The 72,089-nt window shown below is 36.9% G+C and overlaps 3 non-coding genes across 3 annotated transcripts; 2 read left to right on the top strand and 1 right to left on the bottom strand.

Moving 5' to 3' along the window:
- The first annotated feature begins 30,071 nt into the window (after positions 1-30,071).
- Positions 30,072-30,142, top strand: TRNAC-GCA (transfer RNA cysteine (anticodon GCA)). Its single transcript has one exon. It is a non-coding gene; the product is annotated as a tRNA-Cys (tRNA).
- A 2,267-nt stretch (positions 30,143-32,409) lies between these two features.
- On the bottom strand, positions 32,410-32,493 carry TRNAY-GUA (transfer RNA tyrosine (anticodon GUA)). Its single transcript has one exon. It is a non-coding gene; the product is annotated as a tRNA-Tyr (tRNA).
- Positions 32,494-36,849: 4,356 nt separating this feature from the next.
- On the top strand, positions 36,850-36,923 carry TRNAP-UGG (transfer RNA proline (anticodon UGG)). Its single transcript has one exon. It is a non-coding gene; the product is annotated as a tRNA-Pro (tRNA).
- The last annotated feature ends 35,166 nt before the right edge of the window (positions 36,924-72,089 follow it).

Raw genomic sequence — 72,089 nt, 5'->3', positions numbered from 1 at the left:
ATCAGCTCTAATGGCATGACAAAGCTTCTAAAAAAGGAGCAAAGAGGTGTAATTGCACAATTATGTTCGCTAGATGTTTCCACATTGGAATCATCTATTTCTCCAGATCTCCAAAAAGTCCTGGACAATCATTCCAAGGTATTTGAGACTCCCAAAGGTCTCCCACCTATGCGTGATCATGATCATGCTATTCATCTGATTCCAGGAAGTGTTCCTCCAAACATCAGGCCGTACAGATATCCATATGTCCAAAAAAGTGAAATTGAACGTATGGTTGCAGAAATGCTAGAGGCTGGTATAATTCAACCAAGTCAAAGTTCTTTCTCAGCTCCAGTAGTATTGGTGCACAAGAAGGATGGATCATGGCGCATGTGTCCGGATTATAGGGAGCTCAACAAGCTCACTATTAAAGATAAGTTCCCCATTCCTGTCATTGATGAATTACTGGATGAATTGCATGGATCAATTTACTTCACCAAGTTGGATCTTCGTTCGGGATATCATCAAATCAGAATGAAGATTGAAGACATTCCGAAAACGACATTTAGAACTCATGAGGGTCATTATGAATTTTTGGTCATGCCTTTTGGCCTTACCAATGCACCTTCAACATTTCAAGGTTTGATGAATTCAATTTTCAAACCATTCCTTAGAAAATTTGTGTTAGTATTTTTTGATGATATACTAATCTACAGCAAGTCTTGGAAGGATCATGTTGAACATGTTGACAGGGTGCTACAACTATTGGAGGAGAAACAATTATATGCAAAAAGATCCAAATGTTTCTTTGGAGTCCAGGAGGTGGAATATTTGGGTCATATTGTATCTCATGAAGGAGTTAAGGTAGACCCTAGCAAAATTAAAGCCATTAAGGAATGGAAAATCCCCACATCCATAAAGCATCTGCGAGGATTTCTTGGGTTGACAGGGTATTATCGCAAGTTTGTTAAGAATTATGGGAGAATAGCAGCACCTCTAACAACATTATTGAAGAAAGATTCATTTTCATGGACTCCGGAAGCAACAAAGGCCTTTGAACATCTTAAAGAGGCAATGTGCCAAGCACCGGTCTTAGCTACACCGGACTTCACAAAAACCTTTATTGTGGAATGTGATGCTTCAGGAAATGGAATTGGTGTTGTTCTAATGCAAGATGAAAGACCCATTGCTTTTGAAAGTCGTCCAATCAAGGGAAAGTTTTTAAGCAAAGCTATTTATGAGAAGGAAATGTTGGCAATACTCCATGCACTTAAGAAATGGCGACCCTACCTAATGGGAAGACACTTCAAGGTAAAAACGGATCATGATAGCCTTAAATACTTTTTAGAACAAAGATTATCCTCTGAAGAGCAACAAAAGTGGGTCACAAAGATGTTGGGTTATGACTTTGAAATCATCTACAAAAAAGGGAAGCAAAATGTGGTGGCAGATGCACTCTCAAGAAAGGATGAGGATGTGGAAGCATTGTTGTGTGCCATTTCTATTATCCAACCAGATTGGATAAACGAAGCAAGGGAGGAATGGAAGAATGACGAAGAAGTGTGGGCACTTATTCGAAAGCTACAACAAGATTCCAGTACTTCTGATACATTTAGCTGGCAAAATGATTCGTTATGGTACAAAGATCGCTTATACCTCTGTAAGAATTCCCAGCTAAAACAAAAGATTCTTATGGAATTGCACACTTCTCCCTTAGGAGGGCACTCAGGATTTTTAAAAACTTACCACAGGGTTAAGAAGGAATTTTTTTGGGATGGCCTTAAATCAGATATTCAAAAGTTTGTGGCGGAATGTTTGGTTTGCCAACAAAATAAAGTTGAAACAATTAAGACACCGGGTCTATTACAACCTTTATCCATTCCAAGCCAACGTTGGGAGGAGGTTTCAATGGATTTTATCACAGGTTTACCCAAGTCTGAGGGAAAGAGTGTCATCATGGTGGTAGTTGACAGACTTACCAAGTATGCACACTTTTGTGCATTATCACATCCATTTAAAGCCAGTACAGTTTCTACTGCATTTATGGAAACAGTTCAAAAGCTACATGGAAACCCAAAGATTATTGTAAGTGACAGAGATCCCATTTTCACTGGAAATTTTTGGACAGAATTATTTTCTTGTCTTGGTACTCAGTTAGCTCATAGCTCATCTTATCATCCTCAATCTGATGGGCAAACTGAGATAGTAAACAAATGTTTGGAAGGATATCTTCGTTGCTTTGTATCTGATAAACAGACACAATGGGTCAAATGGTTGCCTCTGGCTGAATGGTGGTATAACACTTCCTTCCATACAACAACAAAAATGACCCCATTTATGGCACTTTATGGGTATCAACCACCATCCATCACATCATATTTAAGAGAAAATTCTAAGGTTCAGGCAGTGGAACATCACATCGAACATCAACAACAAGTCCTCCAACTCTTAAAGGATAACCTCGTGTTGGCACAAAATAGAATGAAACAACAGGCAGATCAACATCGCAGTGAAAGAAGTTTTGATGTAGGTGATTGGGTATTCCTACGGCTACAACCATATAAGCAAATGTCCCTAAAGCAAGCTAAGAAGGATAATAAATTATCACCAAAGTATTATGGTCCGTACAAGGTGTTGCAAAAGATTGGTACTATGGCATACAAATTGGAGCTTCCTGCAGCTTCTCGATTGCACCCAGTTTTCCATGTTTCATGTTTAAAGAAGGTTATAGGCGACAAGCTCCCAATTCAAACAATATTTCCAGAACTTGACAAGGAAGGAAAAATTATATTGGAACCGGAAGCAGTCACAGAAACAAGAACTCGACAGCTACGAAATCGATCAATTTCAGAGTATCTTATCAAGTGGAAGAACTTATCCACTGAAGATTCCACATGGGAGGATGAGAATTTTATGCAGAAGTATCCAGAACTACTCAAGCGTTGAGGACAACACTTTTTTGAAGGAGAGGGGCATGTTGGGTCCCTATAATACTAGTGATTACCCCATTACTATTGTAGTTATACCCCTTATTTATATTGTTGTGCCCCTATTACCCCCATATTGTTATTTCTGTGCCCCATAGAATCCCTCTTTTGTTATTTTTGTGGCTTTATATTATTATTGTTAGGTCAGCTGGATTATATTGTGACTCCTTAGACTCCTATATATAGAAAGGAGGTTTTGTCATTTGAATGATGGAATAATTGTTCATTTATGTAATGTAAAGGAGGTTGCCCCCTCGAAGAGGCTGAATTCTAAGGCGTTGATCTATCTTTTCTATCTTTTCTTGAGCTGGTTTCATAACAGTTCTATTGGATTTTAATAAAGCTAAGGAGGAGATTCTCCTTATTCTTGATGAACTTCAACTCTCATTTTGTGGCATAGGTGGATGTCTACAACATTAAGGCTCATTTAGTACTCCCTTGAGCCCCAAGATAATCTCAAAGTAGTAAAGAAGAAATTTTAGTTGAAGAATCAAAGTCCCACAAGATTGAGTGATGGTTGTTGTTCATCCTCTTTTTTCTTATTTTCTAGGTTATTTTTTCAATATTCAGTCTACAATTACACTATCTAGTGATATACAGAAGCAAATTGAAGGAGAGGACATGGTGCACACAATACTATTCATATATTCCATTCAAATCCAAATTACAAGCTACATAAATAGTGATATCACACAATTCTGATAGTTAACTCAACAAATAATAGCTTCTCTGCCACGAGATGCCTATTAGTGATCCTGAGCATGTAGAAGCGCTTCATAATTATCAAACCATAGAGATCGGAAGCCCACAAAATTTCATAAGCCTCATTTATTTGAAGAGACACATGGCCTGTATAGATGAATTCCATTAACCGACTTGAACATGGAATAGTTTATACTAACCACTTCGATCACTACATGGTTTGTGTCACTTTCATGTAGCAAGGTATTGAAAATAAACATATAGTTTTATTACCGATTTTAATCTTCTGTCATAAAATAAATACACTGATTTTACATTTCAAAATTATATAGATAAAAAATTCCATTATGTAAATTTAAATTTAAAAAATAATATTTAATCCTGATCACATTTTCTTAATTGAAATTCTAAGAATATTATAATTTGATATCAGCACTATATTTATTCAAATGAGTTAATGGATAGATTGATTAAGAATGCTAGATACCTCGTCACGCAAGGAACAATTATTATACAAACATAAACTATCATTTCATGATGTCACTTTAAATAGATGCCCACCTCGTATTGTGACATACTTCATTATTCGCAAACGCTCAAAGCACGAATGCAGGAGTGGCAGCGGAATAATTGTGTTGCATGGTGACGAGGCCGACAAGAGAGAGGTGGCAGGTGCCAAGGACGACATAATTGTGTTGCAGGGTGACGAGGTCGAATGGGAGAGAGGTGGCGGGAGCGAAGGACGACATAGTTGCATTGCATGGAGAAGCGACGAAATAGGATGGGAGGCCTGGTGCCAACGTAGTGTTACCTTATTTTCATTTGAAACATAGTTCCATCAGGCGGGTGTTAGGGCGAACAAATTCTGTAATGGTAAAACCAACATACGAAAGGTTACAAAGATACTTAAATAGATGGTTGGTCACAGTTTTGCTAGAAACTCATTTTTAGTTGGAATTCGGCTATTTTATTTTTCAAAAATATTAACAATAGGAGTGTTTAAATTATTTTTCCATCGTGGAAATGGATTCGTCACTATCAAAAATTGTTTACCTATGAAAAATTTTAAAATTTAAATTTGTAACGTATTTCCAAAAATTTTTGCCTAATTTAAACTAAAATTTAAGAAAAAATTCCACTATTTTCAAAGTAAAATTGTAACTCTAGATCAAAGAAACAAATATTCAGCATATTATAAGGCATTAATTGAATGACGGCTGTATATGCCCATCATTCCATTTTTCCACTGCCAAAATCAAATGGTGAGAATATACAACCCCGATTCATTTAATACCTTATTACTACTTTTCAGTGGCCACTAACAAGGTAGGTAAAGGTACATAGTGGGCATCTTTTTATTGTGATGTCAGTTGTTTGTATAATAGCTATTCCCGGTGTGACGAGGTATCATGCATTCTTAATCAATCCCTTTGTCAACCAATTTAAATAATAATATCATGCTGATATCAAATTTTAATAATCCTCGGATTTCAATTATGAAAAATCTAATCACAATTTGATAATTTTTTAAACCTAAATTTAAAGAATGTTGTTTTTTATCTATATGATTTTTGAAATGTAATATCTGTGTATTTACTTTTTATGTATATCATTTTTGCAATGTAATATCCATGTATTTATTTTATGACATTACATTAAAATAGTAATAGAATTATATTTTTTTTCAATATGTTATTTTAGGTGTAGTTTAATTTACAGGAAATGATATTTCTAATTAATTTTAATTAAAATTTGATATTTTTTTTAAAAAACTTGAGTTTAAGTTGTTTAATTTGTAAAATTCTAGTGTCATAAAAGTTTTTCAGGGTTTTGAATTTATTTATACATTCAAAAAAATATTTTAAACAACAACAAAATTACATTATTTTTTGAAATTATTTAGTTAGATTCTAGTGAAAAAATTTCTTTCATCTATAAATTAAATTATGACCATTATTTTATATGTCAATAAAAAATGTGATAAAATATAAAATAATATTGATAAAAGCAATACGAAAATACAAAATTTTTACTTTAAAAGATATGTTCATGAAAATAAATAAAATCAATTTAGTGCGATCTCATCATTTTTATGAATATCAAATTTGTAACATGTGTTTTAATAATTTGGATTTTATATTCGACAAGATTACATCCAACATGTCAAGGATATGTTTATTTTGGGTGAAAAGATGACTCAGAGTTATTTTCGATTTGAAAAGATTACATTCACCACGTCAAAGATTTAATTATTTACATCAACATATTTGTTATTTTATTTAATTATTTGACAAGATGAAGATAGCAAGAAGAGCTGCAACTATCAAGCTCTTCTTCTATCAACACTCAATAGTTGTCCTGATGATGGATCCCTGTTGGGATTTGAAACGTTGACAGAAATAATGGTTTCTACTGTGGGTTCTCCGGTTTCTAATAAAGAAGATATTAACCACAGAAGTCTTAAATCCAGAATCATTTCCCTATGCGGAGGGGATACATGGAGTGAAATCATTTTACTCAAAAAATTTAGGGTGAAGATAGCAAGAAGAGCTGCAGCTATCAAGCTCTTCTTCTATCAACACTCAATAGATGTCTTGATGATGGATCCCTGTTGGGATTTGAAACGTTGACAGAAATAATGGTTTTTACTTTGGGTTCTCCAGTTTCTAATAAAGAAGATATTAACCATAGAAGTCTTAAATCCAGAATCATTTCCCTATGCGGAGGGGATACATGGAGTGAAATCATTTTAATCGAAAAATTTAGGGTGAAGATAGCAAGAAGAGCTGCAGCTATCAAGCTCTTCTTCTATCAACACTCAATAGTTGTCCTGATGATGGATCCTTGTTGGGATTTGAAACGTTGATAGAAATAATGGCTTTTACTGTGGGTTCTTCGGTTTCTAATAAAGAAGATATTAACCACAAATGTCTTAAATCCAGAATCATTTCCCTATGCGGAGGGGATACATGGAGTGAAATCATTTTACTCGAAAAATTTAGGGTGAACATAGCAAGAAGAGCTGCAGCTATCAAGCTCTTCTTCTATCAACACTCAATAGTTGTCCTGGTGATGGATCCCTGTTGGGATTTGAAACGTTGACAGAAATAATGGTTTTTACTGTGGGTTCTCCGGTTTCTAATAAAGAAGATATTAACCACAGAAGTCTTAAATCCAGAATCATTTCCCTATGCGAAGGGGATACATGGAGTGAAATCATTTTACTCGAAAAGTTTAGGGTGACGATAGTAAGAAGAGCTGCAGCTATCAAGCTCTTCTTCTATCAACACTCAATAGTTGTCCCGATGATGGATCCCTGTTGGGATTTGAAACGTTGGCAGAAATAATGGTTTTTACTGTGGGTTCTCCAGTTTCTAATAAAGAAGATACTAACCACAGAATTCTTAAATCCAGAATCATTTCCCTATGCGGAGGGGATACATGGAGTGAAATCATTTTACTCAAAAAATTTAGGGTGAAGATAGCAAGAAGAGCTGTAGCTATCAAGCTCTTCTTCTCTCAACACTCAATAGTTGTCCTGATGATAGATCCCTGTTGGGATTTGAAACGTTGACAGAAATAATGGTTTTCACCGTGCGTTCTCTAGTTTCTAATAAAGAAGATATTAACCACAGAAGTCTTAAATCCAGAATCATTTCCCTATGCGGAGGGGATACATGGAGTGAAATCATTTTACTCGAAAAATTTAGGGTGAGGATAGCAATAAGAGTTGCAGCTATCAAGCTCTTCTTCTATCAACACCCAATAGTTGTCCTGATGATGGATCCCTGTTGGGATTTGAAATGTTGACAGAGATAATGGTTTTTACTGTGGGTTCTCCGGTTTCTAATAAAGAAGATATTAACCATAGAAGTCTTAAATCCATAATCATTTCCCTATGCGGAGGGGATACATGGAGTGAAATAATTTTACTCGAAAAATATAGGGTGAAGATAGCAAGAAGAGTTGCAGCTATCAAGCTCTTCATTCTATCAACACTCAATAGTTTTCCTGATGATGGATCCCTGTTGCGATTTTAAACATTGACAGAAATAATGGTTTTTACTGTGGGTTCTCCAGTTTCTAATAAATAAGATATTAACCACAGAAGTCTTAAATCCAGAATCATTTCCCTACGCGGAGGGGATACATGGAGTGAAATCATTTTACTCGAAAAATTTAGGGTGAAGATAGCAAAAAGAGCTGCAGCTATCAATCTCTTCTTCTATCAACACTCAATAGTTGTCCTAATGATGGAACCCTGTTGGGATTTGAAACGTTGACAAAAATAATGGTTTTTACTGTGGGTTCTCTGGTTTCTAACAAAGAAGATATTAAACATAGAAGTCTTAAATCCAGAATCATTTCCCTATGCGGAGGGGTACATGGAGTGAAATCATTTTAATCGAAAAATTTAGGATGAAGATAGCAAGAAGAGCTGCAGCTATCATGCTCTTCTTCTATCAACACTCAACAGTTTTCCTAATGATGGATCCCTGTTGGGATTTGAAACGTTGATAGAAATAATGGTTTTTACTGTGGGTTCTCCGGTTTCTAATAAAGAAGATATTAACCACAGAAGTCTTAAATCCAGAATCTTTTCCCTATGTGGAGGGGATACATGGAGTAAAATCATTTTACTCAAAAAATTTAGGGTGAAGATAGCAAGAAGAGTTGCAGCTATCAAGTTCTTCTTCTATCAACACTCAATAGTTGTCCTAATGACAGATCCCTATTGGGATTTGAAACGTTGACAGAAATAATGGTTTTTACTGTGGGTTCTCCGGTTTCTAATAAAGAAGATATTAACCACAGAAGTCTTAAATCTAGAATCATTTCCCTATGCGGAGGGGATACATGGTGTGAAATCATTTTACTCGAAAAATTTAGGGTGAAGATAGCAAGAAGAGCTACAGCTATCAAGCTATTCCTCTATAACACTCAATAGTTGTCCTGATGATTGATCCCTGTTGGGATTTGAATCGTTCATAGAAATAATGGTTTTTACTGTGGGTTCTCCGGTTTCTAATAAAGAAGATATTAACCACAGAAGTCTTAAATCGAGAATCATTTCCCTATGCAGAGGGGATACATGGAGTGAAATCATTTTACTCAAAAAATTTAGGGTGAAGATAGCAAGAAGAGCTGCAACTATCAAGCTCTTCTTCTATCAACACTCAATAGTTGTCTTGATGATGGATCCCTGTTGCGATTTGAAATGTTGACAGAAATAATGGTTTTTACTGTGGGTTCTTCGGTTTCTAATAAAGAAGATATTAACCACAGAAGTCTTAAATCCAGAATCATTTCCCTATGCGGAGGGGATACATGGAGTGAAATCATTTTACTCGATAAATTTAGGGTGAACATAGCAAGAAGAGCTGCAGCTATCAAGCTCTTCTTCTATCAACACTCAATAGTTGTCCTGATGATGGATCCCTGTTGGGATTTGAAACGTTGACAGAAATAATGGTTTTTACTGTGGGTTCTCCGGTTTCTAATAAAGAATATATTAACCACAGAAGTCTTAAATCCAGAATCATTTCCCTATGCGGAGGGGATACATGGAGTGAAATCATTTTACTCGAAAAATTTAGGGTGAAGATAGCAAGAACACTCAATAGTTGTCCTGATGATGGATCCCTGTTGGGATTTGAAACGTTGACAGAAATAATGGTTTTTACTGTGGGTTCTCCGGTTTCTAATAAAGACGCTCAACGTGTTAAGGATGTATTCGGGTTTTGCTTCTAAGTTAATATGTAGATTTACCTACCTAAATCTAATATACAATTGAAAAAATAAATTTGAAATCTTAATTGTTAATTTTCATAATTCAAGTTTAATGTTAAATTTTAAAGTTTTTGTTAATTTTTTTTAACTTATTTTTTATTTATTTTTAATGGATAAAAAAGTATTGTGTATTGTTTTATTCTATTACTAAAAAAAACACATGAATTAAAAATTAAAGTTTTTTAACATCCAAAAATTATCAAAGTTCATTTATTTTAAAATTACAATGAGTATGTCTTAAGGTATATGGTTGACTAATATAATTGTAGACTGAAAATTGGAAAAACCAATCTAGAAAATAAGCAAAAACAACATGAACAACAACCATCACACAATTTTGGGGAGGTTGATTCTTCAATTGTAATTGGTTCTTTATTACTCATAGGAGAGTAGCTTGGGTCTCAAGGGAGGCCCAAATGAGCCCTAATGTGTTGTATACATCTACCTATGCCACAAATCGAGAGGTGAAGTTCATCATGAATAAGGAGGGTCTCCTCCTTAGCTTCATTTCTGTTAGTGTCAATCTTTGCAGCCTTCCACCAATGATCAAACATGCTCTTAGAAAATGGTCTTAGAGTGTCAAAGTCAAATTTTGTCATTTTAGTGAGTCTTCGAGTAAAATTTGGTCACTAGGTATTAGGTCTAGGATTGTTTTCACTCCTTCCAAATTTTTCCAAGTATTGGTCCATGTCCCCATTAGGCTAAGTGTACCATTATTCAATGAGTTTTCATCATTATTTCAAGTTCTAATGGATCATTTTACACCTTATTTGAGCTTCAATTGTGCTTAGGTAAGGCTCATTTTCCTCTCCCAGGGTTTTGAAGGTAATTTTTCTTGGATGGTCAGATCATCAAAAAACTTTGTATCCTGATGCTCATACGCCTTCCCCTATCCTTAATATACCTTCTTAAACACTTCCCATCACTGATATCCCTCAAATTCATCATTTTCCCACAAACCCTATCCTATTGCTACAATTTGACACTTTTCTAGGTTAGGCCTATGCTTTGCTCATCTGGACCCCTTCCCCTCACTCAATCCTTGAAATTCCACTTTCTCCTACTTCCTAACATCCTTCCCTAATTCCCAAAATTTTCTCAAGAAATTAGAATCCCCTCGTCCCCTTCATTTCCCTTCATTTCTACAAATCCCTTGTTCCACACATCGGGATAGGTTTAATTTGAATGATGTTTCTGAGCAATTAAAGATGAATTTGACAAAAGTGAGAGAGTTGTTAGTCCACCATAGACCCAAGAAGAAAAACCTCCTTCTGTTTTTACACATATCACATGGTTGGGAGAAATGGCCAAAACATCATTTGCCTTAGGAGAGTTGATGTACTTATGGAGTGACCTTGGAAAAATCAAGTTTTCTCCTAGCTAGACTAACCAAATGACTTTCGTGATGAGTAAAATGATAACTAGACATATAGAGATTTCCAATGAGCTATCATGAGCTCAATTTGGAGTTGAGGAAGACCTCCAAAAGTTGACTGAAACAACACTTTGCATTTTGGCAGCCTCATTCTGCACATTTTGGCCAGTCTTAGGAGATTAAGATTTTGATAGGGAAAATGAGCTCCAAATTAAAAAATTCAAGATGTTATGGAAAGTAGACTCGATAGGATTTCCAACGAGCTATCCTACGCTCAATTTGGACATTGGGAAGGCAGTCAAAAGTTGGATTTAAGTGGCACTATGCGTTTAGGAGGTGGCACTACGCCTCTGAGCTTGGCACTGCATGTTTGGAGGTTTCCACAATGCAAATTTACACTGCGTTGCGCTTCCGTGGTTGGCACTGTGCATTGGGCAGAAAGACCAGAAAGCCTCCAAACTTCATAAGAACTTCCGATCAACCCTCTCATCTCTCCCACAAGTATGTGTACTCCCTCTACCTCATTATTAAAGTTGCAATTGCAGGGTTTGAAGGAATTTACCATGCCAAATATGAAACCTTAGTTTCTCCCTCCATGATATTATAGAAACCGTAATCCCCTCTATTTTTCCCACCACTTATCACTAAACCCTAAACCCCTTCCATACATCACTCGATAACATCTATACCCCCTCATCCTTTATCCCACAAGTTATATTTCAAAAAGGGCCCAAACCCCTCTCCCTCACTTTCATTATTCATATCCTTCCCTTCATTTTCTAGTCTACCAAAATACCTCATAAGGTCATATCCCATCCCCTCACTACTAAATCACTCTTGCTCATTCCCTTTATCACTTTTCTTAGAGTGTACAGCCTCAAACCTTGCAAACATGGACAAAGAAGACCAAGACTATGAGGAGGAGGAAAACATAGGTAGTGACAGTTCGATAGATAGACCTCGGCATTAGAGAAAACCACACAAGGGAGGTAGAATTATTAGGGAGGAGCCATCAAACCTCAGATAATTGAAGGCCTCTCAGTTAGTTGTCACTTATTTCAAACATCTAGGGTGCTACGAGTTCTGTGAGCAGATAGAGAGAGTTCAACACCATCATGAGCTCACTAGGCTCTTTGAAGCCAATCTTCAGGACAACAAGGTGACTCTTGCTGGGGTGACATTCACAACCTCACCCTCCATTATTGCAGATGCAACCAGGATTCCAAATGTAGGGGATAAATGGTACAAGGAACAGGACCTGGATGAACATTACTATGAGCCTTATACCAAACCCAGGTACAGAAATGAGGTGAAAAGACCTTTCCCTTTCAAATTTCTTGAGGATAAGTATGCCCCCATGATGAAAATCATCATGAAATATTTCACTTATGAGGGAAGATTTTCCAGGTTGTACACCTATCACTTCAGGCTTCTCATGCATTTTACCCGGGTGAGGATGTTAAACCTCCCTTATTTCTTGTTCAGGATGATTCGGACTTAAACAGGAACACAAAAAATTACAGAGACAACCATAAACACGTATATGCAGTGGAAATAATACTTCATTTCATTAATGTAAAATACTGAAATATGCTTACAAACAGTAATGGAAATAAACCAGTTAGGGCGATGGTAGCTTATCTCTTAGGAGAGATGTGTGGTGGCTACATGCCTCTGAACTATGTTACAATGAGGCTCGAAGGCATATTTATCATTTGAGAAACAATGGAAAACCCTTAACATTCCCAAAACCTAACCCTAGAAGATGAAACGCCAAACTGTGGGCCCCGTTTGGGTAAATTGGTACATCAACGTTTCGGGGTCGTAACTTTGGCATATGATCTCTGTTTGATGCATACAATAGCTCATTAGAAAGATCTATCCAAGAACTACCACTTCGGGAACATGGTCCATGGGTCCATGGACCCATCTTGCCCCTAGATTTCCCAAAAAAATGTCATTTAGGGCCTCAAAATGGCTCCGGAAGTTTACGACCCAAAAAACCGCTAAAAATAGTAAGTTGTGCTACAATTAAGGAAACTGAAAATGCTGAGAGAAAAAATGGTGGGGTTCTAGGTGGACTTGGTTGGTGGCCACCAATATCCACCTGGATCATTCCTCCCTCCTTAGGAAGCAATGGTCCCCATTGCGTTCAGTTCCTCCATGAGGTGAGGAAACTTTTGTTGAACTTGGTCCCTGGTGAGCCACTTGCCCTGCTGAAGGAGTTGGCCTGCTTTGACAACTCTATAAAATTGGATATTCTGTTGGCGAGTGTTCTTGATATGGGTTTCCATGATCCGATCAGTTGCAACTTGTTCCATGCAATATGGATTTATTCTGTGGGTGTGAGCTGTTCTGCAATGTCAGATGTGTCTAGCAATGGTGGAAAGTATGGCCGAAGGCAATCCACATTGAACACTAGGTGTAGGCCAAGGAATGGAGGAATGCTGAGCTGAAATGAATTCTCTCCCATAGCCTTAGTAATGGTGTAAGGACAATATCGGATTGGTCTCAGTTTCTGATAGGCTCCAGTAAGGTGTTCCTTTTGCAAATGCAGCCGGACTTTGTCGCCCACCTGAAACTTGTGTTGCACCCGATGTTGATCATGTCGTTGCTTGTACTTGGCATTTGATTTCTCCAGAATGTCATGGACCTGCTGGTGAATATGTTGGATGTGCTCAATGAAGTTGGTTGTCTTGTCTGTTTCGGACTGGACATGAGCCGAATCTGTGTGAGTAGTTGCAAGTGGCATGGCCACATCAATGGGGCATAGTGGCTGGAATCCCAAGCCCACTTGAAAAGTGCTGTGGCTAGTCGAGTTGTGAAGAACTTGTTTGTAGTTGTGTTGAACATAAGGGAGGCTCTTGTCCCATGTGCATGGATGCTTTGAGTTGTACATGCGCAGAATGTGCACAATCATCCTATTGACAACCTCTGTCTAGCCATCAGTTTGAGGATGGAAGGCTATGGACTTAGTGAGTTTGGTGTCCAGCATTGACCAGAGACTGGACCAAAATGTACTGAGGAACCAACTATCCTGATCTGAGATGATAGACTGTGGGATCCGAAAGTGCACCCACGCTCATTCAAAGAAGAGTTTAGCAGTAGCCTCTGCTGTGATATTCTTCTTGCAAGTCGCCATAATTGCCATCTTCGAGAACCTGTCGACGACCACAAAAACACAGTCATTTCCATGCTTAGTGGAAGGAAGGCCTGAAATGTAATCCATGGAGATGGATTCCCAAGGTCTACTAGGGGTATGCAGTGGGGTATAGAGGGCTTGCTTCTGGATGGTCGGTTTGGCAATGGCACAGGCAGTACATGATCTGATGTACTTCCTGACATCCTGTCGAAGATTCGGCCAATAGAAATACTTTTGCAGTACTGCCACCATTTTCTCGACCCCAAAATGCCCAACAGCCCGACTGTAGTGTGCTTCCCAAATCATCTTGGCACGCTCGCTTGAAGGAACACAAAGGTGACCCAAGTGGCATAACAGGGCATCCTGGAGGTGAAAATCTGGAACATGCCGACCCTCCAAGAGTGTCTGGTATGTGTGGCCGAATTCTGGGTCACTTTTGTAAAGAAGTGGCCAATCAGAAGTCTCATGCCCACAAGAGTTGAGCACGATGGTTAACACCATGATTGGTGGTCGACTGAGGCAATCTGCAACATTGTTGGTGTTGCCATTCTTATACTTGATATTCAAATGGAATTGTTGTCTGTATGAACTATAGGGGTCGGTGTTCCGTGTGGATGACTGTTTCCCCCCCCAAAATGTAATGCTTCCATTGTCGGTAGGCCCACACAATAGAATACATCTCTTTATCATAAGCGGGATACTTTCGAACTGTGTCTGAAAGTGTTTCACTATAATATGCCACTGGATGCCTGTGTTGAATAAGGACTGCCCCAACAACATAGTCAGAGGCATCTATCTCGACCTCAAATGGTTGTTGTAAATCTGGTAACGCGAGCACTGGTGCCATGCAGAGGTGATGTTTCACTCTATGAATGCCTTCCGTTGAGATTCAAACCAAAAGAATTTGGCTTTCACTCCTCCCTTGGTGACTTGACTCAAGGGCCAAGTGATATGAGAAAAACCCAACATGAACCTACAGTAGAAGTTGGCAAGACCTAGAAAGTTGCGGAGATCTGTTAGAGTGGTTGGAGATGGACAATCCCAAATGACAGGGATCTTGGCTGATTCCACATGCACCCCCTATTCATCAATAATGTATCCTAGATACTGAACCTGGGTCATGCCAAAAGTGCATTTCTCGAAATTGGCACATAGCTTGTGTTGTCGTAGCGTTTAGAGAACCTGTCGGATATGGTGGAGGTGCCCTTCCCAACTCTGGCTGAAGATCAGAATGTCATCCAAGTATACCACTACAAATGATTTGGTGAATGGCCGCAAGATGTCATCCATTAGCCTCATGAAGGTTGCAGGAGCATTCGTCAATCCAAAAGGCATAACCAACCATTCGAAAAGGCCCTCCTTGGATTTGAAGGCAATCTTCCACACATCAGAGGGTTCGATTGGTACCTAGTGATATCCTGATTTCAAATCAATCTTGCTGAAATAATTTTCCCCCTTTAGTTGGTCCAGGAGGTCATCAATCCGCGAGATCGGGTACCTATTATGGACAGTGATCTTGTTCAACGCCCGATAGTCAATACCAAGTCTCCAAGTCCCATCCTTCTTCTGTACCAACACTATCGGGCTCCCACAAGGCGATGAACTCGGACGGATGTGACCTTTCTGCAGCAGCTCCTGAATCTGCCTCTTGATTTCATCGTTCTCTAGAATGAAGTGCTGATAAATTGGTCCATTCGGTAGTGGCACACCTGGGGTCAGATCAATGGAGTGCTTGACCTGACAGTGCAATGGAACCCCCGCAGGGGAGGTGAAGATGTCCTTGTACTCCTCCACGACCTTGTCCATCTGTAGTTGTCATGCGAAGGGACCCTATCTGGAGGTCGTGGCCACTGTCTTCTTCTTTCCTTGAGGGCGTATCATCAAGAAAACAAATTTCCTGGTTTTGGAAATGAGCTTACTGCATTGTTTTGCAGTAATCAAATAGATGGCAGTAGGCAATGCTACTTATAGTATCATGTACAACTTATTTGCCAATGTAATAATAACAACATGGGGCCTTGATTCATACATAGCATGTCGCTTCCACAAGTATGGTTGTCCTAATAATACATCACAAACTTCAAGGGAAGCAATGTCACACAATAACTCATCCGTGAAGGGCTTGATGTTGTATGGAAGGTGACACTACTGGTTCACGCGAAGATCCCTTCCTTGGTGAAGCCACCCGATGGTGTACGGTTGTGGATGTGCTGTGGTCAGTAAGCCCAACTGCTTCACGACCTCTACCGAAATGAGGTTCTTTTGGCTTCCGCTATCGACAATGAACTGTAGCAGGGAGCCATTTACCCACATCTGGGAGTGGAAGAGACGTTCCTCCTCCTCTGGATCTTCGGGTTCATTTTTTTGGATCTTGGTGGTAGCAACAGTGGTGTTGGGATCCGCATTAATGATCTGCTTCCCTTTGCCATTCCCCTTGTCGGATTCTAACTCAAAGTCGGAACATGCATCTGATTCTAAAACCTTTAGCTCAGCGACCAGTGATTGCATGACTCGACACTCACTTTAGTTGTGAGTGGAGATCTTATGGAGCTCACACCATTTTCCCGTGTCCTTTTCTGGCTTTGCGACGCTGTTATTTGCTTGCACCTTTGGCGGGTTGTCTTGGCCTGCCCCGCCTTGGCTTTGCCCTTTGTTCTGTGGTTTAGGGGCACCTTTCCCTTCCTTTGGACAGATCCAAAGTCTTGCTTCTTTTGTTTAAACTTCTACTCGACCTTGACAACATATCGGTATGTTGTGCCAAGCGAGGAGATGTTCAGGAATTATATTTCTTCCTGGATGTACTTGTGCAGGAAGTCGCGGTATTTGAGTATTAAATTCTGTTCCGAATCCTTGATACCCAACTTTGTGCAAAGGGTATGGAAAAGATTGGTGAACTCCGGCATGTCTTGGTCCCTTCCCTGCCGCAACATGGTCCACTTTATGTATTCATCCTTATAGCTTCCAATAGGGTAGTACTACTCCTTGATGGCATCCCAAAATGAATTCCAGGTGGGTGCGGCTGAAAATAGTGAGCCGATATTTTCATCCTTCTGCTCATAGTAGGTTTCCCACCAGTGCTTGACGTGGGGGGCTGCTTTGAGAAGAATGAAAACAATCTTTTCCCAACTCGAAAATTCATGAACATAAAAATAACCCTCTAGCAGATTTAACCATTTATCTATAGAATCTGCGTATATATGACCCTCAAATATGGGGATTTCAAAATTAACTTGTACCTTAAAGGGCATGGCGTTTCTAGAGTAGCTGCTGGAAGCCAATATGTCGCTTTTGGGTAGCTGTTGAAGGATCTGGGCAAAGTTGTCCATCATCGCGTTCCGTTGTCACTCGAGGGCTTCTTCGAGCAAGATTTTGATAGGATCTCCTACCCCCTCATCTTTCTTCTCATCTTCCATGGGAGTCTGTCGGGATTTGTGAGGCTGGTCTTGCAAAGGTTCGACTAGTTCAAGCCCTAACTCCTTGTATACTGACCTCATTGGGGACATGCAAAGAAAAACAGAGAAAAAGCAGACTGCTCTAATACCACTGATCTAGACTTAAACAGGAATGAAACAAATTACAGAGATAACCATAAACACATATATGCAGCGGAAATAATACTTCATTTCATTAATGTAAAATACTGAAATATGCTTACAAACAATAATGGAAATAAACCAGCTAGGGCGATGGTAGCTTATCTCTGAGGAGAGATGTGTGGTGGCTACATGCCTCTGAACTGTGTTACAAGGAGACTAGAAGGCCTATTTATTGTTTGAGAAACAATGGAAAACCCTTAACATTCCAAAACCTAACCCTAGAAGATGAAACACCAAACTGTGGGCCCCGTTTAGGTAAATTGGTACATCAACTTCCCGGGGTCATAACTTTGGCATATGATCTCCGTTTGATGCGTACAATAGCTCATTAGAAAGATCTATCCAAGCACTACCACTTTGGGAAGGTAAACATCGGTCCATGGACCGATGTTGACCCCAAATTTCCCAAAAAACGTCGTTTAGGGTCTCAAAATGGCTCTAGAAGTTCAGGACCCAAAAAACTACTAAAAATAGTAAGTTGTGCTACAATTAAGGAAACTGAAAATTTTGAGAGAAACAATGGTGGGGGTCCAGGTGGCCACCAATATCCACCTGGATCATAGGAATACTAAGAAAATGGCCCATTTTGTGTAGAAAAGTCCATACTCTCAGCAGAGGAGCAGTCTCTATCATTATTCCCTTATCAAGATGATTGTGCTTCATCATCTTAGCCTCCTTAACATATCTTGGGAGACATTTATTGCTCATGACATCTTCAAGGGTCCTTAAATTCCTCCACTAGTGTCTCAAGAATCAGGGGGACCTTCTAGCAATGCTCAAGTGAAAACAGATGAGGAGGCCAACGAGACTAGAGCTACTGAGATGCCCAAGACTTATATGGCATATCCGAGGGGCACAAGGATATTGTTTGCAGTTGATAGGCAGGTGTTTACTCCATAGGATGTGGAAGGGACCTTGCCTTATTCATCAACCCATAGGCAAATGCTTGCTCCACAGGATGTGGAAGGGGCTTTTCCTTCTTCATCAACATAACAGAGATAGGTGCAGCAGCTGCACAAAGGGAAAGAAAAGATGTTGGAGGAAAGCTTTGATGATAAGGATAAAGAGAGAGACTTTGATTTGATAGAGCATGATGAGATGGAGCAACATTATACTCATCATGGCATGGAAATAATTGACTTAGAGGCTTAGGATGAAGAAACAATAAAGTACATCATCATACAGGAAAAGGAGGCTCAAGTCCAACTGTTGATGTACAATTTGGAGAGGGCCAAGTATGTCATCACATATTTGGAACAAGATAACAAGCAGTTGAGTGAAAAATAGGTCCTCATGGAGCTGGAACTTCTCAAGGTAAAACGATAAGGTGACAAGGAGGCACCAATCACTTTGTCTTCTATTGAGAAGGAAATTGAGGATGATAGAGAGACTTGGCTCAAGAGGGTCAATTTTCACCTAGAGAAGCTATTGCAGAAGTCCAATAGTGATAATCGAATCATCAAGCACATGGCCTACCATTATAGGACCCGAAACAAAATTTGCAACATGAGGGTCAAAAAGATGAAAGATAGGCTAAGGGGGGCTCTAAAGGGAAAAAAAGAGGAGGATAGGCTTAGGTTTATTTTCGTGGATTTTCTCCCATGGAGGATGTTTTACTGATGTAAATGATGACTTGGCTTGTAAATATGATAGATAATTAGTAGTAGAGGGTAGATTCATTGCATTAAAAGTCAATTTGAGCTCAAATGAATGAGTTTTTCACTTTTAGAGGCAAGTCGTTAAGATGCCTATATTCCTATTTCTTGTTCAGTGTTGGTTAGATGAGCTCATCATCATAGGGATTCGACCCCTGAGGATGGGAGGAGGTTGAAACAAAGCCTATATCTTCTTCTTCCTTCTCATTGTAAATGGTTTGACTCAGTTGGATGCTCATGCATTGATTGTACATCATTTGCAGTAGTTTAACAAGATATTAATAAAAATTGCAGCTATTTCTTTGGGATCCATGTGGTATAGAGTTTAGTTTAGTTTAGTGTCTTTTCTTGTGATCATATGTTAATATGTTTTTTGTACTTCATTAATCATTTCATTGCTTCTAAGTGAATTTTTTCAAGTTGATAGGCAAAATTCATAACATCACTGCTCTGCTTTGGAGAAATATTCACCATTATATGTTTTCTACAGTTTAGGAAGGATCCATGGTCATCACATGCTCTTCCTAGCTTCTCACCAGTCTTAAAACACCTCACCCATCAAGCCCTAGAGTGCTAAACATTATTCCTACTTTGCCCAATTAAAAACCCTGCAATTTTGACCTAATTCCCTAGCCCTAACTATCTAGCTCCTCCTGATCCAGCAAAACCCCTTCAAAATCAAATCAAACCTTGTGCTACTATACCTAGCTTAATATCCTTTTCCTGATCCAGTCATCTGAGATCCTTACGGAGATAGCCCTCTCCCGGCCTAGTAGGGCTAGCTACTTGGCTAAGAGTGGTTTGTGGTTACCCTGGCATTGCCTTCCTTCATCCCGAGGTTCAATCCAGGTGATAAAAATTACCATCCAACAAAACTATCCCCCACAAAATCATAAATTTCCAATAGACATCCACTATATACATTTAGTATCTTAATTAACCACAGAAGTGTCCAACATCAAGAACCTAATTGGAAATTTAACATACTACTATAATGCTTATCAAGCATCCTCATTCGCCAAAATCTCCCTTTTTTCCTTAATGATCTTGCTTTCGGTTGGCTAGGGCTTGTGGGCACAAAAGAGCCTCGTTGATATCTCTACACACTATTGAGCTCCATAATTCACCATATGTTTATAATAGGTGATGTTGCACCAAATTTTGGCCCAATTCCTTTGTAGTTCATCAATGAACTTGAAAGCTGGAAAATAATCAAAGAGAGAGGGACCAAAATTGAGAGTGGGAGAAGAGTGTAGGGGAAGTTTGAAAAAGGCTAAGGGGAGTGTTGCAAGGTGATTGGAGGTCGGGAAGAAAGGAAACTCAAAGTGTGATGATGGGTGTGTGAATCAAAATGTCTAATAAAAAAGTAAGAAAAGTTCACTAAAAATAGAAATTGGAAGCACTATACAAGGTACAACCAAGGGAAAAGTGATTAAACAAATGGGAAATCCAACTGGAGGTTAGAGAGAAAATCTTTCCTAAAAAAAATAGTTGGATATAACAAACAAACATGGAAACAATTGATATGTAACCACCTTGGCGCTCCTTACATTCAATAAAAATGGATGTTGGAGCTAAATACATTGAGTAGCCACAAAGTGATTCTAAATCATCACCTATACTAGGACATAACCTCTGGCATGTACAAGATTTCACCTTTGCATAAATGGAGCATCCCATGACGTAGATAATAAATTATTAGTATGGAAATATGGGGGAGGGGGATCAGCCCCATTGCAATGCATTCAGAACTCCACTGGCCAAACTAATCACTATGATGATTTTCCACAATGAGTAGTATTAAATGAATCCTACCACCGTAATCTACCATGCATGATTTTTGTATGTGAGGGCATTGATGTGATGATCAATATTTGATGGAATTATATTGGCATGGGGGGTTGTTGGCCCATATCCACCTATATTAAGGGTTTGTGGGATAGTGGACATGTGCTCCATCCCACTTGGCTCCTCATTAGCACCTCTTCCTGGATTAATAATTGAAATGTTATAAGGATTTTCAAGGTGACATCAATTCATGTGACTATAACTTAATTTTCCTATATATTATGGAAATTTAATTTAAAACTAAATATTATAATATTATAATTTTTAGATGACTCATTGCATAGGTCGGTTGGTTATGTATGTTGATTTGGTTTGCAAAGGTCATGGGTTTGAGACTCGGTAAATTTTTAGAAATAAAGTTTGCGTATGTAATACTCCATTATTACAATAAGATTGAAAACTAATTTAGATATATATAGTAAGATCAAAATATAGATATGTATTAAGATTGATTTACAAATATTTATTGATTGACTAGAATTTTTTGAAAGGGTCTAATGGTTAAGACAATATGCCTCCTCATATGAGGTTATAGGGTTAGATCTAGACTATATCTATATTGAAATAATTTTTTATAGACTATATGCATATCTAAATACCAAGCCATGGAAATATCACTCTAAATTTGAACATCCAACATCTAAATGAATTTTTATAGACTATATGCATTTAAAAATACCAAGCCATAACAAACTCCCTCCAATTTTGAACATCCAACCAATGGGTTGAGCATTTTCATACGTGTAGCTTTAAGTGTATGCAAATTTTGATCCACTATCAAATATGTTTTGAAATGGAAGAACATAAAAAAAAAAAAAAAAAAAACTAATTATAATATACATTAATTATAATGAGGGGGATTCTTATTGGAATACCTTAAACTTCTAGCAAACCGATCTCACTTTCAAGACAAAAAATGGGTTGAAATTTATAGGTAGCTTAAGTTTCAAATTATTGAAGTTTGATAGGTCCCAAAACATTTTCCTTAGTGGTTTTTTACCATTTTAAGCAAACCTAAATGTTCCAAAATTCAATTAGAGTTCCTAGTTGAGTAGAAAGTTTACTTATAATGTTTTTCAATTTCAACAAAGGAGGGAATATTGTTACATGTTTAGTCTACTCCATTCTTATTTAAGTTTATATATATATATATATATATATATATATATATATATATATATATATATATATATATATATATATATATATATATATATATATATATAGATATATATATATATATAAGCTATTTAATTTGGAGTAAGTTAGTAAGTGAAACAAATTCAACATTTTCTATACAACAAATTCACAAGTGTATATTAAATTTCTTATTTTGCTCTGTCCTATTGATGGAAATTTCCTATTTTTTGACTTGTTTTGAAATGAAAATGATTATTAGAACCTTGCATGACAAGAAGAAAAAATAGAGTCAATAGAAACCTAAATTAGTTTAGTTATTAACTCACTTTATTCAACATCCTCTATTTAGACTCTAATTAGAGAAATAATTTCACAAATTGATATAAATTTGAATATCTTATGAGCGTCATAATTTGATAAAAGATAAAATAGATAAGATAGAACTTTAATCTCCTATCTAGTCAACCAAATATTTTTTTTTTTCAAATAATGATTTATAGTCCATTATAGAATGGAACTACATTCTTCATACTCATATTATTATACAAAAAAAAGGAAAATTAACATATTTCAACTAAGAATAGAATTAAATAAACATATATGTAATATTTTCTTGTTTATGGAATAATTATCAATTCTTCCTCTTTACCCCTTTTTTTTTAACTTCTTGACACCCATTTGAAAAATGAGTCCTAATAGCTCAACATAAGTAAGAATGTGGGAGATGAAGATTCATAAATTGAGAACTTTTTTATTTGAATTAGAGGCCTAAATTCTGTGAAGTTTCTATTTTCCACATAGATAGGATTTAGGTAACATTACCTCCATTTGAAGTGGAATTCCCTTTTTCTGTATTTTCTTCTTTATTCCCCAAGGTAGGAATGGGATCCCAATAAATACATGAAGTTTCTGATAAGATTCAGTTGTATCCCATGTTGTTCATGAAATAAGATTGTGTATTGAAATATGAGAGGCCACTGAATTATCAAGAAACCAGATACCCATCCATAAATGGTTGGTGGTAGTCAACATTGAAGATACCATTCTTCTCCCACGCAATGTGCTAAGACTATATTTCCATTGTAATGTCCTCTTTAGATAAAGCAACAACATCAAAATTTAGTTCCCTATAAATATGAGTTATGGAGAATATATCAAAAAGAGATTTGAGTTTGATTATCTCAGATACAATAGGGATAAGATGGAGATTGTGACATTGACTACTAGTATTGATCCATTTTATCACCAATAAAGAGTCTCCAATGGCATTAAGTATAAATACACCTTGCTCAAGTACATGTATAAGTAACAGTTTTAGGGCCATGACCTCTATGTAATTTTTAGCACCTACACAAAAACTCATTTTTAGGCTATAGAGATGTGTCTCACTAAGATGTAGAAAAGTCCCTCCACCACATGCACGGGGATCCCCTTGCAAGGCTCCATTGCAAAATGACTAGGGTGTTGCTTTATTGATTGAGACCCCTATAATAACTCTGTAATGTTGTTCATTTTGTGGCTTTGGGAGAAGGTTAAAAATAGCCAATGCCTAGTAAGTAGTGATCATGTGAGGAGTGAATGTGTCACAAAATATGGATCTATTTCTAGCTAACCATATACTGAACATCCTAATAAAGTAATATCTTTGAAGTATTTCACTACTACATTTTTTCTTCATTGTTCCCATAATTTTGAGATTTGGTTCCCAAGCCATTGACATCTTGACCCAAGCTTTGCAACAAATATAACCCAAAAAACCTGTGTGTAGCAGAGAGGTAGAAAAAGGTGATGGATTGTCTCCTCGTGAGATTTGGATAAACAAAACTAGCTCAGACCAGCTTTTTGTCTCTTTTGTAGAAAGTCCCAAGTAGGGACCTTTTTTTCTAATATGCACCAAATGAAAAGGCTAGTTTTAGCTGAGAATTTTAATTTCCCTAAATATTTCCACCATCCTACCTAGTCCCCTAAAAATTTATCTACAATAAGGTAACCATAACTTGATTTTGGTGTATAATGACCATTCACTGAATGGTGTGATGCCAACTCATCCTCAACCTCATTTAGGCGGATGTGACTCTCCACCAATGCACTGGTTTTAATGGACCATGGGTCTCTAAAAACTTATGGAATACTGAGTTGGTAGGATAAGAGCCACATCTATGGACTCAATAAATTCCCTCCCCACCCTATAATCTAAGCCACTGAGTCTACACCCATTTCCTAAAGATGTTTTATAAGGTCCACAAGTAATCGAAAAAGTAAATTGCAACAAAACTGCAAATCAATACCAATCTGAAGACATTAACCATTACCAATCTTCCATACTAATCTATTATCAATGACGAAGAAGGAGGAGACAATTAATTTCCATATAATTGAAAAATTATGAGTATTTTTATTTAGGTACATAAACTAATAAAAAAATGCAAAGTGGATAAATATATTTTTCTTAGTCTTCTTGTGGAGAGAACTCATATTTTTGTAGCTCCACTTTCATTTCTTGTAGGGATGTAATTGTATTGATGGAAATAATGAAGATTGGTGCCATGTTCAGCTTCTAAATCTTGGTCTCCTCCATAGGACTCTGAGTTTTCTTGGGCTTGGCCATCCCAAGAGCCTCATATCCCTTTTGTATCATTTACTCTTATTCCTTTCACTTCTTATTCACATGAATTTCTTGTTCTTGTTTTTCTATTTCTGCATTTAGTGTTAATGATTTATTGTTTTGGGATTGGCTTAAATGGTTGAAGTAAGTTACTTTTCAAGATCACACGCATCATTTAATAATTGGAACAACTTTGGAAGGTAATAGTAATCATTGAGTTACTTGGATTAGTTTGCTTATTCCCAAATCTAGATTTTTTGATGTCCTTTGCAACAAATAACAGTAAATTTATTCTATTGTTTAGTGCATTCTGACAACCTTCAATCAAGTAGATTCCAATTGCATTATATCACAAAAAATTCTACTTAATAACAAAAATAACCCCATTTCATTTTCACTTGATTAGGTTAGGTATTTGATAGATTTACTAGCTCACTAGTTCTCGAATTTCTAGATTTTTGACTAGTAATTTGCTGCCATTTTTTAGCATGGGTTAAGAAAGGTATGTTTTGGTGATTCCTCTTGGAATGGATACCTAATACGTACTAGTAAATCAAACAAAAATTTCCCATCCAATTTGGATTTTATTTGGTTGGTAATTCAGTTAATTATAACTCCCTAAAGAAAATGTGTTGTTTCCTGTAGTAAACTACATCAAACCCTATAGCATCCTTCCAACATGTATATACTCGCCCTGATTCTCTCAAGAATATTCGTTTTGGTCACTTAGGGTTGAATCATGGCCCCTAGGCTCTAAATAAATCATTAGGGAAGACTAAAGACCGCTTAGGACTTGCCTCTTTACCTATGCAAAACATTTCAGCAATTTGGGTTAATGGACAAAATTATGAATTGGATAATACAATGATCTTTTCCTTGATTTACACATCCAATAAACTCTATTATGGATATAAACTCTTTGAAATGTAATGGTTGACATTTATCTTTAATTTGTGCAATTATAATAGTTTTTTTTCCTTGTATTTTCTTTCTTGCAATAGGTTAAGATTTCCCTTTCGAGCATTTCATTTTCAGCAATTATTTTAGGATCTAATTTATTACATTCCTTCCATTACATCATGACAATAAAGGAAGGACACATTACATTCTTCACATATAGTGTCGATACCTCTTAAGTTTGTACGAACCCTGGGTTGATAATTAAAGTTGGTGGCCTTCGAAGTTCCAGCATTCTTGTTGCAATACCGAGGCCCGTCACTTTTTGGCGTCGTTGTTGGGGAGGTATCAAAATATGCATTTTTTTCTTCCCTAGTTGATTAATTTATTTTTACTTTTTGAAACAAAAAGATTTCCATTAGGCATATTTCATTTCAAAAATAGAAAAGTGCATTGCATTAGTGTTTTCATTCAATCATAAAAACAAAAAAATTCTCCAACACCAACCCACCCCCGTTTAATCATGTGGTGCAGTAAGAGCCACATCACTATCCACTTTTGTAGGTAGAAGAAGAAGATATGGAAAAGAATGTAGAAGAAATGGATAGAGATGATGATAATGAGGAAGATCCTCTCGAAATTCCCATTCAAAATACTGATGGTAGAGTGCACATGAAGAACATCCCTCATACTTTTCTTCCAAAATTTCATGGTCTAAGGTCAGAGGATCTTGAAACCTTTCTCTTTGAATCTGAAATCCTTTGTAGATATCATGGTTACAAACTAAAAACTCAAAAATTGAGATTGTTTTCGGTAGCATTGAAGGATAGAGCTCTTAAATGGTTCAAGAGTTTAGGGACTAATTCAATAAGATCATGGAGTGAGATGCAAAAGATATTTCTAGAAAAATATAAAGATCATGATCTTAAAGAATAAATCTTTAGAATGAATCAAAAAGAAGATGAGAGTCTAGATGATCTAGTAGAGAGGTTTATGTATCATGTTAAGAGGGAAAAATTACATCATTTAGGATAAAACACACTAAAAACCCCCTTAATTAGAGCAATTAGGGATGAATGGATTGATCGCCTTGATCTCATGAGTAGAGGTGATGTATACCAATTATCATTTGAAGAAATTTGTAAAACATGAAAAAACATATCAAGAGGAAGGACCGGAGTAAGTCAATCAACATCAAGATCGGTAAGTCAAACTAAACTTGGAAATTTGTTTGATAGCTTCAAAACATAAATTCTTGGCAATCTAAGTGAACAAGTAGAAATGTTAAGAATACAAAATCAGCAAAAAGAAGATGTTGATATTTTTGTTGTCCATGCAGAATAACACGATGTTAAATATTTCCCTCATTACCGAGGTTGAAGGAAGTTTACCAAGAGGACAATGGAGCAAGTCAATTTCCAATCCAGCTATGTTATGTAGCACCAAGAGGACCATGGAAGCCTATTCAACCTGATATGATGCAAGAGCCTAATTCACAATTTCAAGCTTATGCACATTCATCTCAAAGTAATTTGAACACACCCTTTCCATGGCAACCTTGGCCATCTCAAGTATCCACTCAAATATGTGTACCACCGTTTCCGAACCCACACAAAGAAGTAGTTCAACCCACTTACAATTCTGAGATAAAGCACTTTCAAATATCTTCTCATGATCTAAATGGTATTCATCTTAGCTTAGGAAGAGTATCACAAAAAAAGGATTATCTTGATAACATTGAAGGACAATATGAAGAAAAATAAGATTCAAATGAGAAGACCAAAGAATCATGGGCTACACTTGATGAAGAGAAAAACCTCATAATCAGAGTTTGGGAAAGTTCCCTCATGTTTACCATCAGATCCTCTATGTGTTCAAGAGAATAATCAGCAAAAATAAGAAGATATTAATTTCATGGAAGAAGAAGACATACAAGATGATCCAAATCAGCAAGTGGCCCACGAGAATCACAACTATAGTTCTCCGCCTACCGTAGTTGGACCATCCGCCAGAATTTGTCCCTTCTTTACACATTCCCCTTGATGAATTTGAGGTTTTTGATGCGTACAAGTATTGGTATTAGAACGTTGATATATAACCGATTCTGTTCGTACAGTGTCTCCATTAACCGATGAAGTTATATTTACAGCATCAATATACTCGATCCTTCCCTCTTGTGTAGCTATAGCTACACTTCCTGAATCTAGAGCTGCTTGACCTTCCAACCCAGTTCCGGCAATGCACTTCTCAGGTCGAAAAAGTGGAACTGCTTGACGCTGCATATTAGAACCCATTAGAGCGCGATTCGCATCATTATGTTCGAGAAAAGGAATAAGGGAAACTCCAACGGAAAAATATTGGAGAGGAAAAATACTTCTGAAATGGATTTGTTCCCATGCAATAACTATAAATTGTTGTCGGTATCGAGCTGGAGTAATTTGTTCCTCTTGAATTCCTTGATTTAACGCCAAATAATTTCCCGTAGCTAGCCGATAGTATTCATCCTCATCTTCTCCTGGTAGTAGATAAACCATATGTTCTTCTCTCGATCTCTCGGAGATCTTATAGAATGGACTTTGTAAAGAACCACAATCACCAATCTTTGCATGAATAGATAATGATGCAACAAGTCCAGCATTCATTCCTTCGGACGTATCGATTGGACAAATACGCCCATAATAACTGGGATGAATATCCCGTGTCCGAAAACTAGCAGTTCGCCCTGTTAAGCCCCCAGGACCTAAATGGCTCAATTTTCGCCCATGAGCTATTTCCGTCAATGGATTAGTTTGATCCAAAAATTGGGATAAGCGGTGTGAACCAAAAAAATCTTGAAAAGTGTTTTTTAATAGAGTTGAAGTGACCAAGTTCTGAGGAGTTGATCTGCGCTTGGTTGCTTTGTGTATAGTTCTTTTAACTGCATCTTCTAAACGACCTAGAGCTAATCTAAATTGATTCTGTAATAAATCTACTACAGAACGAATCCGTCGATTTCTGAGGTGATCTATATCATCGAGTGTACCCATTCCAAATTTCACCCCGATAAGGTAATCCACAGCAGCCAATACATCTTGTGGTAATGAAAAAATCTCGTTCTCGGGTATATCAAGGTTCAGTTTTTGGTTCAGATTTCGTCGACCAATCTTTCCCAATTCACATCTTTTTCGGAAAAAAATTTCTTGCAATTCTTTACATAGAGACTCGGAAAATACCAAATCACCACTTATACAGTAGAGTTTTTTATAAAACTCCAGAATGGCTTTTTCCCTCGACCATAGATATTCCTCCCGCTCCCACCTCTTCTTCTTCTTCAATAAAAATAAAAATCTTTCGGGATAGCGAGTATTGTCCAGAATCTCTTCGAGATTTAAACCCATAGCTGATAATAGAACTGGAATAGATATTTTTTGTTTTCTGCTTACACGAGCCCATATCCTTTCTCCCACATCGATCTCTAATTTCGATCTTCTTCCCCAATCTGAAATCAGAGTGCCAGTATATATATAATTAATTCTATTATGGTCTAATTCCGAACGGTAATAAATACCAGGACTTATTAATATTTGATTAACTACGACTCTGTAAATCCCATTTACTACAAATGTTCCATGGAAATTCATTAAGGAATATTTCCGAGAAATACAATTTGTTTCTGTATCTTCCTACTATTCCTCCGAATCGATCTTGCTGGTACATATAATTCAGAGTAATATGTAAGGGACTGATATACAGCATCTCTCTCTTTGATGAAAGGTTCTGCTAATTCATATTCATTACCAAAAAGCCTGAATTCAATTTCTTTATCTATATCCTCAATTTTTGGAAAATTATGAAGTTCTTCCATCAAGCCCTGATCGATAAAACGACAAAATCCTTCAGATTTTATCTTACCAAATTCAGGGATTGTAAATGCTCCCTCATTTTCATCTAATCGCATTGGAGGTTTCCCATCTGTAGAAAAATCTATTAAATTATTCCCTATTGATCTATATGGATCAATCCGACAAAAAAGATTCGGATGTATATTCAGTCTTCACTATATCCCATGAAATTCTACCAGTATCCAGATATACTTCCAATTTTAAAAAAAAAAGGATAAGGAAGAGGTACTTTGATACTTTCTTCCAACCACGTGAAATGGAGCTATGAACGAATGAATCAAACCATTCTTAAATGTTAATCTCACTTAGAAAATTTCCTAAGGAAAATAGTCAGATCGAAAGAAAGACGGAGAACAAATTAGATCCATTTCCTTTATGGTTGACTTTAGCATACATCTCATACTATACTTAAAGGACGGACGAATGACTTGAAAGGACAAAAGATTCGATCTGTCCATGGGATTCCCATATCTCGGCGACATAGCCAAGTGGTAAGGCAGAGGACTGCAAATCCTCCATCCCCAGTTCGAATCCGGGTGTCGCCTTGTTGAGGTAAGTAAATGGAAGGAAAAGTCTGTATTTCCATTACAGAACCTCTGGAGACATATTGGTACATATTACCAATATAGATAGTGAGTTACGTACATTTGATCCCGATTCCGTCATGAATGTACGACCCTCGAGTTAGTTATAGTAACTTGTTGGTCAATGAACAAATGGATTTATTGATCTCTCATATCAGCTCAAACGTCAGTAACGTTCAGAATGCAAAGGTGGACCATTCATTTCAACTTCAACTTTGCACTATGGTTAATAGTTCCCTTATCATCTCGATGATGAAATCATTATTTTTTAGAGAACATGATCCGTATGGATATAGTCGGTATAACTTGGGCTGCTTTAATGGTAGTTTTTACATTTTCCCTTTCACTCGTAGTATGGGGGAGAAGTGGGCTATAATGGTAATGCTTAAGAATCAATTATTGCGTTCCTTCCATATCATGCATGGTAATATATTCTGTTCCATAAGGATCCAGTAATATTGAATCTTCGTTCCAAATTGAAACACTCTACATGGAATTATTTCCTCTTTATCCCCGTAAGGGATGTACGTAATCCCTTATCATTATCATTTTCCTATGAAAAATCTTATTTTCTTCAACAGGTTTGAATTCATTAGTTCTTTTCTAGAATGAGTCGATAATCTCATTTCTTCCACTGAAGAACGATCTCTCTTCTCTTTCTTAGTAGGAATAGAAAGAGTCTTTGTTTTATCGGATGGTTCTGAATTGAATTGATCGGATCTGATATGAATTCCGTTCTCGGAAAAATATGGGACATAAGTCATAGATTCCTTTGCTTTTTCATATATCATTTCAAGTGCTATAACTAACATGTGCTAGATATAGATGTTCGTACCGAAAAAAAAGATGTTCAACTTTGATCCTAAAGAATCTGCAAGTACGTTCAGAATTAAGTCTGTCTGCATTGGGTCTATTTTTCCAGGAGCAGGAAGAAGGTGATGTGATTAGCTCCGCTATTTTATGGTACGAGGTCCTTCATCCTACATTTACCATATATGGATAAGTACCATTAAGATATATTTATCCATATATGGGTGTAAAAGAAGAAGTAGTACAAAAGAAAAGGTTAGATATTCTTTTCCTCCGTACTACTTCTTCTTTTCTTTTCAAAAAAAATTAAAAGCAATCCCTACCCTGTATTGTTGTAATACAATAGATCCACCCTATATTGTTGTAATATAAAAGATCTCATAACCTATTTTATACTTATGATCTGGATCATAAAGATCTATCTAGTGATCAGCAATCAATTGATTTTCATCAAAATCAATTGCTTCCACTGCTTGCACTGGCCGTTTTGACGTAAGGGATAAGTAGAAAAGCAGTAGGAACTACAAGGAACAGTAGAACAACAATAAATGCAAGGGTATTTACTTCCATGATCTCCTTATTTTAACTTTGTTCAAAAATAGCTCGAGATTTGATCTCATTTTGATCTCATAGAGATGAATGAATCTTTCTTTCAAGATCCATGAAATAGATGTATTCCATTGATAGAATTGGTTCGAGTAACAGAATCTAACTAATGGATTGAATGAATTCTTCGATGGAAATAGTATAACCTAATACGATCACTTTTGATAAGACTAGTAGTAAAAACTTACATGCATCAGAAAACGTTCTGATCAACACATGTCTGGTATAATTTTGAAAGAATAGGATTCGTACGAATAAGAACCTTATGCTCCTCCAGAAGACGTTCGTCAGACATGAGATATATTTTGCTTGGATCTCCACGATTTAGATGGAATTGTGAATCTATCCCGCTTCAGTGATGATATAGAAAGAAGTATCCCATATCGAATTTATCCAGAGGCCCACCCATGACCCTGGAAAGATAAGGACTAGTCCGTCCAGATCCTGACATGATCATTCACAGTTCACTTACTATTGGATCGGGACTGACGGGACTTGAACCCGCAACTTCCGTCTTGACAGGGCGATACTCTAACCAATTGAGCTACAATCCCAATACAGTACAGTTCACCTACTATTAGATAATATTTATTTCATGATAGGTGCTAGATAGGTCATATAGATTATGCGAGTGCTAGGTCGATTAAATATCTTATCCTTCTCTTTCATTTTTGAAATGTATCGATTCATACGGAATTGGGCATCTACGATATGAATAGATATCGATGTCGGGGTTCAATAACCAATTATCTTTTCATTCATGATTAGCATGAATATAGCCATACCGATAGATTGGTATTGATGATATTGGTTGGGTCGAGCTGGATTTGAACCAGCGTAGGCATATTGCCAACAGATTTACAGTCTGTCCTCATTAACCACTCGGGCATCGACCCAGGAACAAGACAGTAATTGAAAATTATTTAGGATACCTAACGAATGGATCATGGTACCCCCAGGGGAAGTTGAATCCCCGTTGCCTCCTTGAAAGAGAGATGTCCTGATCCACTAGACGATAGGGGCCACCAATCTATTCTTTATAATATGAAATTGATCGGGAAGTTGTCAATAATATTACAAGAATTCTTGGTTTCCTCAAGTTTTTTTTTCAATAAACTTGCCTATCGATAAAATGGAGTCCCTTCAGAAATTAAATATTGCAACTAAAACAACTCTAAAGCAATTTACGGAATCTCTATTTGTGATCCATCGGCCCAGTTCCGATAAAAAAGACTTTATGGACTCAAATTATACAAAATGTTTCATACTTGATAATTTTAATAATTTTAATAATTTTGATAATTTTAATAATTTTGATAATTTTAATAATTTTAATAGTGAATGGGGCTTATCGTTCTCTGATCGAAGTTATCCGGAAAAGACTCAAAAAAATATAAATGGGTTGGTTGGACAAAAGATCGATCCGTATGTTACAATCGGATCGTGGCAGGTATAGTTTAGCGGTAAAAGTGTGATTCGTTACATTATCAACTCGAATAATGGAAGGATCTTTTACATGGATCTTTGATCCATCTAAAGCTCTATTTCCAGATAGGTTCAAAACCTCCCCTATACCATCCATCCAGAGTTCATATGTTACACAACTTCATATACTTTACGTTCCCATATTAGAGTATAGTGCTTCACTTCTTTCCATTAAAACAAATGCCCGTTGGTGTTCCAAAAGTGCCTTTCCGAGCCCCTGGAGATGAAGATGCAACTTGGGTCGACTTATACAACCAACTTTATCGAGAGAGATTACTTTTTTTGGCTCAGGATATCAATCACCAGATTGCAAATCAACTCATGGGTCTCATGGTATATTTGAGTGCAGAAGATTCAAATAAAGATATTTTCTCATTTATCAACTGTCCCAGTGGATCAGTAATACCAAGGGTAGGTCTTTTCGATATGATGCAAGCAATAGTACCAGATGTACATACAATATGCATGGGGGTAGCTGCTTCAATGGGATCTTTCATCCTAATCAGGGGAGAAATTCCTAAACGTATAGTATTACCTCACGCTAGGGTTATGATCCACCAACATGCTAGTTCCTATTATGACGCATCGGCTGTAGATTTTCATAACGAATCGAAACACGTAACGATGCTTCGCGATTACATAACCAGATGTTATATAGAAAGAACGGACCAACCCGGAGAGCTAATTCAACGGGACCTGAACAGAGATGTTTTTATGTCAGCAACAGAAGCCCAAGCTTATGGCATTGTTGATGTCATAGCGGAAGGTAGATCTCATAGCGGAAGATCCTCTTTTTAATTTATTTTTATAATGAACTGTAAACTGTGATCTCTTTGTTCCTTTTCAAAAAAAAAGGGGGGGGCAAGTGATTCATTTCATAATCACCTGATATGGTATGGTTAGGATCAATCCGAACCAGTTGATTCCGCATACAATACAGCTAGAATGCCCACTATTCAACAACTTATTAGAAATGCAAGACAACCAATAGAGAATAGAAAAAAATCTCCTGCTCTTCGAGGATGTCCTCAGCGTAGACGAGTATGTGCTAGGGTGTATGTGCGACTCGTTTGGATCAGAAACTTAAACAGACTGGGAAATTCTTACAACGGAATAACAGAAGAATTTTCCCGCTGTAATCAAGTAAAGATCCATCATCTAACCTTACCGGGGATGAAATTTATGGTTTCCATTGGTGAAAATCCAATCACCTTGATGTGGGATGAAAAGCAATTCCTCATTGGTAGCGAATGGTCATCAATCCATTGAGCGGGGAAATCATGCAAATTGAAGAAGCATAAAGTTTATGCTCATATTTCCCCGAGAATGGAACAACAAGGTCAGCTACCTGGCCAACCCAAGAATTACATGTCGTTACTGTATTAATAGATCTTGTAATGAGAGTATTTATTACTTAATGATTCAAGAGTAGAGCTGGAGATGGTAAACCGTACAAGTTACCGATAACATACTCATCTCATATTTCAGAAATGAATAAAAGGCTCCGGTGTATAGAGAGGACCTTACCGTTGGAGAAAGAACCATAGAAATGATGAAACCCATGATTTTTTCTCATTCTCAGTACAAGGTCCCAGTCCTTGCCTACCAGGAAGATGCCTATCCAAAGGGAATTATGGTTGGGAAGGTTGCAGTAGCAAAAGCCATTGGAACTTTTATTTTCTAAATAAGAAGAATCAGTGTTATTCTCAATGGACCAAACAAAACAAATGACTAACCGAGAAAAATATTAGCGATTCATGAGAGTAAACTTCAATGACCAGAGTGAAACGTGGATATATAGCTCGAAAATGTCGAAAAAAAATTCTTGCATTTGTATCAGGCTCTCGAGGGGCCCATTTGAAACTTTTTCGAACTGCTAACCAACGGAAAGCTAGAGCCTTAGTTTCCGCCCACCGAGATAGAGGTAAACGCAAGAGAGATCTTCGTCGCTTGTGGATTACTCGAATCAATGCAGCAGCTCGTGCCAATGGGGTTTCTTATAATAGATTCATCCAATATTTGTACAAGAGGCAGTTGCTTCCAAATCGTAAAACACTTGCACAAATAGTTGTATTAGATAGTAATTGCTTTTCCACCATCTTTAACAACTTATCGTATGATGAAATAGGTTAGGTATAGATGAAATAAATAGGTAAAGATGGAATGGATAGAACAGATTCTCCCAGAGAATTCCCTCCGGGAAGGTCGAAATATTGAAAAGTTTTTTCATATTGGATTGGAAATGAACGAAAAGAATTCAATCCAATTCTTTTCCAAAAATGAAATCCTGTTGACTTTTTCAACAATAGACTCAAGATCTGCATCTTTATCGAACATATATTCCAGCTCCGATTTGATTAAGGAGTAGGCTTATTTCCCATGGATCAAATTAGTTTTCATTATAAAGAAAAGGTAACAAAGATAGAATATGAGCTCGTTTAATAGCGTTAGTCATTAGACGTTGTTGTTTTGAAGTTAATCTATTCACTCGGCCGGATAATATTTTTCCTTTCTCACTAATAAATCGACTAATTAGGCTCATATTTTTATAATCGATCCGATCTCCCGACCTAATAGGTGACAAATGTCTACGAATTGGTTTCAAATATCTACGAATTGGTTTCAAACGTCTGCGAATTGGTTTCAAATGTCTACTAAAATATTGCTTGGGTTTATCCATAGTTTGTTTCATGAACCTTTTGAATACTATTTATTCCAAATCTTTTTAAAATATTATTCCATTAAAGATCTTGTTGAAATACCATTTCTTTTTATATCTGTGATTTATTCCTATCCATGGGTAGTACGTTTAATCTCTTTTTTTATCTCTCCATGAATGGTATGCTTGTAACAATAGGGACAAATTTTAGTTGATTCCAATCGAATAGGTGTATTGCGTCGATTTTTCCGAGTCGTATATCTAGAAATCCCTGGGAATCTTTTATAAACACTATCTTGGGTACAACTAGTGCACTCCAAAGTAATTGTTACTCTTATATCTCCGCTCTTGGCCATAAACTTACTCTAAATATTGGTTTTGTTTTTCGACCTCAAAAATAAAAAGGGAAAAAGGGATAGAAATTGATAGCCGGAGATCCTACGGTGAAACATTTGAAAGTAAAAAAATGATTGATCAGGAGTGAGTTTTCAGTTTTACTTACAAAATTGAATGTGGAAAGAATCTTTAGATCGATATTTCTACTTGAATTCTACCCCCTTCCAGTCCTAAACTTAGATCCTTTTTGGGGCTGAATGCACTAATTTCTCCAAGAGGTAGGAGAAGTCAATCTAGCACAATCTTTTTTCCCTTGCCTTTAAGAAAAAAATTAAAAAAAGGAAAGAGAAAGAAAAAGAGCATCTGGAAAAAAACGATTGATTTCTATCAATAGGGCGGCTAAAAAACTGACGCATAAAATAGCTAACACAGGCGCTGTGGAAAGATAGGTCTTTAGATCTTGCATTGTAAATTCTCCTTATTGATCATAATGTCTAAGTGATTCAACCGTATCAATAGTTATGAATCCTAGAGAAAACTCGGAACTGATGAATATATATATATATAATGTGATCCGGGCTGTGGTCCTATTTATAGAAAAGGAAAAAGATGTTTCATCACCAAAATTAATAGTGATATTCTAGATAATAGACCTTACATGTATAAAGTCTTTTCACTCACGAGACCGAAGAGAAATGAAGGTGGAAAAATGTGGGAAACATATTTCGAATTCTATAAAATAAAATTAAAATAACATTGTCTAATGATTAGAAGGGATGTAGCGCAGCTTGGTAGCGTGTTTGTTTTGGGTACAAAATGTCGCAGGTTCAAATCCTGTCATCCCTACCTTTCCCTTTTTTTCTATGGAAAGAAAGGAATGAAAGATCATTTGATATCGATTCGACGGGAACATCAAATAATTGAATCGTATCAGATGCGAAAGTGTTTTGCTCTAAGAGTATCAACAAAAGGTATTTTTCCTTCATCTCCGAATATTAAAGAAAGCACTCTTAGTTCAGTTCGGTAGAACGTAGGTCTCCAAAACCTGATGCCGTAGGTTCAAATCCTACAGAGCGTGATTTTGTTCCTATCAAATCCAACCCTCAAAATTATCGATAATTCATTCCAACTGGAACGAGTAATGGAATCTGATCTCCCAGGAAAAGTAGGAGGCCAATGAAATTGGAGGATATTCCAGGATCAAATATCCAATTGATCACCACGTCGGTATTGTGAATATGCAGTTACGAATAATCCGGCCAAAGTTATAGGAATTAGACCTAACACAATTCCGGATGGCAAAGCCTCAATCATTTCTATTCAATGGAATAAGTAGGGATAATAGCTATACTGGATAGTACCCTTAATTTGCTATGAATCTCAATGATCAAAAATTTATATAGAGGGAATAAACAAAATTATTGAAATTGAAATAGTGAACTGAGAGGGTTTCCCCTTCCTTCATTTTGAATAAGTTGTATCTTGCTTGAACTAATGAATAGGACTAGGGTGAAAATGATAGAAGCCAATAAGAAACCGAAATAACTAATTATAGTTATAGTAGGCGTGGAAGGACTGAATGAAATATGGTTTATACATATCTTCATGAGACAATTACCTAAATTTTTCTTTTCGTAACCTTGAGATCAGAATACAAAAGATAAATTGTCCCAATTCGTACCAATTCTCCTATATTACTATAGGATATGTATGAATGAACATGAATGAGAGGAGATCTATAGTAGAAATCTCTTCATTATCCTAGAAATCAATCATCGAGCAACTAATGAATAGCACCGGCAAACCCCCTTCACAAATTGTCGAATGTAATCTTCTTACAGGGTGAATGAATTCTCAATCAGTACGATTGGATCACCTGGCATTATCTTTTTACCAGCAGCTATCGATCCAGAGACTGGACCGGAAGAAAACTCTCCACAGACATAGCCAAAGTTTTGTGAATTTCACGTTTAGGTGTAAGAAAGAATATGAATATCCAGTTTGTCATTTAATTTCTCGATCTTATTGATCCAATCATTCGACCCTCTAGACGGATTAGGTTTTTTAAATATTAATTATTATAGCGAGTAGAGCGCAATATTACAGAAATTCCACCTATTGAAAAAAGTAACTTGTAATTTCACATACCTAAAATTGACTAGGTTCTATTGCACTATCCACTTGGTTTTATCTAATAAGTAACACCTACTCGTTAATACAAGGTACTATATAATAAGTCAGTGGCATAACTCTACCTGTGCCGGATACTATTGGAAAAGCAACATACATCTGCGTAGCACCAATGATCCCCGTGCAATTTGAATTACTGGGTTCATCTACACGGGCATAATGTCATGTCGGAATGAAAAAGGAAGAATATAAAAGAATAATATTCTGGATGGGTTTTATTGATAGTTATTGATATCCTTTGCAAGCGGCACTCATCCTCTTTTTCGGTTCTAAAGTCACCCGTATGCAGAAGCTAATTCCAATCGAAAATTTCCACTATGCTATTGTTACAACATCGATTGAGGGAGTTGGGGTTCCTTACGCCCGGACGGACCTCGGAACATGCAATATTCTCTTCTTTCTATTGGGATTTAGTCGACCAAATAGAGATAGAATAACTGTTGGCAGGAAGACAATCATTCTATCCCGTTCCTTCTCGATACTCATCAAAATTGGATTGCTATGTCAGAAGAAAGCTAGCTATACTGGTCCAGTAGACTTTAAAGATACCCTTGGTATAACATTGACAATCGAACAAGGATTGGAGAAGATATCAGTAGTTTTCCATTTCCTGATCTCTATCTTTCATGGGATCAATTCCCCCTTGACTGACTTTACAATAATATATGGAGCTGAGCATGTCTCGGAATACGGGAGAACACTCCTTTGCTGACATTATTACTAGTATTAGATACTGCGTTATCCATAGCATTACCATACCTTCTCTATTCATTGCAGGTTGGTTATTTGTAAGCACGGGTTTGGCTTATGATGTGTTCGGGAGCCCCTGGCCAAATGAGTATTTCACAGAAAGTCGACAAGAGGTTCCATTAGTAACTGGCCGTTTCGATCCGTTAGAGCAACTTGATGAATTTAATAGATCTTTTTAGGAGGCACTAATGACTATAGATAGAACTTATCCAATTTTTACAGTTAGATGGTTGGTCGTTCACGGGCTAGCTATCCCTACAGTTTTTTTCTTGGGATCAATATCGGCAATGCAGTTCATCCAACGATAAACTCTATACTAAAGGAAGAGGAAGTATGTAGATATGACACGACCGAACCCGAACGACCAAAATGTTGTCGTACCAGTCTCTACTGGGGGTTGCTACTAGTTTTTGTACTTGTTGTTCCATTCTCCAATTATTTTTTCAATGAGGAACAATGATAATATTCTCACTCCATTTGAAGAGATCCAATACGCATAATTATTTATGCTATGACTGTTTATGTCTCGAGTATGACCACTTAAGAAAATGTGAAAGGGAGTAAGAGAAATGGCCGATGCCACTCGAAGGATCCCTCTTTGGTTGATAGGTACTGTAACTGGTATTATCGTGATTGGTCTACTGGGTGTCTTTTTCTATGGTTCATATTCCAGATTAGGGTCATCCCTATAGTAGGGGAAATGCACTTACTGTCTGTGGGAAATAGTATACATGCGAAAGTTAAAAATCGATAAGGCCTTACCCTTCAAAGAAGGGTAAGGCCTTATCGAAATCTCTTTTTGAGATTCTTTCTATATTAATCTGAATTAGAAGAGAAGATTCGTACAAATAAAATGACTCTGTCATTTACTTCATTCAATGCCTTTCAGTCAAGTGATGAGCCAATCTATTCTTCCGCTATATGATCGGAAAAAATTTGGATCGATCAAATTTAAATATCTGTCGAAGGAACAACAGAAAAACGGATAATATTAAGTACTAAATATTTTCTCATTTATCTGATAGAAGATTATGCGAAGTTTTTGTAAAAACTCGAACTATGAGAATCTAAATGTGCATATAGAATATTTTCTTCTATTTTTTTGGCTTACAAAATAAAAGAGGAGGAAAAACACCTTTTATTCATTTTCTCTCATTAGGAACAAACCCTATCAAAAGTTTTATAGGTTTTTTTTTTTATGAGTGATATTGCCCCTTACTTGTCTGCTCTTCCTTCTTTAGGAATTTTCAGTATAACGTACAAAATAATCTTCAAATTACGAAGGAATTGACGAATAGGACAAGATCGGAAACCCAATTAGTTCTTCGAATAATGAAACAGGAGAATGGGATCAGAGAAAATAGGAATCTTCTCCAAGATTGCTTAGCTATTCTCCTCATCTCTCCTCCCTACGATCTATCTCTATTTTCCGGATCGTTTAGACAAGGAAAGGAGGGAATGGTTGAAATATGGTTCTAGCAAAGTGTCAAGTTTCAACAACCTGCTCTTCTTCAACAATTCCCGATCTCTTCTAAATTTGGTCTCTTACATTCAGGTACATGTCAAAGAATATGTTTCAAGCCTACACATGATTTTATCTGTCATCCAGTTATGCAAGTGGCTCCATTGGAAGTATTCCTACACTTGAAAATGATTATGTTTTTTCAAGTAGAGTAGGATAGGAAAATAAATAAAAAATGAAAAATAAGAGAAACAATAAAATCTCGGGTGAAAACATCGTTTGAGGCACCTAATATTGGCTCATTGATTGAAAACCTCCATGAGGCAGTCAATGGGTTGGAGAAAAAGAGAAAAAAGAGGAAAAGAAAAAATCCTAGGTAAAAATATCCTTTGAGGCGCTTAGAAAGACCTACTAGTTGAAAACGTCATTGAGGTGGCTAGTAGGCCTAGAAGAAAAAAAAAGGAAAAAATAAAAAACTTTTCTCCATCTATCTTTCTGATGAATGCAAGTTCTCTCCAACATCTAGAAGTAATAAAAATAAGTAGGCACAAAAACAAAAACAAAAAGAATTGGTCAAAATTCTGATCAAAGGATGTCAAAATTGGACTTTCTCCTCCTTTGCTTAGATGCTCCAAAAGGACCAAGGTCATGCCAATCTATCACCCTCATCTATTTCCACCATCCACGCATCATTACCAAGATTTTCCCATTCATTTTCCTTAATTTCCTAAAATACTACAAGAATGATCTGTTTTACTACAAGACATAGAAATACATAGAGCAAAAAATTATTTTTGTCATATATTGAAAACCATGCATCCATTTGCCAATCTATTTCACATGGAGATGCATATGGATTATGGTAACATGCTCAAGCAATTTATGAAAATTTCAGTGCACATTTTTCGAGAAATCGGCCTCCATTGCCTACATCCATTTTTTAGTTTTCTCCATATTCGTGCATCCATTTAGAAAGTTGTTTCATGGGGATATGCACATGGATGATCGTAACATGCCCAAGCAATTTCAGAAAATACCAGTCCATGGTTTCCAAGAAATCGACCTCCATCAACATCAACCATTTCTAATTTTTCTTGAGAATCGTGCATCCATTGGCCAAATGTTTTTTATGGAGAGGTGCATAAGGATGATGGCAACAAGCTCATAAAATTTTAGGTCAATCCATCTACCTTTTCAGAGATATGGACAAAACAAGGCTACTACAGGGTTTCCTGTAGTACTACATGAGTCCTAGTTTATTACAAGAAACATGCTGAAAGCTATAGGAAGGTATGGAAGGTGAAATAAAGTATGGGAAAGGTGTTCAATGGTGGAATAAGGTATAGCGAAGGTGAACATCACCCATGGCCAAGCCCAACACTCCAAGAAGGTCGAGTTTGACTAAGATAGCTTGCTCATGGTAACTTGAAGACAGAGGTTTAGAGTCAGCAAGCTATGAAGACATGTGCAGAAGAAAACAAATGAAATTATCACCTCAATAGGACCATTGATCGATCATCAACTCAGCAGTAACATGCATGTCTCTCCAACAACCATCAAGTAGGTATAGTTATTCAATATTCTTAACCTCTTCTCTTGAGCATATTATAGTTAGAAATTTGTTGTCAATGCATGAGAGATGAGGTTTTATAAGCTAAATATGGGTCAATAGTCTCAGTCACCTTTAACTAGCTAATTGCAACTCACTCCTTTAATCATGCAATGTGGAAAAGCCAAATTAGGAAGGGTGACGATTTCGAGGAATGGGGACAACAATTAAACAAAGAAATTCCTGTAAATCCAAGTCACCACAACACTCCAAACCCTTCGTCCACTTCATATCCACTATCTATCCATCATTCATCCACCCCATTTCATAAGAAAAAAGCTAATATTCTTCAAGAAAAAACCATACACTCTATCTCACCCTAGAAATTTCTTGAAAAAACACACAAATCACATCTTTCCATTTTCACAAACCTACACTACTCCCTCTGAGCCCTAGCATCATCCTCCAAACCCTCTACATCATTTCTCATCACTCCCATACAATTAGAAGACCCTGAAAGAGGAATAATGACTGCTACAGGAAGGCAAAATGGTGATGCAAGAAGGAAGAAAGGAACAAATTGTGCTAAAACACAAAATATGAGTGCCTAAGAGATACCTAATCAAAACAGAAAACTCCAAGGCCATTAGGAAATCATCGAAGTCACAAAAGAGAAGAAAAAGGAAACAAAAAGAAAGAAGGTTGTAATCATCAAAGTAGAACTCAAACTGCAGTGATGAAAAGAGGCTTTCTAAGAGGTCTCTAATTTCTTTCTAGCTTTTTTCCAAGGCCCAAACGATGTTATAGAAATGGGAGAAAGGAATGGAATTCAAGTTGAGGGCCTACCTAGGCTGAGACTATTATTTTTGCTCAAAAAAGGTTTAAACATGGTTTCCTATAGTACTACAAGAACTGCTATAGGGCTTCCTGTAGTACTATAGGAACCACTACAGGGTTTCCTGTAGTTTATTGTTGGAAACATTGATTTACTAGAGAATGTCCTAATTCTCATCTAAAGGCGTTTTGAAGGTTTCAGAGGTGTCCAAATGGTGGAGAAAGGTAACAGAAGGTTGGAAAGGGATGTGGAAGACCTTGCCAAACTGAAAATATTCGAGAACCCGTCTTGAATAAGGGAAGAAGGAAGGATAATGGTCCCAATAAATACTATGATTTTTTCTATGTGCAAATAATTTTGGAAAAATGAGTGAAAATGGAATGAAGGTTCCAAGGGAGAGGATATGAATGAAATGGATCTACAAGAAAACAGAGCTCACTTGCCTAGATTAAAGATATGTTTTTCCTTGAAATATTGTTAAACAATCATAAAAAGAACAACTACATTTTTGGGCTTACCCTTACAAAACTTACAGCCAAAATTCTTAAGAGAAAGGAATGAAGAATGCACAAGAGAGAGGCCACCAAGGTCATGAATGAGGCATAGTGATGTCACTAATTTTCTCAGAGTATGAGCATCACTTTCAGTAGGGGGTATGATGGGCCTATAAATTATACATAAATTAAGGCTCATGCTTCTAAATTAGACATAAATTAAGACTCATCTAACTATCCTTTAGCACATTAAACCTCTCTTTTTGCATTAGATAATTTATTTTTAACTTTAATATGTTTATTAGGAAGTTTTAGGGATAATTACATATTTATGCCTAATATTATTTATTTTGTGGAATATTGTGATAATATTAGGCTGATTATGGAGATTTGGAGGAGGAGATTGAGAAAATCTAGAAATGTGTTCCCTGACATTTAAAGTAGATTCCTAGTATTGGGAACCAGATCCACTATTCAAGGAATTTTGGTGGGGAAAGCTTCCTCCTTTCATGAGGAATGATTCCTAATCCTTTTGTATAAGTACCAAGTCGAATTTTCCTCTAGGGGTTGATTTTTCCTAGTCTTCTTATGGAGAGAACTCGTATTTTTGCAGCTCCACTTTCATTTCTTGCAAGGATGTGATTGTATTGATGGAAATAATGAATATTGGTGCCATGTTCAGCTTATAAATATTTTTCTCCTCTATGGGACTCTGAGTTTCCTTGGGCTTGGCCATCCCAGGAGCCTCAGATCCCTTTTGTATCATTTACTCTTCTTCCTTTCACTTCTTATTCACATGCATTTCTTGTTCTTGTTTTTCTATTTCTTCATTCAGTGTTAATGATATCATACTATGCCCCATATCATACTATGGTTGAAATATATCCCATTCATGCTTTGCTCTACCTTGCCCGCCAATGCCAATCTTTCTTCACCGGCCGGAGAAAATGAATCAACGGATAGATATGAATCCGAATCAGACGGATTACAATCAAAGGGCATTTGCGCTCGTTAGATTTTCACTTATTTCCCCCCCACAGGAACCCTAGCAATCCGGATATTGCTAAGATTTAGCCATCTCTAGACATCTCTGGAGTTACATCCCGCCAAGGGTTGCTGGAGACCTGCCAACCTGGGCAAGGGGGTGTGCTGGCTTTACTTTAGACCTACCAATCTGGGGGCCTACTGCTGCAGTTTACCTTTTACGAACTGCAGGCAGATAGATACCACTTTGCTTATGAACGATTAATCCAAAGCGATTGCGAAGACCCAGGCCAGCTTAGCCAAAGAACGAACACGATCTTTTTCTTTTCATACGATGCATGCCACAACAGACATATTGCTGGTGGGGACCAGACCCCTATTGCATGGAGGTGGGTCAATTCCCACGCTGCTGGGATTATCGCTTAACCTACGTATTTATATTACAGGAGAGGAGACAAGGGAAGGGGATATAGACTTACTGTTTTGACTAGGCGATTTATCCTTCCTGTTCCGACTAGGTTCAGTACAGACTTAAGCTACTTCACGACATCCTGCCTTTACTAGGGAAGGGGATATATTCAGACTGTTCCGACTAGGAAAGGAGATATAGACATCCTTAAGCTACTTCACGCCATCCCCCAGACTGTTTGACAAGGTCGAACCTACAAGTCAGATAGTTGTCAGTTGGACCTACTGAAAGACCCATTACTACAGCCCACTTTGACTAAAGGAAGACTGTTTCACGTACGGTCAGACTCAGCATAGAGCTACACACACAGCATTAGCACTTAGTATTATATATGTTATTACTTCATCTATTTATCGAGCCTCAGTCGTGCTTACAGAGTTGGTCGATAAGCCAGCCACATTCGGACTTATTATTACTTATGTTAGAACCTTTACTCAGTCTTTTATCCAGCCAATACGATTATTGCTTCAGAGTTTGTCCATATTCGTGTCGTGCTTACAGAGCTTTGTTAGTTTTTTATATTTGTGCTTCCAGAGTTTGTAGCTACATTGCCACTTCTTATTACTTATGTTATTACTTCACCAATTACTTTATCCAGCCAATACGATTCTTGGTTCAGAGTTTGTCCATCAGCCAGCTACCCACACACTGAGAGATAGAGAGATAGAGAGATAGAGAGATAGAGATACACTTACAGATAGACAGATAGACAGATAGACGGCTTCTTGTGCACTTACTCACTTATTCTTATTTATTCTATATAGAACTTCTCTCTTACCCGGGCTTCACTCTTTCTCTCTCTGAACCGAACCGACTGGATCCACTCCCCGCGCTTTTCTCTGAACCGACTGGATCCACTCCCCGCGCTTTTCTCTCTAACTGGCTGGATCCACTAGATGCGCTTAACTGATAAGGCGCTGACGCTAGCGCTTTCTCTCTCTGAACTGACTTGAGCGCTGATAAGATTAGGGCGCGGAACCAACTGGATCCACTCCCCGCACTTTTCCCTCTCTGAACCGACTGGTTAGGGCTTCGCGCTTAACCGACTGGATCCACTTAGGGTTACGGAAATAGCGTATATAAAGACACGACGTCGAATAAGTAAATTGAAGGGAAAGATGTGAAAACCTCCGTCAAGCTAAAATGGCCAAATTAGTAGGGAGAATGCCCCAAACCTCCGCCAAGCTTCAATGGCCAAATTAGGCCTTGAAAAACCTCTGCCAAGAGAATAAGTGAGAGAATGAGAGAGATTCTCCTCTCCTTATCAGTCGAGTCACTAACGTACCTCTCCCGGTGGTCGAGCCTTAAAGCGCATCCCCAAAGGCGGTCCCCACCGACAGAAGAAGTGTTGACATCCAGCCCTCGTTTTCGACCAGCTTCGAGTGATTTCGTCAAGCCTCTCCCTCTTGGGTTTACTTATTGGCCCCCCCAAATAAGTAAAAAAAGAGTCGAGCACCTAAAGGTCCTAATGGTCGAGCCCCCTCTCCTCTCCCTTATGGTCGAGCACCCTAAAGGGTCCTCTCCTTATCAGTCGAGCCTGCTTACGCATCCTTATCAGTCGAGCCCCCTAAAGGGTGCGTTAGCACACTCGACTGTCAAGGAGAGGGACGGAGTCACTCACTATTCATATGGTGAGGGTCCTCTCCTCTCCCTTATGGTCGAGTACCTAAAGGTCCTCTCCTTAACAGTCGAGCCTGCTTACGCATCCTCTCCCTCTTGGTCGAGCACCTAAAGGTCCTTGGAGCCACGTGAAAATGGCCATTTTAGGCTATTTTTTAGGTCCCCGCTAGGTTCCCAGCTTGGGCCTTTTCAAGTAGCCGTAAAACTCACGCAAATGCCCTCTCCTCTCCCTAATGGTCGAGCCTCCTAAAGGGACGGAGTCACTCACTATTCATATGGTGATGGTCCTCTCCTCTCCCTTATGGTCGAGTACCTAAAGGTCCTTAACAGTCGAGCCTGCTTACGCATCCTTATGGTCGAGCCTGCTTACGCATCCAAACATCAAAATTTCGGGCTTTCATCTGCTAGCGGTGAATCTATCGTATACTGCAATCCGAACGGCAGACCTATTAACAGGTGAATCAGCGAGCGAAGAAAACTAAATCGAAGACCTAAGCGTAGGAGGTCAGACTGCTGCTTCTTAAACTAGCTCTGCTACTTTTATACGAATATGAATCTTCCTCTAACTCTGCTTTGCCTACCTCTACCTATGTTTATGTCCCTGCTACTACTATGACTACCTACGTCTCTACTGCTTATTCTTGTTGTAGGATTGGGTTAAATGGTCGAATAAATTTATTTTGAAGGATAAAAAGAATCATTTAATCATTGGAATAGCTTTGAAAGGTCATAGTAATCATTGAATTACTTGGATTAGTTTTCTTATTCCCAAATCTAGATTTCTGGAAGTCCTTTGTGGAAAATAACAGTAAATTTCTATTATTTTTTAGAGCATGCTAATGACCTTCAATTGATTCGATTCCACTTGCATTAGATCACAAAAAAAATCTAGTTAATAAAAAAAATTTACCCCATTGCATTTTCACTTGATTAGGTTAGGCATTTGATAGATTTACTAGCTCACTAGGTCTCGAATTTCTAGATTTTAGACTAGTAATTTTCTACAATGTTAATCACAGGTTAACAGAGGTCTTTTTTAGTGATTCCACTTGGAATGGATACCTAAGACATCCTAGCCGATAAAAAAATGTGTCACATGCAATTTATATTTTATTTGATTGGCCATTCAGTGAATTATAACTCCCTATAGCAAATGTGTTGTTTCATGTAGTAAACTATAGGAAACCTTGTAGCATCCTTCCAACATGTATATACTTGCCCATATTTTCTCAAGAAGATTGGTTTTGGTCCCTTCGGGTTGAATCATGACCCATAGACTCTAAATAAATTATTAGGGAAGACTAAAGACCTCTTAGGACTTTCCTCTTTACCCATGCAAAACATTTCATCGATTTGGGTTAACAGAGAAATTTGTGAATTGGATAATAAAATGTTGATTTTCTTGATTGCCACATCCAATGAAATCTGTTAATGGATCTAAACTCTTTGAAATGTAATGGTTGACATTTATCTTTACTTTATGCAATTAGAATAGGTTTTTTTACTTGTATTTTCTTTCTTGCAATAGGTTAAGCTTTCCATTTCGAGCATTTCAATTTCTATAATTAGTTTAGGATCTGATTTTATTACATTCCCTCCATTACATGATGACATCAAATGAAGGACACATTGTATGCTTCACATATAGTGTCGATACCTCTTAAGTTTGTATGAACCCCGGGTTGATAATTAAATTTGGTAGCCTTGGGAGTTGCAAAATTCTTGTTGCAATACTAAGGCTCATCATCATCCTACAAATGAGACCAATAGTCTAACTATCCTACAAATCTGCCCTGTTTTCCGTTGTGGAAGCAACAAATTCTCCCCCCAAAGGTGCACTTTTTTAATACTTAAATTGCCCAATAACACTTAAAGACATAAATTTTTACCACATGGTCCATGTCATCAAGGGTCAAGGCTAACCATCCATGCCCACCGTCCTTGGCCCCTTAACTCTCTAGTTGTGGTCAGGCAAACGACCCACCCTTTTCTCTGGGGCCCTTGCACCGATCAGTTGTGGTCACATTAGAGGCCATATGGCCTATTTTTGGTCCCATTACAAAGCTCCCTCCACCGAGCACCTTCACCACAGTCATGTGAAAGCTTATATGACGAGAGCCTAGGGCTATCCAAAGCCCCTTATCTGCCAATGCTCATACTCCGCTCCCACTAGTGGTGGGATGACCAAGGGTCCCTTTACAAAGATACCTTCCTTTTGGGATTATTTGTATGGTGGTGGGGTGACCGAGGCTCGGGGCTAACAGCTCGGCCCATCCTACAAAATTGCGCCAAGTTGAAATTTTAAAGGTATCATGGCCATAGTGTGTTAAGCAACATCGTGTAGGAGAATATGATGAGTGCTTCACTATTGAACTATCGTTCAAGGGTTTGAGCCCTGCCCAGGCCATCCGAACCCTTAAAAAATTTTGGCCTACCGTGGGGTGCCACATGTATGCCTTTGGTTTGGCCATATGGCACACCCTAATTGGTCCACCACAAAAATCACAAACCAATCAAATTCGACCACTTGCACAAACTAGATCTTAACACTTGGCAGCACCCAATTGGTATGTACCTACACAGTCAACCTAGCTGATGTCATCTGTATGGAAGCCCAGTTAGCTACCCAGTCAACAACCTTGCTCATATTTTAGTTGTTAGGCCAAACGATCAGAACATGATAACTTGAGCATACAATGTCAAATTGAGGTGAAACAAAAGTCATTCAATTCAGAATGATGAATACTTCAACTTAAATCTAGTTTCAAGTCTTTTGGGGCACTTTCATATTTGAGCTAAAATTTGATCACCTGATCAACCTTTCAAATATTTTTCTTTCATTAATGATTACGGGGAAATCTCATCTCGAGGAAATCCCACCTATCCACTTGGATCTCATGCATTGGTTCATGCATAATATTGAACCGTCACTTCAGACTCATCTCCCTAGACATATTTCAAAAGTGTTTTTATGATTATTTATGGGTGATTCCTTACTAGATGATGTTGGAGCTACCTCACTTCAAATCAAACCCCAACTCCATAATTAACACTTGACATATGTTTTCCACCCTATTTTGTTGCTTATCACTCAATAGTTCGATAAATGTGTTTTATGTTTAATCTCATTTTTTACCTTAATTTATATTGTATTTTGCATGAAATTATTTTCATTCAATGGTTAGAAAATGCTTTTGTGTTTTTATTATGTGAACCTTGATTATTGTGCTTCAATCTCTCATTTTTGCACGATGTTTCCCGCAAGCTGACTCTGCAAGTTTTGCAAACTCTAGCATATAATTTTCAAAGAAATTTTTCAAAAGATGAAATATAGAGAAATGCACATTCAAGCAGATTTTCATGTTAGCATAATTATTGAAAGAGAAAAATTGTAATTTTGAATAAATTTTTAACCTTGAACATGAAGCCTTTTCTTTCTGGTAAGTTTTTCATAGACTTGTTGTTCATCTGATTCATAAATTGATGATTTTTCACATATGTATACTTTGTTAAAATTGCAACTTCTTCATACTTTTAATTTTAATTACAAGAAGAAGTTACTTTTCGGAAGAAAATCAACATCTTTAAGATAAATCATAACAATATGCTTCAAGGTAATTCTCATACTCCTACTTTTATATTTTAATATCTTCTTTGCACTTTTAGTTTTAGTCTTGTTCTAGTATTTTCTGATTTAGGCTCTATTTTTGTAGGTCTCTGAGAAGTTCCTTGAAAATATAGCACCCCTTGATTGTTGAGATTTGAAATTCACTCGACTTATTTTGGTTATGTTTGGGCTAGGCAAATCATTTATGATATGTAGGAATTTACAGGGTAACTTAGATTGAACACCAAAGGACACTGCTGACAAACATATCACAAATTAGTACATGGTTAAAGCCCAAAAAGAAGGAAAAAATCCACGACCTGAGCCAACGCGGCCACTTTAGGAAATATTTTTAATAAAAGAACAAAATTTTACATAAGCCTCTCTCATGAACTGTCTCAGACAAATGGCCCTCCATGCTCTTTAAATAGAGATCATGGACCAATCGGGTGTTAATCCATGGATCAAGTATCGGTAATACCGAGGAGAGAATGAACCATCAGATCACTTCATTTCTAAAACATATCATTACTGTGGAATTGTAAGTTACAATAAGTACATACTAAGGAAGCATATTTTACCTAACTATACATTAGACCAAATTATACTTAATTAATTCCTATGTGTCGAAATATCCTAACATCCCCCCTTAAGAACAACTTTGGATAGGATTAAAGGATGTACAAATATGACGCAATAGGAGAAGGAAAGAGGCATTAGAGCCTACCCTCCCCCTTGAGTGACAACTTCCTCAACTCCAACCATAAATCGAAGTTTAGTAAACTTTGTCTCTCTGAGAGCCTTTGTAAAGATGTTTGCAGCTTGATCATCGGTTGAACAATATTGCACTTCAAGAACATGATCATGAATGAGCTTTTTGATGAAGTGAATGTGTAGTTCAATGTGTTTTCTATGCTAATGTTGGACTAGATCTTTGCATAGTTTAATGGAACTTTTATTATCACACCAAAGTGTAGTCAGATCCTACTAATGAAAACCAAACTCTAACAGGATTTGACGAAGCCACAAGGCTTCCTTACTAGTTTCAACAGTGCCACGATATTCTGCTTCTGCTGAAGAAAGAGAAATGGAACAGTGTTTATCACACGCCCATGTAATAGGTCCAGAACCAAAAGTCAAGACATAACCTGTAGGCAGGGAAAAATTTAAGAACCCCCCTAAATTTACATGTATAAAAAATGGGCGAATCTCCATGGTATATAGGAAAAATGGAAGGCGATTTTATCAATAATATGATATGTATATATAATTTTTTGGCGAATCTCTCACCAGGCATGGCGAATATTTTACTCAATTATAAAATCTTGTGTTTATTGAATACACAAATGAAATCATTGCATTTCTTTAAAATATATTTTGAAATCAAAATTACTGAAATTACATATCCACAACCTAGTGGGTGTAGGATAAAATTCACCCGTGCCATTCACAGAAAGCATGAGAAAAAACCTAATACTATATATGAAACCAAGAAAAATTCAAATTCATCACTTCTAGGGACCTCGTAACCACCCTGCCAATACACAAGTATGTTCCTGTTTGCAATTAGAAAAATTACCCAAATTACAATCTGTTTACTCCAGCATATGTTGGAAAGTTATAGAAGGATGACTAGTGTAATCAATCCATTCCTTTTAGCCCTGGATTTGTTTCAGTTTAAAACATAAGTATACAAATATACTTGTCCAATGTCTATGCTTTAACCATTCACCTTAAGATGTTTTTACAATATAATTTCCTAAGTCTATTTAATATCTTCATTATCATAAAAACCAACCTATATCCATCTTAACTCCACATCTACCACTCTTAGGGGGATGAAATCTATTTATCCCTCTGAGCACTTGGTAGACCCAGAATTAAGATGGATCTAAGATGATAGAATTTCCCCTTTAAATAGTCTATGCTCACATGAATACCATGGTTCAATACCATGGGTTATCATAAACCTGGAGCTTAAAAATTACTATTAGTAATTTATAAAAATTAATAAAATTAATAGTTGATTTTTATTTTATTTTTTATTTTAACCAAGCTAAAATGTTTAACATACATTAAATTACAACATCCATTTTTACTCTTGATCGGATCAAATATTTTCACTCTATGCTAGTTTGCATATCACGATATTTGATACCTCTCGCGGGTTAGTAGATCTAGAATAAATATGGATCTATGCTGGTTTAATTCCCCTATTTAAATAGGCTACATTCCAAGTGAATACCACGGGTCAATACCATGTGCCATTTTGGTGAATACCATGGGTCAATACCATGTGCCATTTTTATTTTTATTAATACTAATATTAGGGTTGATAATGTTTTTTTGCATGGTATTAATAACAATCTAGTCCATGGTATTTGTCCCATAGTATATTGCCCATAGGTTTCACCTAAATATAAAGTATTTTTTGAGTGTTCGTAAATATAAGGTGACTTATGGAGTAAATATAAAAAAATGTTTTATTTGTTTACCATACCTCTGGTTTATTTATATTTTTATTAATTTACCATACCTCTTTTACAAATATGGTATTTGGCCCATAGGATTCACTTAAATAAATCCTCTTTCTTGAGCCTTCATAAATAGAAAGAGGGTTATGGACTAAATATAAAAAGAGGTTTTATTTATTTACCATGTGTCTAGTTTATTTATATTTTTATTTGTTTACCATACCTTTTGAGTAAGTATAAAAAGACGTTTTATTTATTTACCATACCTCCACTTTACTTATATTTTTATTTGTTTACACCCTTGCATGTATATAAGGTGACTTATGGAGTAAATATAAAAAAAATGTTTTATTTATTTACCATACCTCTCATTTATTTATATTTTTATTAATTTACCATACCTCTTTTATAAATATGGTATTTGGGCTTTTGGCCCATAGGATTCATTTAAGTAAAACCTATTCTTGAAAATGGGCGAATGGATTCACTTAAATAAAACCTATTCTTGAAAATGGGTGAATGGAAGGTTGTAACTCCTAATTTCAAGGGCTAAATTTACCTTTTTTACCCTCTCCCTTAAAATAAGGTGGGCTATTTGAGGTGATTTGTAAAAATGTACTATGATACAAAATATTCGCCCACTAAAAATTTAAAACCCCTTAATTTCGCCAAAGGGTGAACATTCGCCCCTAAAATTTTCTATGCCTGTAAGAGACTTTTGATCATGAGGGTCACCATCCCAGTGAGAATCAATGAAACCAACCAATAGAGGAGATGCTCCTGCATTGTATTGTATCCCAAACTCAAATGTACCTCAAACATAACAAATTATTCTTTTGTCTACTTTCCAATTACTTTCATGTGGTTTGTGCGTAAACCGAGCAACAAGGCCAAAAACAAAGGAAAGGTCAGGATAGGTATGGGTTAGATACAAAAGGTTTCCAGCAAACTGATGATATAAGGTAGCATCAACTTCAGGGGAAGTACAAGTGACTGAAAGTTTGACTCCAAACTAAAAGGGAGAAGGGGATCGCTTATAGTCTTCCATGTGAAACTGGTGTAGAATATCACATGCATACTTGGACTAGGAAAGGGAAATACCTTCCTTGGATTGTAGGACTTGAAGACCAAGAAAATAATGCAAGTGTCCTAAGTCTGTCATTTCAAACTTATTTTTAAGGCTAGACTTCACATGGTTTATAAGCTTGGGATTAGTACGAGTAAGGATAAGATCATCAACATAAAGAACAACAATGATAAGGTACTTTCCCACTTTCTTAGTGTAGACAATATTATCAGAATGACAACTAGAAAAGCCAATATCTAAAAGAAAGCTATCCATTCTGGCATACCAAGCTCGAGGGGCTTGTTTTAGACCATAAAGGGATTTCTTAAGCTGACATAGAAGGCTAGAGTATTTTTGTATAAATCCAGGAGATTGGTCCATATAGATTTCTTCATGCAAGTTCCCATGCAAGAAGGTGGATTTAACATCCATTTGATGGACTTCCCATTTGAAAGAGGAAGCAAAAGAAAGAACAAGGCGGATAGAGTTGATTTTGGCAACAGGGGAGAAGGTTTCAGTATAGTCAAATCCTTCAACTTGTGAAAAACCATTAACAACTAGATGAGATTTATGTTTATTAACTTTTCCATATGATCCAAACTTGGTTCTATAAACCCATTTGCATCTAACAAGTTTTCATCCCTTTGGAGGAGGAACAAGGTCCCATGTATCATTTACCAATAATGAATGATATTCCTCATTCATAGTTGCTTCCCAATCTGGTGGCTTGAAGCTTCTGCAAAGAATCTGTCAAGATCATAATTCGCTGAAACTTAAGCCAATAAAGAAGAGTCTCTATCGAATTGAGAACATATACAAAGTTGATATGCACAATCACCTTCAAGAGCACCTACTGCATCCCGAGTAGCATGGACCCATTTTAGAAACTGAGGAGTGGAAGGAAGATCCTAAGAAGGTGGGGGGGGATTTTCATCCTCACTGTCATCATTTGAAGAAAGATTATTTTCATAAGTAGAAAAGATATGGAGATGTGGCACATCCATCAAACTAGGCTCATAGGTCAATATATTTTCATCAAACTTTACATATATTCTAATGATTGTATTTTTGGAGTTGTTTGAAGACGTCTATATCCTTTGACATCTTCAGAATATCCCAAAAAAATACATTTTCACTCTTAGCTTCTGTTATCACCTAGATTTACCTCGGGCTGAAGGGAGGAAACTACCAAGGTAACCATAAACCAAGCTTAGCCTTGTAGCTAGCCCCACGAGGTCAGGAGAGGGCTCTTTCCTTATGGATCTCAGTCAATATGACTGGATCAGGAACAAGATTTTATGCTAGGTATAGTAGCTCAAAGGTTTTGATAGATTTTGTTGGTGTTTTACAAGATCAGGCGGAGCTGGGAATTTGGGTCTGGGAAACTAAGTCATAATTGTAGGGTGTTCTATGGGGAAAGGTAGGCATAAGCTTTAGCACCTAAGCTTGATGAGATGAAGTGCTAAACTGGTGAGGAGCTAAGAAGGGCATGAGAAAGTCATGAATCCTTCTTAAACAACAGAAAAGACATGAAATACTGGTGTTTTCCCAAGGCAGAGCATCAAAACATAATGAATTCCACCTATCTGACTTGAAAACATCCAATTAGAAGAAATTAGATGAGAAAGGCATACATGAAAAAAATGAAAACATAATAACATGAAGAAACGCATGCTAAAGGTCATACCATAGGGATCCCATAAAAGTAGTTGCAACTTTATTTAGTTTCCTACCAAACTGCTACAAGATGATGTATATTTAGTACATGAGCATCCAGTTGAATCCATCCCCTGTCAATGACAAAAAAAATACATGATATATACATTGAAATCACTAATCCTAACCATCAGGGGTCGAAACCATGACAAGCGGAGTTGTTTCAACCATTTCTAAACAAGGAATATGAATCTAGGTAGTAAAACAACTTGCCTCTAAATGAGGGGAAACTGATTCATTACCCTCAAAACCACTCTTAATCTAATGAATCTACCAAATACTAGTTTTTTACCATCATATTTACAAGCCATGTCATTAATTACATCAGTAAATCCTCCACTATGAGAGAGAAATCAAGAAAATATTCGAAAATTGGCAAACTAGGCATTCCTGAGAAAAATTGCCCTATGCGCAGCGCCACTGGTCCTACACACAGTGCCACGTTCGGGCTACTTTTGGAGGCCACACCATCATCCAAATTGAGCCTAGGATAGTTAATTGGAAATATCTTCAAATCTACTTTCCTTAATACCTATAATTTTTAGATTTGGAGCTCATTTGACCCCTCAAAAGTTGATTCTCCCAAGACTGCTTCTGTGTGTCCAAAAACTGTCAGAAAGGTCAATTTTGGAGTGTTTCTGGACCTTTTGGTGGACTAGCTTTTCTTCAAAAATTCTGAAAATTGCTAGGATGCATATCCTTGATGCCCTGAATCCAAAAATGCAAGCCATTTTTCCATTTGTTCTGGCCAGGTTTTCTGTATATTGAATTTCAAAATTTTAAAAATGACAAAATTTTCTTAAAAAGTGCCCAAAATTAGTATGAAGCACCACCATTAAGTGCTTTGATTAGCCAAGCAAACTTCAGCCAACATCTAAAGTCTATCCTCCTCCTTTTTTCCTTCTAAAGCTCTCCTTAACCTAGCCTTCATCTTTTTTATTCTCATATTGCAAATCTTATTGCGGGTCATGTAGTCATATGCCATGTGTCTAAGCATTTTGTTATCCATGTTGGCCTTCTTAATCAGCTCCTTAAGATGCAGATTGCCTCTTTCAAGCCAAGTCTCCCTGTCCTTTTCAATTTCTTGCTCGATAAGAGTCAAAGTGACATGAGCATCTTTGTCACTTTGCCTCTTTACTTTTAGTACTTCTAGCTCCATGATGACTTTTTTGTCACTCAATTATTTGTTCTCCTGCTCCAAGTATGTGATGACAAACCTGGTGCTCTCTAGGTTGTCCATCAAGGCTTGTATCTAAGCTTCCTTCTCCTAAATGATGATGAATTTGATAGTTTCCCTCTCCTGAGCTTCTAAATCAATAATCTCAGTGTCAAGCTGCTCAGGCTCATCATGTTCTTCCAACTCAAACTCTCTTTCTTGCTCATCATCCAAGTCTTCTTCCTACACCTTTTCCTTCCCTTTGTTCAGTTGTTGTAGTTGTACCTGCTGTGTCGATGAATAAGGCAAAGCCCCTTCCACATCTTGTGGAGATAACATTTTCCTATGGGCTGATGAAGAAGGCAAGGTCCCTTCCACAACTTGTGGAGCAAACACTTGCCTAGCAGCTGTAAACAATTTCCTTGTACCTCTTTGATATGTCAAGTATACTGGCACCTCAACAATTTTTGTCTCCTTGGTTTCTTCTCCTGTTTCCACATGACTAGAAGGCCCACCTATTTCTTGAACCATGGATGGAGGAATTTGGGGTCCCCTAAACATGTCATGAGCAATTAAAGTCTCCCAAGGGATGTTGAGGAGACTGAGATGGTGAAGAACAATAATCTTGATCAAGGAGTAGTGATAAATGTTGTTCATCTACTAAGGGTATGGCTTCTTCAGCACAAGGTAAGCCATCTTATCAATGTTTCTAAACAAAAAGTATAGGAGGTTCAACATTTTTACCCTTGTAAAGTGCATGAGGATCCTGATATGGTAAGTGTACAACCTAGAAAATCTTCCCTCACAAGTGAAATATTTGATGATGACCCTCAACAAGGGGACATACCTGTTCTCTAGAAATTTGAAAGGGAAAAGCCTCTTCACCTGACTTCTATGCTGAGGTTTAATGTAAGGCTCATAATAATGCTCATCAAGGTCTTGAGCCTTATACCATTTCTCACCAACATTAGGAATCCTGGTGGCCTCTGAAATGATTGATGGTGACACTGTGAAAGTCACCCCAGCAAGAGTCACTTCATTGTTGTGCAGATGGGCTACAAAAAGTCTAGCCAATTCATGGTGAAATTGGACTTTCTCCACTACTTCACAAAATTCATAACATTCAAGGTGTCTAAAACATGAAACCGCCAAAGGAGAGGCTTGTAGTTCTCTTAGGTTAGTTGGCTCTTCTCTTGTGATCTTGCCTCCCTTATAAGGTTTTCTATGCTGCTTGTTTCTCTCTGGTGCACAATCACTTGCTGTATTCTCTTCATCATAATCATAATCTCCTCTATCCAAGTTAACTAGATTTTTAGTTGCACACTATTAGACAATGAAGATGGGAATGAGTGGGATGCTTTAGGGTTTGTAGGGATGGGTTTTGAGTGGATTTAGATACTTATGGGTAAATCATGAATCATGAGGGTGAGGGAAAGGGTTTTGAGAATGAGGGATAAATGAGGGAATATAGATGAGGGGAGAGGGAGTGATGTGTAAAGGGTTTTAGTTTCTAGTGATAGGTAATGGGAAAACAAGCTAGTTAGGGTTTGTAGTGGAAACTAGGGTTTGATATTAAGTGTGAAGGAAATGTCTAAAACATTCAATGTGCAAACTAAACATCAAGTGGAGTAGGGAAACTTACTTGTAGAAGAGGAATTTGCAAAAAATTTGGTGAAATTTTGGAGTTTGAAGCGATTTGGTAGCTCACTGCCCTACACGCAGCGCACTACTCTACGTGCAGCGCTTCTTTCCCTACGCACAGTGCTTTTTGCAGGCCACTTTTACAGGCCTTCCCAGTTTCCCAATTGGGCATGAGATAGCTCATTGGAAAGCCTATTGAGTTTACTTTCCAAAACATCTATAATTTTTCAATTTGGAATTCATTTGCCCTACCAAAATCTCAATCTCCCAAGATGGTCAAAATGTGCAGAATGAGGCTACCAAAATGCAGAGTGATTTTGCAGTCAACTTTAGGAGGTCTTCTTTAACTCCAAATTGAGCTCATGACAGCTCATTGGAAATACCTCTATGTCTATTTATCATTTGACTCATCAAGAAAGTCATTTGTACATTTCATCTAGGAGAAAAATTGATTTTACCAAGGTCACTCTAGAAGGGTAGCAACTCTCTTGTGGCAAATGATTGTTTGGACATTTCTCCCAAACCATGAGACCTGTGTAAAAAATGAAGGATGCTTTTCTTCTTGGGTCTATGGTGGACAAAAAAACTCTCTCAATGTTGTCAAATTTATCTTTTCGTGCTCATAAACATCATTTGAATAAATCCTATCTCAATGTGTGGAACATGGGATTTGTAGAAATGGAGGGAACGAGGGGCTTCTAAATTCTTGAGAAAATTTTGGGAAGTAGGTAGGGATGTTAGGAAGCAGGGAAAAGTGGAATTTCAAGGATTGAGTGAGGGGAAGGGGTCCAAGAGGGAAAAACATAGGCCTAACCTAGAAAAGTGTCAAATTGTAGCAATAGGCTAGGGTTTGTGGGAAAATGATGAATTTGAGGGATATCCGTGATGGGAAGTGTTTAAGAAGGTATATTAAGGATAGGGAAAGGTGTATGAGGATCAGGATACAAGTTTTGTTGATAATTTGACCATACAAGAAAAATTACCTTCAAAACCCTAGGAGAGGGAAATGAGCCTTACCTAAGCACCACTGAAGCACAAACGAGGTGTAAAATGACCCATTGGAACTTGAAGTAATGATGAAAACTCTCTGAATGATGGTACACTCAGCTAAATGGTGACATGGACCAATAGTTGGAAAAATTTGTAAGGATTCAAAACAAATCCTAGTGACCAAGTTTTACTTGAAGATTCACTGAAATGACAAAATTTGACTTTGACACCCCAAGACCACTTTCTAAGAGCATGTTTGATCACTGGTGGAAGGCTGCAAAGACTGGCTCCAAGAGGTTCTGAGGCTTTATGTTTCTCATTTGGAATATGGCCCTATGCTTCACTTCCAAAAACATGAAAGTGACTTACATCTGGTTTAATTGAGATCCATGCTTCTTCTGGAGTGATATTCTTTAAAACCCTAGTAGGAGTGTGATTTACTATGTAGTTTGTACAGTTAATTGCTTCTGCACAAAAATTAAGACTAAGTCCTTTACATTGAAGCATACAATTACTCATTTCCATTAAGGTGTGATTCTTCCTTTTAGCTACACCATTTTGTTGTGGAGTATATGGAACAATATGTTGCAATTGAACTCCAAGTTCATTGCAAAGGTTGATGACCTTTTTGCTAACATATTCTTCGCCATTATCATATCTTATCTTAAGAATTTGATGTCCAGATTATTTCTCAACAAAGGCCTTAAATGCCAAGAACATGTTAAAGACATCACTCTTGAGTTTTAAGAAGTATACCCAAGTGAGTCTGGAGAAATCATCAATGAAAGTTAAGAAATACTTGTAAGCAGAGAATGAAACAACTGGAAGCGGACCACATAAATCACTATGCACAAGTTGTGAGGGGGTTGAGGCATGCCAAGAGGCACATTTTCAAAACTATCCCAATTATGTTTTCCGAGTACACATCCAGAACAAACACAATCTCTTTAAGATATCATAGGAAGGTCTGTCACCATATTTTCTTTACATATATTTTGAAGGGAACGATAGTTTAAGTGACTGAATCATTCATGCCAAAGTTTGTTCACTTCCTCATTATGGACAACAAATATCGAAGGAATATTTGATGACCCAAAGTTGTCAAACTTATACAAACTTGTAGAATCATCAGAAATGCCAATAGCTAAAATCTGTCTAGGATCTCTTAGGTCCTTAATTACAACATCATGAGGTGAAAACTTGACAGTTTTACCTTCACCTAAATGAGTTATCTGATATACTGATAGAAGTTTGCAAGATAAGGTAGGAACACATAATACATCATTAAATTGACCATTGTCTAGATGAATAGTTCCAGTCCCTACAACACTAAGAGATATATCATCACCAACATATGTATTTTTGGTGTTACAGTCATTTAAAGAAGAAAACATGACTTTCTTTTTGGCCATGTGATAAGAAGCTCCAGAATAAATGATCCACTCATGAGAACGAGAAGAAGAATATACATTTAGAGCATAACGAGACCAATATGCTTGACAAACACATGCATAAAGTGTTATTCTTGAAGATTAAGTTGAAGTTGAAGAGTGCTCCAGATGGATGTTATGCTTTTCATTGCTTCTTCCAAGGCTTCCATCTTATTAAAGCATTTGGTTTCTAGGTGGTCATCGCAATTACAAAATTTGCAATTTCTATCAGTGTTCTTCCCTTTGTTTTTATTTGCCTTATCATTGTCTTAAGTTGATTTTTAATTTTGAGACAAAAATTGCTGAGGACCCTTGTTTGGTATAGGACCATTCATTTTAGGATGTTGCTTCTTATGATTCTTTGAACTTGGTTGTTGTTGGGCTACTATGGGTTTCTTAGAAGAGTTTCCAGTATTAAGAAGACCAAGATGTAAGATTTTTTCTTGTTCTCTTATTAAATAATAACAAAACGCATCAAAAGAGGGGGACTTGTAGTCTTGTCCTTGAGAAATAAAGGATTTTCTAGTATAATAGAAGGTGGAAACAAACAAAGAGTAGGCTGGTCCTAACTTATTAAGAATGGAATAGATATGGCTACCATCTTCCTTCTTAACCATAGCACCTTCCAATAGAAGTCTAAGGGTGTTGAACTTGGACCAAAAATCTTCAATGGAAGAAAAATTATTGGGGTCCAAAGTAAGAAACTCATTTTTGAGTTGATGGGCTCTAATTTCATTTTTAATTCCAAAAACAGTACTGAGATTTTTCATTGCTTCATCGAGGGTATCAAATTTTGCGATATGGAATCTAAGGTCTAGAGAAATAGACATCCTTATCAACCCACATTCTTTATATTTCTTATTTTCCCATTTGGCTTGCTTATATTCATCTAAACATTTAGACTATTAGCTTGAGGCTATTCTATAATGACGTTTGCTTCTATGTAAATCCACCATTCTAGGATAGTCATTGGAAGTAGTTGGTGTTGTCAAGAATAACTAGGCATGGGCTTTCCATTTTAAAATAAATTGAAATTGTAGATGTTGAAAATAAGTGTTATAATTGAAATATCTTGAAAAATTAGGCCGATTAAAAAAAATGGCTCTAAAAATGACTTTCGGATGAAGAAGTTTTGGTTTTTTTAAGAAAGGTTGTTGAAGATGCCAAGGAACCACATGAATGTTTGGAAGTTGATGATAATGTTATATTTTAAACCAATCCCCCCCTTTCCAAACTTAATCTAATTAGATCACTTTTAAAAAGATTACTTTATGTGACCCACTTTTATAAATAAGTGAAATTCACTTGTACAATGGTGCTTTATGAACTATCCACTAAATTGTAACTTAAATAAAACATAAAATGACTTTAAAATCATAAGTGACTCACTTATGATAAAATAACTTTAAAAAATAAGTTACAATTGCCTTTTGAAAAAGTAACTCAACAAAAAGAAAGACTTGAACCCAATACCTCTATTCTCATAAAGTAACTTTAGACCAAGTGAGCTAGTTAAAAGATTTAGTAATTGTTGGAAAGGAGGAAGTTTTTTTTTTTTTCTCTCCTTAGCTTTGGGGTGCATGCTTGCTTGAAACAACCTCCTTTTTCCTACAAAAAAAAACAACCACAGAAACTAAATAAACAAGAAAAGGTATGCAAGCCTTATGACTTCAAGTTAGATTTGGGGTTAGTCCCTGAAAACTAGATGTTTTCCTCAATGTTTCTGATTTTCCGAGATCATACTAAGGCACTGCGAAAAGAGTATACGCATGAGAAAAATATTTTCTTTCTGTTTCTGGTTTGCCTAGATCACACAAATTCGCGGGGAAAAGAGAATATACTGAAATGAAAGGTATCAACCTAGTAATTAAAAAATATAGATGACTATAAACCAAAATAAAAAGAGAGATAAATAACTATAACTACAAATAAAGACTATATACCTCTAGATATTAAAAATGACATACCTAGGGCTACTAGAAACCTTTTCACGTGAAACGAAAGAGGTTCGTCACTAGAACAGATGCTCCTAACATAATAGAGCAATCCTCTTGGCCCGAAAGCAATAAAAAATAGTGGATCTAGGAAACAACAGTCAAATGCAGATGTACCGGGTTCGATTTATTATCACCAACGAATTCGACCCTTGAATGGCTCTTATACCATGTAGGAATTTACAGGGTACCTTCCTTAGATTGAACACCAAAGGATACTGCTCACAAACAGATCAGAAATCAGTACAATGGTATTCTTGACATGATTAAAACCCCCAAAGAGGGAAACAGTCCATAGCCTGAACCAACGCAACCACTTCAGTCAATATTATTAATAAAAGAAAGAATATTTACATAAGCTTCTCTCATGAACGGTCTTAGAAAAATGAACCTCCATGCTCTTTAAATAGACATCATGGAACAATCGAGTATTAAGCCACAGATCAAGTGTCAGTAATACCGAAGGGAAAATGAATCGTCGAATCACTTCATGCCTAGAACATATCGTGACCATCGGATTGTAAGTTACAAAAAGTACATACTAAAGAAACACACTTTGCCTAAGTATACACTTGACCAAGTTGTACTTAATTAATTCCTATGTGTCGGAATATCCTAACATGATGCTAATCAAATTACAAATAAGTTAAATTAGGGTGTTTCTGAAATTTTCTTTTGCCTTCGTTCAACCCTTGCTAAAGTCTTTAATTGACTATTTATTTTAAAACAAGAAATTTGTCGAGCAAGGGACATTTGTTTTAACTCCTTATTTTAATCATTATTGTTTACTAGTTTTAGGAGTTTTCTTTGAATAAAAAGCTCAATTGTTTATAACTTGGCAAGACATAATTAAATGATATCTCAATTTAAGTAAATCATTCTTTCTTTATTTCCTCTCGTTGGTTGAGACATACTTTCATAAATTGTCTTGTTATAGTTCACTTTTAATCTTAGCTTTTCATTTATCTTTTTCTTCATATTTGGATTTTCTTTCTTCATTTACAATCTTTAAGTGTTTTGATTTTGTTTTTTGATTTTCGATTAATTTTTGTGGTATTTAGAAAGTATAAATGGAGGAACCTTTCCTACATAACATTGGTTGGCCTACATACCGAAATCTTGATTCTCTCTCTCTCTCTCTCTCTCTCTCTCTCTCTTTTCAATAGGATTTCATTCACCTAAAATTCATTTTTAGCAATATTTAATTTTTCTCGTGCATTAACCATTAACGATGAAGAACATTGAAAATTTTATTCATATGGTATAATATCATCTTTATAATTGAATGAATTATCTCCATTCTTTGCTTTAAATCTCTCCCATACCCTTCCACATGTAGAATCCTCTACTTTGGTAGATGAAGAGAAGACTAGTGGGGTCAATCTCAACAAGTATCACATCTATTTTCCTTAATCACAAAACCTCTTCTACCAACCCACTCTCTTCACCCAAATGCTAAAAGTAATTCTCCAAAATTTTAATAAAAAGAGTGACATAAGAGAGTTGAAAGCACATGTGTGTGGGAAGCATATGAAAACCCACCAGAGCACTAAACAGGCTCGCTAACAGTGGGTCAATGCATAGATGGTATTAAAAAAACTTCATCGGGGTTTTGAACAAGCCTACTGGAAACAAAGCGACGTCAGGTAAATGATGTAATTTCATTTCTAATTGACATGTGTTAATCTTAAAAACCGCCTAGTTATCTTTACTATCAAATAGTGCAGAAAAAAATTAAAATAATAATTATTGTTTTCATTTAGGTCATTGTTTTAGCACTATGTAATTCAAGTAATTTTATCTTAAGAGATGATTTTACTTTGATTTTGTCTTGTGTGGGACCCTTTGAAATGACATAATGTGCAAGAAAATTTTGGAAACTTTATTTCAATCTTTGGTAAATTTATTCTTATTATCTTGAACTTAAGATAAGTTCTTTGTCCATCTGTGTTGCCAATTGTTGTGGTCACAACACCTTCATAATTTTTCAAACTTATTATGAGGACCCTCCATGTAAATTTTGATAAAATCACTTCTTAGTGCTTTAATTTTGTTAATTTTGTAAGATTTTCACTTTTCCTGAATTTCCGTTTTGATTGCTCTATTGCGTGTTGTTTGTCGCAAGCAACCCAATAACTCAAATTTCAATGTGTTTAGACTTATAATTTGGAAATTACGACTCGTCAAAATTTGATGGAACTTCATGGCCTCGGTTTAAAATTTGTAAATTTGTACTTTATTATTTTATATGAAACTGTAAATAAAATTCATTTTAATATATTAATCAATTTAATTATTTTGATTCTAATTAATTAAATTAATGTAAATTAGTTTTGTTAATTTGATATAATTAATTGTAATTACAATTAATTATAAATGAAATTTAATTGATTTGGTTTAATTTATTTGTAAATTTATATTTTATTATTTTGTATGAAATTGTAAATAAAGTTACAATTTCAATTTAATATATTAATTGATTTAATTATTTTGATTCTAATTAATTAATGTAATATGAATTAATTTTGTTAATTTGCTATAATTAATTGTAAATACAATTAATTTTAGATATAATTTGATTTATTTATTTGTAAATATTTAATTAATTGATTAATTTAATTAATTAATATTTAATTATAATTAATTAATATAATTGTAATTAAAATAATTATCAAATAATAATAATTTATTAATTAAATAATATTAAAAATAAAATAGGTAAATTGGAATTGAGATCGAAGTAGTTCTTCCCCATAAGTATTTCCCAGACTTCAATAAAATCAACTCCTATATATTGATGCTAGAGAGAATCCTTCCGGGTAAGAAAAAGGAGTTTTCTATAATGCGACTTTTTGGAGATTCCGGTGACGGAATCCGGCGGAAGAAATTAAGGTGAAATCTTGATTTGTTGCAGTTAAAATGGTTTTTTAACTGTATATTTGGATTCAGCACCCTGAAAAACCCCTGGGACACTTTCATTGTGCAGAAACTAGCTATCAAACTTGCGATTCCAATAAATTCCTGCCAGATTTCGATCGGAAAAACCCACCGGAAAAACTTTCAAAAAATCTCGTTATAGACCACTGTCAAGAAAAACATTACACGGAAGCTCTATTGATATTTAAACCCGGAAAGCTCTGACCAAAAATTCTGTCCCGAGGACTTCAAATGAAATCGACCGAGGAAAGTGATTTTGGGAAATGTTCACCGAGTTGTCAACCATATAATAAATATCCCTTAACGCTTTCATTTGAACTAAGTAACTAGGGAAGCTTTATGATCGACCACAAATCACTTGTTTTTATATTATATTTATAACATGTTTTTATTATTTTTCATTTCGTTTAATTAATGTATTATTTTGTTAATAAAATTTGTTTTTATTTGTTTAATTGAAAATATATATATATATAAATATAATTTTAAAGTCATGGCTAAGCCAGAGATCGAATTGGTGTATGAGACTTTCTTGTTTATGGGACAAAGGAACCACTTCTTAGGCGAGATTTGACTGCTAAGTCTACAAAGACATATATACTTTACCCCCTCTAGTTTTGAGTCTCTGACCTCTTAGGAGAAAATATATGCTCTTAACCATTAGGCTCACTCAAGCTATATATATAAAATTGTCTAATATAGTGATTTTTCTAGTAACCATTTAGTTTTGAAACTTTAATTTTGACAACCTATAACTTGAATTTTATTAAGTCAAATGAGGCCCAAGTCGACTCGTTAGAAAGCTAAAATCATGGAGAATATTTTGGAAGTGGTTGCATTACCAAATATGTTCATCAACTATGCCAAAATTTCAAGAGAAACTAGATCTATGAATTTGCAACAAAACACTAATTTTCTAAGTTTTGTTTTTTGGAATTTGATTTGCCAAAAGTTTTGTTGTTGCAAATTGGTTAGAAGGTTGTATTTTAGGGTGAAAGTGGTTTCGATAGAGATCAATGGGAAACACTAATTTCCTTTTATTTAATTTATTCAATTAAATTTTAGTTTGAGAGTTTATTTTCTCAATTTTATAATTTCAATTTTGATGCTAAATTTGAATTAGTTTTATTTTAATTTTGGAAATTTTTTGTCAGGAAGGAGAAGGGAAGATCAAGCTGAAAACATTTTGGAGCAATGGGATTGCACCAGCTTATAAAAAAAAGGATAATTTTAGAGCTGAAACTTGTTGGAGCAAAACTATCTTTCATGAGCTCTCTAGTTTTAGATTTCATTTTTTTTTTAATTATAAACAATGATTTTTTAGAAGAGGAGAGGGGTTCCAATTCTCTGCAAAAAAAAAGGGATTTTTGTTCTACTGTAGGGGACAATATTTTTTTAGAGAATTAGATATATTTTGGACCAAACTTTAAGAGATGTGATACAACTCCGAAAAGTTCATGCTCTCATGAAATTTTTTGGGAATTTCATGTACTCCTAAAGATTTGATCAGATTTTCACTTTTTGTATGTTATTATCAAGGTTAAAGGATGATTGGTAGTCTTATTTTAATTCAATTTGATTTGATTATTGATCTAGATAAGTGTTAATTTATGGTCTTTGCACCACTGTCAATTCAATTTAATTTAGTTCTTATTTAAATCATTGAAAAGCTATATTTTCTTAATGGACCTAATTGATATCAAGTTGAATAATGAATTCAAATAGATATACTTGTCAGTACTATTAACTAATGAGTAGATTAACAGAAGGTATGTATTTGTTTTAATCGTAGTTCTATCATGATATCTATTTCCTTGATACAATTGTCCTTATGAATTTGTTTTGTTTTATTTGAATCTAGATGTACGTGCAACAGAGATATGACGACTATTCAATAGATAGTTGAACGCATATACTTACTTGAATTAGTAGTATCTCCTGGAACTATTTTCTTGGTTTATTGACTTCATTTTATTCTAAATTCAAAGTTGGTTCAAAATTCATTATATTTCTCTTGATTAGGGCTAAATCTATATCTTCCCAATCGATATAGATTTAGGATTTATTTTATGTTGCTTGCATTAAAGAGTAGATTTGCATTTAGAATAAATTCACTGCATTTCTCCTTTCATGGGAGAAAACTCTAGTGCGGTCTAGTTAAGCCCTTATTTTGGCTTAAGGGTTTATTTCTTGCAAAAGTTATGCAAGGGAGTAAATATGATATATTTATACTTGTTGATAAGTAATTAGAGATATCACAATTCAGCAAGGAGAGTGAGGAGGTAAATGGACCCATTTGAACCAGTCAGAACCACCAATACAAACAGAAAAGAGTCTAATTTAGGGCTCTAACCTGGTGATATAACTAATATTAGATATGGTCATTTTTGGCCATCAAAAAATACCTATCATCTCTTCACATGATGAAGAAACATGGTTGTTCCATTGCTTATAAGAGTGCAAAAGTTTCCTTTATTGTCTTGTAACATCATTTCTCAAGCTCCTACGAGAATCACTAGACAAGTAAAGGAACTTATTTTTATCTCCTTTATACTTGTAGAAATTTTGAATAATTTAACACATATTCACAGAGATTATCCTGATCATACAATTATAAGCGGAACATGTATAATACATAATCTCCTCTACGTTGATCAAGAATATAGCAGCATCAATAACAATAAAACATCAAGAGCATTCACACATTAACACAGTATGTATCACGGGGAAAGCATCTCGCTAAAAACCCCACACTATCTGTATATTAATGATTGAGTCATGTAACATTACACAGCATAATACTTCTCACAAGTATCTCCACCTCTGTTACACACAATACAGCTCAGATCTGATCTCCAAATCTCTTCCACTGCTTGCCTGCCTCCACTGCTCAATACCTGCTCAAGAACTGATGAGAATGGCTTCCCAAACTTGTTTTTCACCTGCAAAATAGTCACTCACTCTTTGTGGACGTGAGCAAAGGCTAAAATGCGGGCCAAATACGTGAGAAAACTCATTGGCATACTCAATCCTTTGATTGTGCAAGATCTGGTGCACAACTATAGTCACAACTGATAGCAATCTGATTCTCTACCACCTGTCCCTGTTGAACTGAACATGCACTGACATGCAACTGAGTTAACTGATGTATTCTTTAGTTGTATTATGAGTTAATAATTAGTTTAACAACTCATCATTAGTCTATCTGCAGTTAGACTAACTACAACCAGTTTAACTAAGTTAAACTGAACACAACTCCATCAACTGTACCTTCAGTCCACTAAACTCAACTCACTTGAGTTCTAACTGAAGTCATGCATGCAACAACTCAACTGACTCATAAGAAAAACGAATTTCCTTCTGACAGCTGCATGTGCCAATTCCGTAGCTCAAACTGAAGTGCTCCAAGAGAATAAGATTAAGTTTATAGTCCAAATATTATTGTGAGATAATAATATTTGACTTTTCTATTTTTGACAGCCAGTCTAAAAATAGACTTGATCACTCACACTGTGATCACTCACACTTTCATCAAAAATAGAAGTCCATCTATTTTCCCAACTTGATCAATCATCCATAAACATAGACATGATCCATATGTCTAAAAATAGACATAGTCTAAAAATAGACTTGCGCCAAAAATAGCCTGCGGGCCCACTTAGTGAAGGCGACTCTTTTCACTAAGCTCCATCATCTTGTTGCAATCTCAACACTCCCTCTCGACAAGATATGGATTATCAACAACCCCTATCCTGCCTCGGTGGTACTCGAATTTGCTCCTGGTGAGAGCCTTCGTCAGAATATCAGCATCCTGATCCTCCGTTGGAATGTACGAAAGTAACATGATCCTCCGCTGCACACAATCTCTGATATGATGGTACCTGATGTCAATATGTTTAGATCTATCATGAAATACAAGATTAGCCGAGAGTTTAATGCAACTCTGGTTATCACAGTAAATCACAGTAGGATCCAAATGAGAACCGAACAAACCAACCAGGATCTTCCTCATCCATATAGCCTCGCATGCAGCCAAACTTGCTGCCATATACTCGGCCTCCGCTGAACTGAGTGCCACAGGTCTCTGCTTCCTGCTGTACCAAGAAACTGCTGTCGATCCGATACTGAAGACCCCTCCTGATGTGCTCTTTCTGTCTGTTGGGCTCCCTGCCCAATCTGCATCCGTGAAGCCACATAGCTTCACCTCATCCTCCTGTCTGTACCACAAACCATATCCCGATGTGCCTCTCAAGTAGCGCAATACATGCTTGCCCGCCTTCCAGAAGAGCTTGGTAGGCTTAACCATAGCTTGTGAAAGCTGGTTAACTGCATAGCATATATCAGGTCGTGTATTGACCAAATACATCAGCGACCCCACCAACTGTCGATAAACAGTGGCATCCACTTCTTCTCCCGAAGTGGCATCCTCCTTCCTCCAACCTCCAGGAAGAGGAGTATCAACAGGCTTGCAGCCATGCATGTTGAACTTCTCCAGTATCTCCCGAGCATACTTGCCCTGAGAAACAAACAGTCCACCACTGCGCTGCCATATTTCCAATCCTAGGAAATAGTGAAGGAGGCCCAAGTCCTTCATCTCAAACTCTGTAGCAAGATCCTTCTTGCATGACAGTATCAACAGCTCATCACCCGTTAGAATCAAATCATCAACATACAGTACAATGATAAGCAACTTACCCTCCACCACAATCTGGTATAGGTTCGGATCCGCCTCGCTCTTGGAGAATCCAAGTCCTGTGAAATATCTGTCTATCCGTGTGTACCAAGCACGTGGTGCTTGCTTCAACCCATACAGCGCTCTCTTGAGCCTGCACACATGCGACTCGCTGCTGAAGACTTCAAAGCCTTCGGGTTGCTCAATGTACACCTCCTCCTCAATGACTCCGTTGAGGAACGCAGTCTTCACATCCATCTGATGAATGTGCCATCCCATCTGCGCTGAGAGAGCAAGAATCGTCCGTATGGAAGAATACCTTGCGACAGGTGCAAAGGTCTCCTCATAATCGATCCCCTCAATCTATGAAAAGCCTCGGGCAACAAATCTTGCCTTGTACTTCTCCACACTCCCGTCAGCTGCCTGCTTAACTTTGTAGATCCATCTCGAACCTACCACTGATTTCCCTTCCGGTCTAGGAACAATCTCCCATGCACTGTTTCTGACAATAGAATCATACTCTTCCACCATGGCGTCTACCCATGCGGGATCCTCCACAGCTTCCTCGAAAGAGGATGGCTCAGTCACAACACACTTGCTCATAAGAGCCATGTATCCAGTGTACCGATCAGGTGACTGTCTCTGTCTGCGTTGGGCTATAGGTGGTCCTACAACTTTCTCTGCATCTTGAGCCAGTCGCTCAGCTTCTGTCAAGCGCTTTCGCCCTCTGATGGTTGGCGCTGCATGAGTGGTCTCTTCCACTCCATGAACCTCGTCCTGTGGCTGATCCACGTCCTGAAGCTCATCCTTAGGAACTAATAGCTCCTCATCTGCATGCAAGTGTAGCTCCCTCTCAAGCGAACACTTCATGGCTTTCTCCTCCTGAAATTTTATATCCCGTCGCACAACAGTTTTACCACTGTCTGGCAAATACACACGATAGTTGTGGGGCGTATCAGTGTACCCCACAAATATCCCAACCTCTGCAGTCAGCTCCAACTTCTTTCTGGCATCCTTCGTCACATGCATGTAAACGTTAGCACCAAAAATCCTCAAATGAGAAAGATCAGGCTTCTTACCAGAATAAGCCTCCTCGGGTGTACTCATGCCAAGTATCCTATGAGGACAACAGTTCTGCACATAAACTGCTGTATTGCATGCTTCCGCCCACAAGTGAAGGGGTAGGCCCTGATCATGCAACATTGCCCGTGCAGCACCCACAATCATTCTGTTCTTCCGCTCAGCTACCCCGTTCTGCTGTGGGTTATGGGGAGCTATGAGCTCTCTACGAATCCCTTCTGCCTTGCAGAAATCCTTGAACTCGTCTGAGATGTATTCACCACCATTATCGCTCCTAAGAGCCTTCACCTTCTTCCCCGACTCCTTCTCGACCAGTGCTTTGAATTCACAGAACTTTGAATATGTCTCGCTCTTCTTCTGCATGAAGAAGATCCAGCACTTACGAGAGAAATCATCAACAAAAATCACATAATACCTGTGTTTTGCTGTCGAAGCAACTGAGAAAGGTCCACACACGTCTGTGTGAATTCTTTCAAGGATCGTCGTGGCGCGACTATCCTTCTCGTGAAAGGTGGCTTTCACAAACTTCCCCAAAGTACACCCCTTGCATTGATCTGACTGCGCAAGTGTGCCTTTAGGAAGCCCTGTAGTGATCTGCTGCAGTATCTTCAAGGCTCCATGGTGAAGGTGACCCAATCTCCTGTGCCACAACTCGCCATCATCCCGGCTCACCAATCCTTCTGCCTTGCCTGCCATTGCTGCGCATCCATCTACATGCAACTAATAAAGGTTCCTCACTCGAACCCCTATCTTCCGGGTCTCACCAGTTGTCTTGCTGCGCAGGAAGGCCTTTCCCTCGCTGAAAACAACATCATACCCCTTGTCTTCTAACATCGCCACTGAGATGAGATTCTTCTTCAATCCTGGAACATGCATGACTTCCTTCAATACAAAGG

This window comes from Pinus tabuliformis, chromosome J, assembly GCF_031772625.1.
Source record: "Pinus tabuliformis cultivar Carrire ecotype Pingquan chromosome J, CPIR1, whole genome shotgun sequence".
NCBI classification, from domain to species: domain Eukaryota; kingdom Viridiplantae; phylum Streptophyta; class Pinopsida; order Pinales; family Pinaceae; genus Pinus; species Pinus tabuliformis.
Note: the sequence above shows the minus strand (reverse complement) of the source record. Positions and strands in the feature narration are given on the sequence as shown.